Genomic DNA, 72,089 nt, shown 5'->3' with positions numbered 1-72,089 from the left:
TACCCATCAGCCTACCCTCCCAGGAGCTCTCCAGAATGAAAAACTTGGTTAAAGGGCTTGGTTAATAGTGAGGACATCTTTTTTTCCCCATCTAAATCGGCTTTAAAAATGTAGAATTTCAATTTTATTTGGGCAGTGTCTTTAAATTGTATTCCCAGCTGAAACAACTAGTCAATAATAAAAGGAATTTTCCATGAAACTCTAACTGAAGCTCAGATGTGAATTTTCCCATTGTTGTGTGCCCAAGTATAGTTGTTCCGATACCTACCTGTTGAGGGAGAAGACCTTAAACAAATGTGTGCACAGGAGGACCTTGGTCCCCTGGTGAGCGAGTGAGAGAAGCCTACACTCCCACCCTGGGAACTTCCCGCTGAGCTTCTTTTTGAAATGACAGTGTTTTGGGTGCTACATAAATTTACAAGTGATTCTCTAGAAGTGCGTTTCTCACAGAAGGCTGACTCCATAGCTGTGCCTGGCACCTTCTTTCTATCTGTGCTGATTCCTTCTCACTTTGCAAAGACTTTATTTAGAGCGTTTCCCAGATCTTGTCTAAGCTGACCTAGGAAAGTAGCAAAAGTGTTAATTAATATGTTTTTGAAGTTGAATGTCTCCTCATTCAACTTTTTTCTTCTTTTCTAAAGAAAAGAAGAAAAGTTTTTCTTTTCATGAGATACCAAGGTAACAATTACAGCAAGTCCCCTACACGGGAACCTCCAAGTGGGGAACTTCCAAGGTATGAATGTGCTTTCCCTCAGCGTCGTGCGTGAGTGACGTTGCAGCTCGCCTGCTTCTGTTCCTGATGAGCCTTCAGTTTATCATCTCCCACCCTCTCCCTCCTCCAGGCAGTGGCTCTTCTTGCCTGTTCGCCCGCTGCTGGACTGCACTACAGTACTTTTCAAGGTCCTGAACAGTAATACTAAAAATACCTTATTTTTTGTGTTCGTTTATTCTGTATTATTCATGAGAAAAGTACGATAAGCCTATTGCAGTACAGTACTATACAGCTGACTGTGTTAGCTGTGTACCCAGGCTGATTTTGTTGGACTTACGAACAATCGGAGTTGTGAATACACTCTTGGAACAGAATTTGTTCATACGTAGGAGACTTATTGTGTTACATCTTTCAACAGTTCCAGGAATCGCCATGCAGCTGCTATCTTTGTGTTTATAAATATCAGCGTTTAACATGTGTGTGTGTGTGCTAAGTCCCTTCAGTCATGTCTGACTCTTCGAGACCTTTTGGACTATATAGGCCACCAGGCTCCTCTGTCCATGGAATTCTCCAGGCAAGAATACTGGAGTGGGTTGCCATTTCCTCCTCCAGGGGACTTTCCCCACCTAGGAATTGAGCCGGCATTTCTTATATCTCCTGCCTTGGCATGTGGGTTCTTTACCACTAGCGCCACTTGGGAAGTCCAGTGTTTAGCAGACTTTAAATTTATTTTCTTATGACAAAAATTCAAGAGCAACAGTCAAGAAAACAAAACAAACATTTAAAAATAAATGAAATCACAAAGAAGCAAAAGTAATGCAGGCTATAAATGCCCAATCCATTTAAGGGAAGATAGATCCTTTCTGGGAAATGGAGTTGGGACAAAAACTTGAAGGAGAGCTAGGATTCTGATAAGCTTGGACAAGTGGCAGACATTTCTGATAGGAACAGAAGGAGAAGGAGAAAAGTTTTCACTGGGACGACCCAGAGGGATGGTATGGGGAGGGAGGAGGGAGGAGGGTTCAGGATGGGGAACACATGTATACCTGTGGCGGATTCATTTTGATATTTGGCAAAACTAATACAATTATGTAAAGTTTAAAAATAAAATAAAATTAAAAAAAAAAAGAACAACCAAAAAAAAAATTATCCACAAGGGCATGAAATAATAGACTGTAAGTTCAATTTGTATTTTAATTCTCTCTCCCTTCAAATTCATATTTCTGTGTGTGTGTATATATATACATATATATATACATACTTCCATGGTGGCTCAGTGGTATAGACTCCATCTGCCAATGCTGGAGACTTAGGTTCAATCCCCGAGTCAAGAAGATCTCCTGGAGAAGGAAACGGCAGCCCACCCCAGTGCTCTCGCCTGGAGAATCCCATGGACAGAGGAGTCTGGTGGCATACAGTCCATAGGGACACAAAAGAGTTGGACATGATTTAGCAACTAAACAACAATGAAAATAGTATATTGGTGAATGTATTTCATAAATAAATATATGTCTATGTACATTCAAAAAAAAAAAAAAAAATAATGCAGGCTATAAATGCCTAATCCATTTAAGGGAAGATAGATCCTTTCTGGGAAATGGAGTTGGGACAAAAACTTGAAGGAGAGCTAGGATTCTGATAAGCTTGGATAAGTGGCAGACATTTCTGATAGGAACAGATGGAGAAGGAGAAAAGTTTTCAAAAAGAGATTACTGATAAGGGACAGTTTTCAAAGAGTTGAAAACATAGCTGTTTTACAAATTTAAAATGAACACATGTCAAAGATATTATTCATCTCATTAATTCGTATACTGAAGAAATCAGTGTAATGGAGTGATTGCTTCCAAGAGCATCTGAGGTGCTGGGTATCCTCAGAAATTTAATGAAGGAAAGTTGGGATATGGTTTCTGGGTTAGAGACAAAACTAGATAATGTTCTGTAAGACAGTAAACTGTAGCACTGGGTTATCTTTTCTGTTAGACAAAAATCTGGATATCAACATATGTGTTAAAGAGTTTTAGTGGCTCAGTCATGTGCGACTCTTTGAGACCCCACAGACTGTAGCCCTCTAGGCTTCTCTGTCCATGGGATTCTTCAGGCAAGAATACTGGAGTGGGTTACCATGCTCTCTTCCAGGGGGATCTTCCCAACCCAGGAATTGAACTCAGGTCTCCCACATTGCAGGTGGATTCTTTACCATCTGAGACACCAGTCACTTCTTTACATCTAGGTCTTTATTTAATGGTAAACAGTGGTTGGACAAAGTATATGCCTTTAAATAATCCTCGAGTTGACCTTTTAAGTAATGGCTCCAAATGACATTGAATGGATTTGATACTCAACCTTTGTTCCGTGTTTTTGATGAGTTTTTTTGTTAACAGTAGGAAGGTTAGCATACAGTTAAGAAGGTTAGCATACTTGGATAATTTTGTTTCCTTCAAGTGGAGTGGCTGTAGTGAACAGCAAAAAGAAAGGAGAAGTGAATTTGGAAATCTTTGAACTGTGGGCTAATGAATTGGGGCCTGTCGGGAATGGTGGGGAGGAATTCACTAAAGGTTTGGATGTGGACTTGAGGAAGGGCTATTTAAAAAAATAAGTAGTCTAAATGATACAAGAATTATGACATCTTCTAGGACATTTGTTCAACAATTTAGGATTAAAGTTAAATGTCAAGGACAGGAAGGAATATATATGAGGGGCTGAGGGCAATGCCTACAGAAAATACAGTTGAAAGGAGATATTAATAGGAGTGAGTCATTACTCAGTTATAGAAATCAAGCATTAATCTATTGATCCTGAACTGGAGACCGATGACTTTGAAAATGACATGCATGATAGGAGAAGGAATTGATTTAAAGTGACAGGTAATGAGCTCAGAGAATAACTGGGATCTCATAAAACTTCATAAATCATTCAGTCTACTTGTTCCTTCCAATGGACTCTCAAGAGTCTTCAGCACCACGGTTCAAAAGCATCAATTCTTTAGCTCTCTGCCTCCTTTATTGGAAAACAAAGAGATCAAACCAGTCAATCTTAAAGGAAATCAACCCTGAATTCTCTTTGGAAGGGCTGATGCTAAAGCTGAAGCTCCAATAATTTGGCCACCTGATTCGAACAGCTGACTCATTGGAAAAGACCCTGATGCTGGGAAAGATTGAAGGCAGAAGGAGAAGAGGGTGACAGGATGAGATGGTTGGATGGCATCACTGACTCAACAGACATGAACTTCAACGAACTCTGGGAGATGGTGATGGACAGGGAAGCCTGGTGTGCTGCAGTCATGGGGTCACGAATTTGGACACGACTTGACATGCACCCACACCTCCACGCATCCGTCACTTCATGGTGCTGCTGCTGCCGCCAAGTCACTTCATTTGTGTCCGACTCTGTGCGACCCCATAGACGGCAGCCCACCAGGCTCCCCCGTCCCCGGGGTTCTCCAGGCAAGATCACTGGAGTGGGTTGCCATTTCCTTCTCCAATGCGCGAAAGTGAAAAGTGAAAGTGAAGTCGCTCAGCCGTGTCCGACTCTTAGCGACCCCACGGACTGCAGCCCACCAGGCTCCTCCATCCATGGGATTTTCCAGGCAACAGCACTGGAGTGGGTGCCATCGCCTTCTCCACACTTCACGATGAGCAGAGGAAACTTCCCTGATACTTGGCTTTGCCCTTGGCTATGTAACTTGCTTTGGCTAACGGACTTCCTTGCATGGTTGGGCTTTTGCCTTCTTGAACTTCTTCCACTTTTATGAAAAGAACCAGATAGCCCTACAGCCTAGGCCACAGAATGAGACAGGTAGTCACGCTGCCAGAATATTCACTCCAAAATGTCTTGTGACTAGTTTGCTATTTGGAGCTGTGACTTTTCTGAAATGTGTGATTATTGAATCTGCAGAGTAAATGTGGTTACCACAAGAGACAGTGTATGCATTATAGAAATTTCATAATGACATTTTCATGCAGGTTTTATCTTTCTTTAAATTACTGTGTGATCATTGCATTGTTAAATGAAAATACTAGATTCAGATTGATGGAGACACAGAGACAGCTCATGCATGAATAAAGTAAGGTTTATTTATCTAAAGGATACAGAAGGAAGTCCATGTAGTTAGGATACTTAGCAGAGAGATAAGCTATATTCTCTATAAGTTATAAGCTTCTGGACCCCAGTTCAGTTCAGCTCATTTCAGTTGCTCAGTCATGTCTGACTCTTTGCAACCCCATGGACTGCAGTACGACAGGCCTCCCTGTCCATCACCAACTCCCAGAGCTTACTCAAACTTACGTCTATTGAGTCTGTGATGCCATACAACTATTCATCCTCTGTTGTCCCCTTCTCCTCCTTGTCTTCAATCTTTCCCAGCATCAGGGTCTTTTCCAATGAGTCAGTTCTTTGCATCAGGTGGCCAAAGTATTGGAGTTTCAGCTTCAGCATGAGTCCTTCCACTGAATATTCAGGACTGATTTCCTTTAGGATGGACTGGATCTCCTTGCAGTGCAGGGGACTCTCAAGAGTCTTCTCCAACACCACAGTTCAAAAGCATCAATTCTTCAGTGCTCAGCTTTCTTTATAGTCCAACTCTCACATCCATACATGACTACTAGAAAGACCATAGCTTTAACTAGATGGGTCTTTGTTGGCAAAGTAATGTCTCTGCTTTTTAATATGCTTTCTAGGTATACCAAGAGCCTTATTAAATGGCATAGTTGTGAAGGCTAATGCATGAGTGAGTGAGAATCATATTAGATCTTCCCAGAGCTTAACCACCTGACTCTAAGTGACTTAATGTGAAAGTGAAAGTCGCTCAGTCATGTGTGACTCTTTGTGACACCAGCCAGAATACTGGAGTGGGTAGCCTTTCCTTTCTCCAGGGAATCTTCCCAACCCAGGGATCGAACCCAGGTCTCCCACATTGCAGGTGGATTCTTTACCAGCTGAGCCATAGGGGAAGCCCCTAAGTGAATTAGAATGGGAGCAATTCCACATGTAAGCTGCTCTGGATCTGTGCTGGGTACCACACCAGAGAAGGAGGAGGAGCATCTTAACTATCTGGTGATAAAAATGTACAATTGCAGCCATTGGTGAAGTGCATTTAGGAAATACTAGTACTTCCTCTATTTCTGCTAATTCCACATAGACTCTCGGGAACTTAGTGGATTTTCTTTCACAAGATGCTAGGCTTCCAGTCTTGGGTAGCTCCTGATACAGCTGTTTCTGTATTCATTTCACCCACATGTGACACTTGCACGCATGCATTTTCACATGCTCTCTGTGCTCTGTAGTTTGTTTGTCAATAAACTTGGTAGAAAGAGCCAATGAAGGGCCTACTGTCTTCCTGATGGGAGAGCCCAGCGGGACTCGGAGCACCGTGTGCAGAATTGTAATCCGGTCCCCGGGAAAGTAACTGCAAGCCTATACACTTTCATATTTACACTCCACTTACAGAGTTATTCTCGCTTGCTTTTAAGCTATGCCACCGGTGTTATTTCATTTTATCTCAGGATACAGTCATCACTATCTGAAGTTAATTTCTAATTGTTGGAGCTCCTTAAGGACTGCGATTTATCATTTTATTAAACTACCTGCCAGCCATCCAGTGCTCAGGAACTTTCCAGATCTCCTGTTTTGCAGGTACCACAGCAAGTCTTTGGAATCCCCATGGATGGAAAGGATGGGTAAATGAAACACACTTGTAATATTGTTCCTACAGATAGTTATAGTGCTAGAGGGCTATTTTGTTTGCTTTTGTTGAAGCATAGTGGATTTACAATGTGGTAGAGCAAATGATTCACACACATGGGCTTCCCAGGTAGCGCTAGGGTAAAGAACCCACCTGCCAACGCAGGAGACATGAGAGACTTGGGCTTGATCCCTGGGAAGATGCCTTGGAGAAGTAAATGGCAACCCACTCCAGTATTCCTGCCTGGGAAATGCTATGCATGGAGGAGCCTGGCAGGCAACAGTCCAGAGGGTCGCAAAGAGTCGGACACAACTGAGTGACTGAGCACACACACATACGTATATGTGTGTGTGTGTGTGTGTGTGTGTGTGTGTGTGTATTATATATAATGCTCCAGTAAGTACAGTAGGGAAATATATACACCTGTGAGATATAAGAAAGCATTATACATTAACTGATGTCTATTGTCATCCTGCTTATTTAACTTATATGAGGAGTACATCATGAGAAATGCTGGGCTGGAAAAAGCACAAGCTGGAATCAAGATTGCTGGGAGAAATATCAATAACCTCAGATATACAGATAACCCCACACTTACGGCAGAAAGCAAAGAAGAACTAAAGAGCCGCTTGATGAGAGTGAAAGAGGAGAGTGAAAATGTTGGCTTAAAACTCAACATTCAGAAAACTAAGATCATGCCATCACTTCATGGCAAATAGATGGGGAAACAATGGAGACAGTGACAGACTTTATTTTTAGGGGCTCCAAAATCACTGTGGATGGTGACTGCAGCCATGAAATTAAAAGATGCCTCCTCCTTGGAAGAAAACTTATGACCAACCTAGACAGCATATTCAAAAGCAGAGACATTTTTTTGCCAACAAAGGTCCGTCTAGTCAAAGGTATGGTTTCTCCAGTAGTCATGTATGGATGTAAGAGTTGGATCATAAAGAAAGCTGAGCGCTGAAGAATTGATACTTATAGAACTGTGGTGTTGGAGAAGACTCTTGAGAGTGCCTTGGACTGCAAAGAGATCCAACCAGTCCATCCTAAAGGAAATCAGTCCTGACTATTCATTGGAAGGACTCATGCTGAAGCTGAAACTCCAATACTTTGGCTACCTGATGCAAAGAGCTGACTCATTGGAAAAGACCCTGATGCTCGGAAAGATTGAAGGCAGGAGGAGAAGGGGATGACAGAGGATGAATGGTTGGATGGCATCACTGACTCAATGGACATAAGTTTGAGTAAACTCCAGGAGTTTGTGATGGATAGGGAGGCTTGAAGTGCTGCAGTCCATGGGGTCGCAAAGAGTCGGACACGACTGAGTAACTGAACTGAACTGAACTGATGTCTGTGTGGTGGCAGGGTGAGGGTCACGCTTTTATTTTTTCCAGGACTTATTTGCATATATCTAGTAGGAAGTTCCTTCCCATGCACACCCTTTCTTCCACCCACAGTTTGAGTCACAATATTTTCTGGATCAAAATTGGGACACTTGATTGAATACAAGATTCCACACTTATTGTGGGAATGGAAGGATTATTTAAATAGAAATAACAAGAATATACGGGGCATATTGTTGTTAAATAACCCTAGACACAAGCAATTTACAAGAATAGCCCTGGATTTTATTATAATTACTTGGGCTATCTATTGAAACTACATTCTAATTTTGGCCAAGAAAATACAGAAGCACTGCTCTTTAAAAGATATGTTCTAATTTAGACTTCTCAATAATTCAGACTTCTCAATAATTCAGACTGATTTATTCATTAATGTCAACGAATACGAGCTTTTCCCTTATTTTTCTTATGTTGCACAGCGAGTGCTGGTCTCTCAGTTGTTGCTGACTCTTTGCAACCCATGTGCAGCCCACCAGGCTTCTCTGTCCTTGGAATTCTCAAGGCAAGAATGTTCGAATGGGTTTCCATGCCCTCCTCCAGGGATCTTCTCAACCCAGGACTGAACCCGGTCTCCCACTTTGCAGGTGGATTCTTTACCACCTGAGCCACCAGAGAAGGCCTGCAAAACAAACTCTTCTAGAATCAAACTTTATGCTCTAGAGTTGTTGTGTCATGTCTGACTGTTTTGCAACCCCACGGACTGTTGCCCACCAGGCTCCTCTGTTCATGGGATTTCCCAGGCAAGAACACTGGAATTGGTTGACATTTCCTTCTCCAGGGGAATCTTCCTGACCCAGGGATCAAACCTGAGTCTCCTGCATTGGCAGGCAGATTCTTTACCACTGAGCCACCAGGGAAGCCCTGGGCTCTAGAGTACTTTAAGTTATTTTCCAGGCTAATCAAACAATATTAATTGTGTCTTCATTGACATCCAAAGTCTAACTCTGTACCACATACCTCTAAAGCCATACTCTTTTTATATTTTCAACAACTTTCATACATACGGGTCCAACTTTTGAGATTATTCAATATGATAAGAAGAGAAAGGAAATTTAATCTGAATGACTCTGGAACTCATTGTCTATCAGGGAGAATGATTTTTGGATGTACGTCGAGTGTTACTTGATTTCAGCTCAGATGGGGAGAACTGGGTTCTTTTAGGGACTGTTTGCTTAGAAAGCTCTTGTCCACCTGGCCTCCTGGTGATCCTCAGATTCAAACAGATTCTGTAATAGCAGTACTATCGAGAACATCCATTGGAGGACACTAGAGCACAGCAAATAGACAAGAATGCAGGAATACAGAAAGAACTTAAGTCCTCTGCCCAAAAGCAGACAGATTCCTCTCTAAAATTAAACCTCATGGCTAACTACAGAGCTGACTAATTATCCATATTTCTATTGAAAAACAAATTCTATCACTGATGCTTTTCGTCTTTCAGAGTTGTAAGTTTAGAAATGGCTGATGAATGACTTTTCCAGGAGGTAAATACATAAATCATTTTAGTAACTTTTACATTTTTATGTCGGAATCTGCTTTGGGAGTTCTGCTTAATAGCCTAACCTTAATTTAATCTTCATTGACTGATGAAGTCCTTTGCAGGTTGATGAGCTGGGCTTGTCTGACAAGCGCTTTGAACATGGAGAACTTAGTAAGGCTCACAGAATAAAAAAACAAAAACAAAAAATGGTTTCTCTTTGCTGCCAAAGGGAGTTATCCCAGGCAAATTATTTAGGTAAAAGCCCTGATGAGAGAAAAACCTTTGACAACCATGGTGAGGGTTAGTAAATTTTGTGATGTTTTCAAGTGTTTGAACAGTCTGTTAACAATTTTTAATCTCAAATGATAACTATCTACAAGATGTGAATAATAGATATTTGGGCCTTTACTTTTAATTTAGTGTAAAACTAGGCTTGTTCCCATTTCTGAGATTCTGAGTTTTCTGGAACTCCACCAATAAACAATACATAGCTTGGACTGTAAATAATGGTGCCCACTATATGACAACTTGTTAAACACACTGCACTTGAAAACTATCAGCATAATTATGTATTTTTGTCAGAAGAATCAGCACTCATATCTCAACTTATCTTGGTAATAATGGCAACTGTAGGCATTTATTTCCACTTGATACACAGGGGGGCACTCTGGGTTTGGTTTGCAAAGAAGGAGATGAGAAATTCTGGGACTAATTTCCTTCTGGAAATAAGTGTCCCTTGACCCAGAATACTTAGCTGGGAGTGACATGGCAGCCAGCTTTTCCTGTGTAGCATCTTATTAATTTCGATTCACCTCTCCTATTGCAACACAGATTGTCAGGCAATGAAAGCCATTATTTATGGTACTGAGCTAACGAAGGTGTTAAATCAGGCACATTAAAGCTTGTCGGTAGTAGTTTAAGTGGGGTGGGAATGTCATTGAGACCACTTAGAAGGCATGTACTGATTTACATCCTTCCAATGGGGGTTCCAGCCGCTAGTAAGACACTTGTATTCCAAATCAGTTGGCTGTTTGGGGCCAGGGCTCTGCTTCTTTATTTCTTTAAGAGTGACTAATCTCTGTCTTAAGCTGCTTACATGTTTTGGGGGTGAGGGTATAAATGACTAAATAATGTCTTAATTGCTCAGTCGTGTCTGATTCTCTGCGACCTTGTGGGCTGTAGCACACCAGGCCCCTCTGTCCATGGAATTCTCCAGGCAAGAATACTGGAGTGAGCTGCTATTTCCTCCTCCAGGGGATATTCCCCACCCAGGGATGGAACCTGGGTCTCCCACATTTCAGGCAGATTCCTTAGTGTCTGAACTTCCAGGGAAGCCCTAAGTGATATAAAGTTTTCCACAAAATACTAACTTGTTCAGAAGCATTTAATAATTATAATTATGGTATTCCTAATAATTTAGTATATTTAACTGCATATGTAGTTAATTCTTTTTTGGTTTTCCCACTAAGAGTGGCACTGAGTGGTGAGGGGCGGGCTGAGTCACCCACGGGGCATTAATTTTTATTGGAGTACGGTTGCTTTAGAATGTTGTATTAGTTTCTGCTGTACAGTAAAGTGAACCAGCTGTATGTACACATATATCCACTCATTTTTGGATTTTCTTCCCATTTAGGTCACCACAGAGCGCTGAGTAGAGTTCCCTGAGCTATACAGTGGCTTCTGATTAGTCATCTGTCGTGTTTATCAATGGGCTTCCCTTGTGGCTCAGCTGGTAAGGAATCTGCCTGCAGTGCGGGAGACCTGGGTTCGATCTCTGGGTTGGGAAGATCCCCTGGAGAAAGGAAAGGCTAGCCACTCCAGTATTCTGGCCTGGAGAATTCCATGGACTGTATAGTCAATGGGGTCGCAATGAGTCGGACATGACTGAGCGACTTCCACTTCACTTGTTCTTCATGTATATCAATAGTGTATATATGCCAATCCAAACCTCCCAGTTCCTCCACCTCCCAGCCTTACTCCCTCGGTATCCATACATTACTTCTCTACATAACGTCTCTATTTCAGGTTTGCAAATAAGATCATCTGTACCATTTTTCTAGATTCCACCTATATGCGTTAATGTATGATATTGGTTTTTCTCTGTCCGACTTACTTCACTCTGTATATCAATCTCTAGGTCCATCCAGGTCTCTACAAATGGCACAATTTTCTTCCTTTCTTGTGCCTGAGTCATTCTGATACTGCACTTCCCTTTCTCCCTGTCTCAACAGAACATGGACGGCACCTTCCAATTAGGTGATTAGTGAAGAGCCTAATAAAGATGCCTCAGGATTTGAGGACACGGTGCGGCAAGGAGGCTAGCCATCGTGGGCAGCGCAGATGTCCACCTCTGACAGGCAGGCCAGGGCGGGCGCTCCACCCGGAGGACTGTCCGCCCTGCCCCGGCCTCAGGTGGGGACCCAGGTGCATGGCACCCGGTGCAGGGGCGGGGTGGGACCCAGGGGCAGACACCTGACCTCACCGTCGCCCCCGTGCAGACTCCTGCGCGCTCGGCTACAGCCGCCTGGACCCGGGAGCTGCAAGCGAGCCCTTTGCCGCAGCTCGGCCACAGCGCAGGGCCCCGCGGGGGCGGGCGAGCGCGGTCCTGAGCGGCGCACAGAACGCCAGGGGTCAGATCTCCAGAGGCCGCTCGTCGCCGACGCGACCCTGGATTGTGAGAGCCGGGATTCCGGCGCCCGGGGGTCCTGCCTGCTGCCCGCGGGCACGTGCGGCCTGCAAACGGAGTGAGATTCCTCACGCTCTCCAAGAAGGGAGATGCCTCACGTTGTCCAGAGAAGTGAGGCGCCTCACGTTTTTAAAAGAAGGCAGATGCCTCACGTTCTCCAAGTGAGATTCCTCACGTTCTCCAGAGAAGTGAGGTGCCTCACGTTTTTTAAAGAAGGGAGATGCCTCACCTTCTCCGAAGAAGGGAAATGGCTCAACTTCTTCGAAGAAGTGAGATACCTCACGTTCGCCCCACGTGCATCTTCACCAGTGAATTTAGACCTCAACTAAAGACCCCGGAAGATGGCAGTTAGCCTACTCAGTCTTGAGCCGTCCTACCTGTATCTAGGTAATTAGTCTAATGGAGCCGTTTTACCTGTGTTCTCTCACAGACCTCGACACCAAAGTGTCGCTGAGTCTTCAGACTATAATGTTGCAGTTTTAAAAAAGAAAAATATTAACAAAATCAATAGGTGGTAGACTTTATGCAGAGAAATCATGAATCTCAATTTCCCTTTCCTGCTAGAAAAGGGGAAAAAGTTCAGAAACAAGCGCATATATTCTAAGTGTATTTTCCATAATATAGGGGGCGGTATTGGTGATTTATTTTGATCCAGCCCCCTCTACACTTTATGTTACAATAATATCTTCCCACTTTTGGTCTGTTTCTGTTGTTTTCCTTGTTTGTGAACAACTTACTTTGTATTTGTCAATGATATGGTTATGCTAATATACTAATTATACCAATAGTAAATATTAAGACTGTACTAAATGATTAATATGTATTCTTTGACTCTTACTCTGATGCTGAAAATAGACCAAATTATTATTAGCGTCATTTAAGTGTTGCATAAATTAAAAGTTAGGGACATACCCTAATCTCCAATGTAGGTTTTGTTTTTTTTTATTATGATAAAAAACACATAACGTAGATCTATTCTCTTAACAGATAGTCAAGTGTACAGTCTAGTATGGTTAAATATAAGCACTATGTTCTATTCTAAAGCTAGTCTCTGGAACTTTTTCATCTTCCATGACAGATTTCATGCCCATTGATCAGCAGGTCCTCATTTCCCCTCCTCCAGCCAATTTCAAACACCGTTTACTTTCTAACTTTTCCTAACTCACCCTTCATTTGTAGTCTGCTTTCAAAATCTGTCTTACAGTTCATGAGCTCTAGAGTCCATCGTAAAGAATTTTGAATACTGTCCTAGCATTTAACTGTAAACTGTTCTCTGCATGAATTATATTACTGTAATCGTCAGTTTTTAAAAAGTGAAACAGTTCAAGCATTCAGAAAATATGACAAACACCCATATAACCATCACCTATAGCTTCATCAGATCTTAATGTTTCATCATCTTTGGCTCAGGTTTTTTTCCCTTTGAACAAAATTAAAGATCCTAGGTGAAGTTCTTTTTGCTAGTCTAGTTCCCTTCTCTAGAAGTCCATCAGATCAGATCAGTCACTCAGTCGTGTCCGACTCTTTGCGACCCCATGAATCCCAGCACGCCAGGCCTCCCTGTCCATCACCAACTCCCGGAGTTCACTCAGACTCACGTTCATCAAGTCAGTGATGCCATCCAGCCATCTCATCCTCTGTCGTCCCCTTCTCCTCCTGCCCCAATCCCTCCCAGCATGAGAGTCTTTTCCAATGAGTCAACTCTTAGCATGAGGTGGCCAAAGTACTGGAGTTTCAGCTTTAGCATCATTCCAGGGCTGATCTCCTTCAGAATGGACTGGTTGAATCTCCTTGCAGTCTAAGGGACTCTCAAGAGTCTTCTTCAATACCACAGTTCAAAAGCATCAATTCTTTGGCGCTCAGCCTTCTTCACAGTCCAACCCTCACACCCATACATGACCACAGGAAAAACCATAGCCTTGACTAGATGAACCTTTGTTGGCAAAGTAATGTCTCTGCTTTTGAATATGCTATCTAGGTCGGTCATAATTTTCCTTCCAAGGAGTAAGCGTCTTTTAATTTCATGGCTGAAGTCACCATCTGTAGTGATTTTGGAGCCCAGAAAAATAAAGTCTGACATTATTTCCACTGTTTCCCCATCTATTTCCCATGAAGTGATGGGACCAGATGCCATGATCTTCGTTTTCTGAATGTTGAGCTTTAAGCCAACTTTTTCACTCTCCACTTTCACTTTCATCAAGAGGCTTTTGAGTTCCTCTTCACTTTCTGCCATAAGGATGGTGTCATCTGCATATCTGAGGTTATTGATATTTCTCCCGGCAATCTTGATTCCAGCTTGTGTTTCTTCCAGTCCAGCATTTCTCATGATGTACTCTGCATATAAGTTAAATAAACAGGGTGACAATATACAGCCTTGACGTACTCCTTTTCCTATTTGGAACCAGTCTGTTGTTCCATGTCCAGTTCTAACTGTTGCTTCCTGACCTGCATACAAATTTCTCAAGAGGCAGATCAGGTGGTCTGGTAGTCCCATCTCTTGAAGAATTTTCCACAGTTTATTGTGATCCACACAGTCAAAGGCTTTGGCATAGTCAGTAAAGCAGAAATAGATGTTTTTCTGGAACTCTCTTGCTTTTTCCATGATCCAGCGGATGTTGGCAATTTGATCTCTGGTTCCTCTGCCTTTTCTAAAACCAGCTTGTACATCAGGAAGTTCACGGTTCACACATTGCTGAAGCCTGGCTTGGAGAATTTTGAGCATTACTTTACTAGCGTGTGAGATGAGTGCAATTGTGCGGTAGTTTGAGCATTCTTTGGCGTTGCCTTTCTTTGGGATTGGAATGAAAACTGACCTTTTCTAGTCCTGTGGCCACTGCTGAGTTTTCCAAATTTGCTGGCATATTGACTTAAATTGAAGAAAGTAGGGAAAACCACTAGACCATTCAGGTATGACCTAAATCAAATCCCTTATGATTATACAGTGGAAGTGAGAAATAGATTTAAGGGCCTAGATCTGATAGATAGAGTGCCTGATGAACTATGGAATGAGGTTCGTGACATTGTACAGGAGACAGGGATCAAGACCATTCCCATAGAAAAGAAATGCAACAAAGCAAAATGGCTGTCTGGGGAGGCCTTACAAATAGCTGTGAAAAGAAGAGAAGCAAAAAGCAAAGGAGAAAAGGAAAGATATAAACATCTGAATGCAGAGTTCCAAAGAATAGCAAGAAGAGATAAGAAAGCCTTCTTCAGTGATCAATGCAAAGAAATAGAGGAAAACAACAGAATGGGAAAGACTAGGGGTCTCTTCAAGAAAATCAGAGATACCAAAGGAACATTTCATGCAAAGATGAGCTCGATAAAGGGCAGAAATGGTATGGTCCTAACAGAAGCAGAAGATATTAAGAAGAGATGGCAAGAATACACAGAAGAACTGTACAAAAAAGATCTTCACGACCCAGATAGTTACGATGGTATAATCACTGACCTAGAGCCAGACATCCTGGAATGTGAAGTCAAGTGGGCCTTAGGAAGCATCACTATGAACAAAGCTAGTGGAGGTGATGGAATTCCAGTTGAGCTATTCCAAATCCTAGAAGTCCATACTGTCCTGAATTCATTGTTTCTGAATCACATGTTTTTCAAACTTTAAAGGAAAGGCTTTACAGGTGTGTATAGGGCCTGTGTTTAGAAGGGTCCTGTGTTTGGTTTGATGTTCCTATTTTTGAACAAGGCAAGTGGCCCCAGTTCTGTAAGTTTTAAAGATTATTTTGATGGTGTGATGCAACATACTGATGCTTAGATAGATGAAGGGCAGATTTCTTTCTTAGAGCTGCAAATGAGAGAAGAATGCCACTTGGGGTTCAAAAAGAATGGCCCCCATAGGGTCACGAAGCTGCAGCTGTTTAATGTAACAGTTTATGCAAGGCACACTAGCGATGGGGTGAGCTAGGTTTCCTGGGGACCCTGCAGGTTGGCTGATCTGAATAATTTCACATGATAGGGAAGAAAGGGCCCTCCTTAGTGGTTGGACTTGGCCCTGGGGTGTGGGGCCCCTGATTAGGTGTGTGCACAGCAGCCCCAGGGAAATGAGAGTCTGGCAGAGGACGTGGTTAGAGCGGAGGTTCAGCAAACTGCTGCTAACGGGAAATTGAGGTTTTTCTTCCAGGACTTCAAAACTAGGTCAAGACAGCACTTGTGAAACGTATTAAGGCATTGTCATTTTTCACTAAGCCTTGCAAATTATGTAACTAGTCCTAATTTTGACTGTGTACATAAGCATTGTATCGTATTGTTTTGTGTGCATATAGGTTTTCATGAAGTTAGGTTGTTTCATTTTTTTTCTTTTTAAATAAATGATCCTGCAATAAAATTCTTGAAGACAGCTCATTGGATACCTGTGCTTCTTTAGGGAATATAACCACGAAGGCAGTTCCTTGGCACAGAGTGTATACATATTTGATATTTATTATCTGATGTTCCCATAGCTCTCACACTTCTTCAAATGTTGGTCCCACAGTTAAATTCATTTAATATATGCAATCATTTTGCTGTGGTTTCCCCGGTCATCTCTCAGTTGGCAGGAATTTGTTGTCTAGGTGTTTCTTTAAGAAGGGCTCACGAGAGAGACATTCCCTGAATTACATGTGCAACGGTGTTTTCCAGTAGTCTTTATTCACAAAGACAGCTTGGCTGGCTATAAACACCTTTGCTCACACTTTTCTCCCTGAGAGTCTTCTAGAAATTTCTATGCTGTCTTTGGCTTCTTTGACAAATGAAATTATTTCTTTTAATTTTTAGATTCTAGTAATCTTGCTAGGATTTGTCTTAGTCCTAACTGCTCTGGATAAACGTTGTCAGGGACATGGTGTGCCATTTCAACATGAAAATTCAATTCTCTTTTCCCAGAAAGTTTATCAAATTATAGTTTCAGAATTTGTTCTGATCAACTCTTCTTTTCAGAACAAATTTTTTGAAACTATAATTTGATAAACTTTCTGGGAAAAAAAAAAGAGCTGAATTTTCAGTTAGTCGTAAAGGAAATCAACTCTGAAAATTTGTTGGAAGGGCTGATGCTGAAGCTGAAGCTCCAATACTTTGGTCATCTCTAGATTTCTTATAATACCTAATACAATGTAAATGCTGTGTAGGTAGTTACAAGGGTGTCGCAAATTCAAATTTTGCTTTTTGAAAGTGTCTGGATTGTTTTCCCCTAATATTTTTGATCCACAGTTAGTTGAATCTATGGATGCGGTACCTGGGGATATGGAATGTTGGTTGCATATTATGGTAGAAACTTTTGCCTGTTTTTTTTCTTTCATCTCCCAATATTTTCTTCTTCCTTATAAGCTCTTATTTGTCTTATTTTGATTGCTTTTTAAATACCTATAATTATTATTAATCACTATTCTCATCCCAATAGTTATTTTCTTTTGCTTTCATTTTAATTTCAGTTCAGTTCAGTTGCTCAGTCATGTCCAACTCTGTGACCCCATGAACTGTAGCATGCCAGGCTTCCCTGTCCATCACCAACTCCTAGACCTTGCTCAAACTCAGGTCCATCGAGTCAGTGATGCCATCCAACCATCTCATCCTCTGAAGTTATTGATATTTCTCCCGGCAGTCTTATTTCCAGCTTATGCTTCATCCAGCCTGGCATTTCGCATGATGTACTCTGCATTGAAGTTAAGTAAGCAGGGTAACAAATTGTAGCCTTGATGTACTCCTTTCCCAAATTGGAATCAGTCCATTGTTCCATATCCGGTTCTAACTGTTGCTTCTTGAACTCCATACAGGAGGCAGGTGGGGTGGTCTGGTATTCCCATCTCTTTAAGAATGGTCCACAGTTTGTTGTGACAGTCAAAGGCTTTAGCGTGGTCAATAAAGAGGAAGTACATGTTTTTCCGGAACTCTTGCCTTTTCTATGGTCCAACAGACATTGGCAATTTGATCTCTGTTTCCTCTGCCTTTTCTAAAACAAGCTTGAACATCTGGAATTTCATGGTTCACATACTATTAAAGCCTCTTGCTTGCTTATTATTTTCTCTTGCTTTCATTTTAATTTAGTCCTTATTTATTTAAAGCCCCTTTTCTTTTAACTTTTTCCGAGTTCTCACAATATTTCATCCATGTCAGTCCTTTTGCTCACCCTTTGCACTTGTTTTCTCACAATCTGTTCTCTAGTCTCTGCATTTCTGCTTTATGGGTTTACTTTTTAGATAAGTAACTTAAAGAAAAATTTGTGGCAAAGTATTTCATCACTCTTTTCCTCTGTTCCGTGACAGCCTTTCCATGGTGGATGTTTTTTGTCTGGTAAATTTTGCTACTCTTTCCTCTCATTTTTCTTGTAGTATTCTTATATTGAGGTTATACCAATTTTTTACTACTTTTTTTGAGAAAGAATGAGTTGCACTTTCCTGGCCTAGGTTTTTTATAGCCATTCCCTTTAGAGAAATCATTTGTCTTGGTTAGTTTTTAGGTATTTTGCCTCTATTTCACTACCCTTTTTGAGTCCTTTTGTATTTATCTGCCTTCTCCATCTCCTACCTGTCTTCCCTACATCCTCAGCAATTGCAAAAGCTATACATTTCACTTTAGGGTAAACCCTTCTTTCAGAAAGGGGGTGTGTGTGTGTGTGTGTGTGTGTGTGGTTTTCTGAGCTGTCCTGCCATGAAGCTGACTTTATTTATTGTTCCTGTGCACGGCAGTTGCTATACTTCTTGACACACCTCTGGGAGTTTTTATTCCAATTTTTGGCCTACATTATTTCCAATTACTATTTCAGAGAGAATAGGAAGATGCATAAATATTTCCTCTATAATAGATTATTGGTATTTCATTGTATTTGCTTAATTTATTGCTTTTAAATTAATTTTTGCTTTATTAATTTTTCATTGTTTGTCATTTGGCAAGTTTCTTTCAACTTCCAACTTGTTAGTAATATGTGCATTTTGAGCGCTGTCAAATTTAGCACATTTTACCGAGTTTCTTTCAAATATGAGAGATATGATGCTTTTCCTCCATGATGTGCATCTGTCTGGCGTTGGGGACTATAGGAAGCACTGACATCATGATGCAACTTTTGGCTGAGTGAGTTAGCAGAGTGGGCATTCGAATTCCCCACAGCCATTCTTCCTCTGGAGGATTAACTTTACTACCTCAGAACTGACTGTGAATCAAATAGTGGGAACAAATAGTTCCCACTACACCCGCAAGTATATCCTAAACTCAGCCCTTCCTTGGCTGACAGGAGGAGCTGAGGCCACTTGAGGCCTCTCCCACACCACCCCGCATTAGGGAAAGACCATGGAAGTCAGAATGGAAACACACAGTTAAAATGTCTTACTTTTGTAAGTTTCCAAAGCATATGTGCAGCTGATCATGTTGTGAAGGCTGCAGAGGTGAAGCTCTGAGGTTGCCACGTTTGCCTTGGGGATCAGGGTAGGGAGGTGGGCTTTGTTGGGGGAGTGTGGTTCTAACTCCAGTAGAAAAGTTTGAGGCATTGGCTGCTGGGTTCTCCCGGGCAGTGTCAGGGGCGGCGGAGCGATAATTTGTTCTGGCACATGAACAGTTCCCAGATCTAGTTTGTCTTTTTCTTAACTTGGAGTATAGTTGACTTACAATGTTGTATTCATTTCTGGCATACAGCGAAGAGCTTCAGATATATGTTTATATTATTGTTCAGATTCTTTCCCATTATGGTTTATCACAGGATATTGACTAGAGTTCCCTGTGCTGTACAGTAGGACCCTGTTGGTTATCTGTTTCGTGTATAGTAGTGTATATCTGCTGATCCCAGATCAGATGAGATCAGATCAGTCACTCAGTCGTGTCCGACTCTTTGCGACCCCATGAATCGCAGCACGCCAGGCCTCCCTGTCCATCACCAACTCCCGGAGTTCACTCAGACTCACGTTCATTGAGTCAGTGATGCCATCAGCCATCTCATCCTCTGTCATCCCCTTCTCCTCCTGCCCCCAATCCCTCCCAGCATCAAAGTCTTTTCCAATGAGTCAACTCTTCACATCAGGTGGCCAAAGTACTGGAGTTTCAGCTTTAGCATCATTCCTTCCAAAGAAATCCCAGGGCTGATCTCCTTCAGAATGGACTGGTTGGATCTCCTTGCGGTCCAAGGGACTCTCAAGAGTCTTCTCCAACACCACAGTTCAAAAGTATCATTCTTTGGCACTCAGCCTTCTTCACAGTCCAACTCTCACATCCATACATGACCACAGGAAAAACCATAGCCTTGACTAGATGAACCTTTGTTGGCAAAGTAACGTCTCTGCTTTTGAATATGTTATCTAGGTTGGTCATAACTTTCCTTCCAAGCAGTAAGCGTCTTTTAATTTCATGGCTGCAATCACCATCTGCAGTGATTTTGGAGCCCAGAAAAATAAAGTCTGACACTGTTTCCACTGTTTCCCCATCTATTTCCCATGAAGTGATGGGGCCGGATGCCATGATCTTCGTTTTCTGAATGTTGAGCTTTAAGCCAACTTTTTCACTCTCCACTTTCACTTTCATCAAGAGGCTTTTGAGTTCCTCTTCACTTTCTGCCATAAGGGTGGTGTCATCTGCATATCTGAGGTTATTGATATTTCTCCCGGCAATCTTGATTCCAGCTTGTGCTTCTTCCAGTCCAGTGTTTCTCATGATGTACTCTGCATATAAGTTAAATAAACAGGGTGACAATATACAGCCTTGACGTACTCCTTTTCCTATTTGGAACCAGTCTGTTGTTCCATGTCCAGTTCTAACTGTTGCTTCCTGACCTGCATACAAATTTCTCAAGAGGCAGATCAGGTGGTCTGGTAGTCCCATCTCTTGAAGAATTTTCCACAGTTTATTGTGATCCACACAGTCAAAGGCTTTGGCATAGTCAGTAAAGCAGAAATAGATGTTTTTCTGGAACTCTCTTGCTTTTTCCATGATCCAGCGGATGTTGGCAATTTGATCTCTGGTTCCTCTGCCTTTTCTAAAACCAGCTTGAACATCAGGAAGTTTACGGTTCACATATTGCTGAAGCCTGGCTTGGAGAATTTTAAGCATTACTTTACTAGTGTGTGAGATAAGTGCAATTGTGCGGTAGTTTGAGCATTCTTTGGCATTGCCTTTCTTTGGGATTGGAATGAAAACTGACCTTTTCCAGTCCTGTGGCTACTGCTGAGTTTTCCAAATTTGCTGGCACATTGAGTGAAGCACTTTCACAGCATCATCTTTCAGGATTTGGAATAGCTCATCTGGAATTCTATCACCTCCACTAGCTTTGTTCGTAGTGATGCTTCCTAAGGCCCACTTGACTTCACATTCCAGGATGTCTGGCTCTAGGTCAGTGATCACACCATCATGATTATCTGGGTCGTGAAGATCTTTTTTGTACAGTTCTTCTGTGTATTTTTGCCATCTCTTCTTAATATCTTCTGCTTCTGTTAGGTCCATACCATTTCTGTCCTTTATCGAGCCCATCTTTGCATGAAATGTTCCTTTGGTATCTCTGATTTTCTTGAAGAGATCTCTAGTCTTTCCCATTCTGTTGTTTTCCTCTATTTCTTTGCATTGATCGCTGAAGAAGGCTTTCTTATCTCTTCTTGCTATTCTTTGGAACTCTGCATTCAGATGTTTATATCTTTTCTTTTCTCCTTTGCTTTTTGCTTCTCTTCTCTTCACAGCTATTTGTAAGGCCTCCCCAGACAACCATTTTGCTTTTTTTGCATTTCTTTTCAATGGGGATGGTCTTGATCCCTGTCTCCTGTACAATGTCACGAACCTCATTCCATAGTTCATCAGGCACTCTATCTATCAGTTCTAGGCCCTTAAATCTATTTCTCACTTTCACTGTATAATCATAAGGGATTTGATTTAGGTCATACCTGAATGGTCTAGTGGTTTTCCCTACTTCCTTCAATTTAAGTCTGACTTTGGCAATAAGGAGTTCATGGTCTGAGCCACAGTCAGCCCCTGGTCTTGTTTTTGCTGACTGTATAGAGCTTCTCCATCTTTGGCTGCAAAGAATATAATCAATCTGATTTCGGTGTTGACCATCTGGTGATGTCCATGTATAGAGTCTTCTCTTGTGTTGTTGGAAGAGGGTGTTTGTTATGACCAGTGCATTTTCTTGGCAAAACTCTATCAGTCTTTGCCCTGCTTCATTCCATATTCCAAGGCCAAATTTGCCTGTTACTCCAGGTGTTTCTTGACTTCCTACTTTTGCATTCCAGTCCCCTATAATGAAAAGGACATCTTCTTTGGGTGTTAGTTCTAAAAGGTCTTGTAGGTCTTCATAGAACCGTTTAACTTCAGCTTCTTCAGCGTTACTGGTTGGGGCATAGACTTGGATTACTGTGATATTGAATGGTTTGCCTTGGAAACGAACGGATCATTCTGTTGTTTTTGAGATTGCATCCAAGTACTGCAATTCGGACTCTTTTGTTGACCATGATGGCCACTCCATTTCTTCTGAGGGATTCCTGCCCGCAGTAGTAGATATAATGGTCATCTGAGTTAAATTCACCCATTCCAGTCCATTTCAGTTCGCTGATTCCTAGAATGGTGACATTCACTCTTGCCATCTCTTGTTTGACCACTTCCAATTTGCCTTGATTCATGGACCTGACATTCCAGGTTCCTATGCAATATTGCTCTTTACAGCATCGGACCTTGCTTCTATCACCAGTCACATCCACAGCTGGGTATTCTTTTTGCTTTGGCTCCATCCCTTCATTCTTTCTGGAGTTATTTCTCCACTGATCTCCAGTAGCATATTGGGCACCTACTGACCTGGGGAGTTCCTGTTTCAGTATCCTATCATTTTGCCTTTTCATACTGTTTATGGGGTTCTCAAGGCAAGAATACTGAAGTGGTTTGCCATTCCCTTCTCCAGTGGACCACATTCCGTCAGATCTCTCCACCGTGACCCGCCCATCTTGGGTTGCCCCACGGGCATGGCTTAGTTTCATTGAGTTAGACAAGGCTGATCCCAGGCTCCTAATTTATCCCTCGCTCCCAGTTTCTCCTTTGGCAACCATTAAGTTTGTTTTCTGGGTCTGTGAGTGTGTTTCTGTTTAGGAAACAACCATTTCAAAATTCCCACTGCAATTGAATATTTTGGCAGAGGTTTATTAACAAAACCCCAAGTAGTGGCATAAAAAGGTATCTAATATATATTGACCTTCAATGTCAGTCATCAAAGGTTTATTTGCTCTCTACAAGTCCAGTGTTGGGTTAGAGGAAGGAGAACAGAGAAGACTCCCTGTTCTGAAAGAGTTTGAAGTCCAGCTTAGTGTTTCTCAGGCAGGTTGTGAAATTAATTTAGTAGGTCACCACCAGATTGAAAATAACAGCATAGAAAATGTCAGAGTGAATTTTAGATCATAACAACCAATATCATTTTATGTTACTCGTGACTCTAAAATCCTTTCCTCACTGAGCTTGCTGTCAAAAACATCAGAAAAACTTTGACTTCTAGGTGGAAAAGATACTACAAATACATCAGGAGAAACTAGCCTCTAAGAATCGTGTCTTCATTTCCTAGGGCTGCTGTAGCCAAGTCCCACAGACTGAGTGTCTTAAACAGCAGACACGTACTGTCTCTCAGTTCTGGAGGCTGGAAGTCCACCACTGAGGCATTGGCGAGGTGGACTCCTTCTGAGGCCGCGAGCCTCTCTCCCCGCTTCCAGGGCTTTGCTGGCCATCTGTGGGGTTGCTGGCTTGTGAGTACATCCCTTTAATCTCTGCTTTCACTGCACACAGCATCCTCCCTGTGCACATGTTTATCTCTATGTCTGGATTTTCTCTTTTTCTAAAATCATGATTTTCTGTAAGTCATGGTGGGTCAAGGCCCACCCTAGTGAGCTCATTTCAACATGATTACCTCTGAAAAGACCCTGTCTCCAAGTAAGGTCACATTCTGAGTTATTTAGGGTTCAGGGCTTCAGTGTATCTTTTTTTGGGGGGAGGACACAATTCAACCCATAATAATCAAAGTGGGCCCCTCTTAAATATGTATGTGCTGGTCCTTGTAGCAAGGCCTTATTGGTCTCTATAACCACGATGAGAAGTACATTTATTATGTCAATTTTACAGAGTAATAGAGGTTCTGAGATAGTTACTATTGCAATTTAAGTCTGTTTTACTTCAAAGCCTGAGTTGTTTCATTCTGCTGGTTGATTCCTGGGAGGCTAGAGCTGGCAGGGGTCTTAGAGGCCATCTGGTACTGCCCCCTCTTTTCACGTGTAGTGGGCCAAAAGATAAAAATGGCCCTATTTGTAAAAATGTGCTGTGCTTTCTACATTCCAGAGAAGCAACGGAATCCATCTATGGAGAATTGATATCCATCTATGGACCACTGTTTTACTTTTGGGAACTCTGGAATGGTCTACAGATTTTTTTTCCTTCCCCACCATCCCCACCAATGTGGGAACAGTTGGGATCCCTTGGGGTGTATAGTGGGAGAAACTGAAGTACAGAGATGCCGTGTCTCTTGTCCGTGGTTCCCCCAGCTTGTGTTCCCCAGATAACATTTATGATATAAATTCCAGGAGCAGTATTAATGAGAAAAAGAGAGAGGAGACGACAGAGAAGGAGTGGGAGGAAGAAGAGGAGGAGCGGACAGAAGCAGAGGAAGAGGCGAGGAGAGATGGAGGAAGCATGAACCCAGCCTGTCTCTCTACAAGCTTCAGCCACAGGTTAGCTTAGCTCAATGGGCTAAAATTATATTTGTCTCTTTCCCAGAAACAAACATAAAATACATTTTTACTATTAAACTTTATTCCTATACAAATCTCTTTTCTCTTTGATTAGTATGAAGAACAGAGAACTGGTAATTCTTTGCATAGGATATAGGTGGGATCTGAGAAATTTTGCACATGTAGGATATGGAAAAATAATTTTCATCTTGATTACCTATTTCCCATTGTCAATAAAAAAGAGAAATGAGCGCAAGACTATAAGCTGATAGCAAACCAGCGTGACTGTAGGAAGGGTCTGGGTTCTACAGCCAGATCTAGCTTTGTATTTATTAGCAGTCTGAACTTGGGAAAATTACTTAGCTTCCCTGAATTTTTGTTTCATTGACGTAGACATTTGAGATGATCAGAGAGATTAGATCCACTTCAGAGAGATGTGGATTAGATTAAATGAGATAAAACACATACGTGGTGAACATAGAACCCAGAGTATGGCAGATTTGACACATACCTTCCTTTGTCAAGTAGTTCTGGCTTCATACTTGATTGTCCAGTTTTCAGTGACTACTACCCAGTCACTCATTCAACAAATGTTTGCTGAACTTGTATTTCTGGCAGGGTCCTCCTTTTGGCAGGGTATTCAGTGGGGACAGAGGCAGCCAGGGTCCCTATTCTCTCTCTCTCTCTTTTTTAGTGATACCTTTTCTTGAAAATTAGTTAATTAATTTTTGTCTGTGGTGGGTCTTTGTTGCTGCACACAGGCTTTCTCTCGTTGCAGCTGAGCTTCTCTTCCTTGCAGTGCAGGGATTTTGTGGTGGCTTCTCTTGTTGAGGAGCACTGGCTCTGAAGCATGAACTGAGTTCATTTGTATTTGTGCAGAACGGGCTTAGTTGCCCCACGGCATGTGGAATGTTCCTAGACCAGGGATTGAACTCATGTTCTCTACGTTGGCCGGTGAGTTCTTATCCGCTGGACCACTAGGGCAGTTACTCTGTTTTCCTGTAAGATGCAGTCTGATGGGAAAGACAGATGATAAGCCTCTGGATAAATAAACAATGGAAACTATCAGATGGAAATGAGGGATTTGCAGCAAGTTAAAGGAGATACAGGTTCTTGATGTCTTCTTTATTTTGGATGATCAGGGAAGGCATCTTTGGAGAGGAGACACATAAGCAAAGCTTCGAGTGGCAAGAAGGAGGTTCTGAGGTGCACACCAGGAGTTCTTGCCCTTGAGGCAAAGGAAGGAGTTCAAAAAAGGCATGAAGCTGGGGTGACCTGAGATAATCAGAGTGAAGAGCAGAGAGCTGGTGGTTGATGGACAGAGGGAAAGCCAGCAGGGCTGGAGCACCATGGGAGAAGAGAGTGGCATGGGAGCTGGGTGCAGGAGGCAGTGCTGAAGATGGGAAGCAGCACGTAGATTCTGAGTATGTTTGGAGATTAACTGGGAGTCGAGAACCAAGGGTAAGGCCTAGGTTATTGACTTGAGCAACCACAAGGATATTAGTGTCATATACAGAGAGGAGGAACCCAAGGGAGAAGCAGGGTTTGAGGACAAGTCAAGCATCATGCAATATTTGAGATACTTACTTGCCATTCAAGGAAGCTTTTGGTAGGAGACCCATATTTTACAGAGAGGATATGGATGTAGATGTGGGAGTTATCGACATATCAATGGTCTTGGACTTAGGGGTTCCCTGGTGGCTCAGATGATGAAGAATCTGTTTGCAGTACAAAAGACCCAGGTTTGATCCCTGGGTCGGGAAGATCCTCTGGAGAAGGGAACAGCTACCTACTCCAGCATTCTGGCCTGGAGAATTCCATGGACAGAGGAGCCTGGTGGGCTTACAGCCCATGGAGTCACAAAGAGCTGGACATGACTAAGCACCTAACACTTTTCACTTTAAAATCCACAGTACTGCCCAGGAGAACCTCTTCTCCAAGCTGCAGCCAGATGGCCTCCTTTGATACCTGCTTTCTCTCCATTCTCACGTCATTGATATATCAGGACCCTTGGCCCGTGATGACTTTAAATTGTAGAAGGGACACATTCTCTGTGGTTCAGATCCTGCCTTTATTTTGCTAACAGAATCTCCCCCTTTTTTTTTTTTGCCTTGGATTCATAGGAAACTTTCATTGAAATACTCACTAATCACTTTCTAGGTGAAAGCAAGTGTAAAACATGTTACTTATGTTTCACAACAGAATAATAAAAAGGACATGTATCCTTTCATCAAAAATTATGGTTAGTGCTCACTTATTAATACTGACCTCACTTTGGAGCTACATTTAACTATCTGGGCACATATTTACCTTTGATTTGCATATAGCACTCCAAGTGATGCCAAGAGCCATGCTACATGTCAATTTAAGACAAATTAGAGCCATAAAATCTAACCTGCTGTTAGAGTTTTTGTATTTATGATTTAGGCTCCATTTCACGTGTTTTATGTTGAGTTTTATAGCAATGCACTCATCATCCGCACCTCTGGGCACAAGTACAAAGCACCACTTATAAAAACAACAGATTGGCAAAAGTCAGGCTCCAAGGCTAACCCCCATCGCCCTGTCTCAGGCACAGGCGCCAGTTAAAAGATGAATCTCCTTCTGTGAGCCCCAAGGGCCTACATCCTTGGACTCTTAATGAACCAAATCAGAAGGGAAATGATTCAGGGAAAGTCTGGACTTGGAAAGCCTGAACTTCTTTGTGTTCAAAGTTAGGGTCCCTTGGGAACTAGTCTAATCTTTATAATCGATTTCACTTGTATAAAAAGGAAGTGAGAGCTTGTTACTGTGAGGTAAGGATAAGAGTGAGAGTTGAATGGTGTTACATTATACAGGTCGCCATTCTGTCCCAAGCACTTTGTATATATTCATTTATTGAATCCTCTTCCCATTATTGTGAAGTGGGTCATATTATCACCCTTATTTTATAGATGGGGAAACTGAGGGACAAAGAAGCTGAGTGACTTGCAGGATCTCACAGCAAGTGTGCTGTTGTGGGTTGGGTGTCCAAGGAAGTGGGCTGTGGTCTGGAGATCTGCACACATGAGGTGTCAGGGAGCGTTCCTGGGATCATTCCCTGGGGGCAGAGAAGGAAGTGGGGCTTGGCAGAAGTCGGGGTGCGATGCAGTCCCAGCAGAGGCTTTAGTGAACCCCATGGCGAGTTCTGGGGCAGGTCTGGCCCTGCAGTTTTCTGGAGCTGGGATGAGTGGGGGTGGGGAGGAGCAGGGCAGGCTTTTCTTTTGTGCAAATTGTCCCTGGAAGAGGGTTGTGACCTTGTCTTCACTTCTGTAGAAGACCTTTCCTAGGCAGCTGCTGATGGCACCACTCCCTGGAGCCGGGGGATTGAATTAGTTCTAATGGGGGATGTGGCTGGCACATCACGAAATCCACAGGTGGAGCTGAGACTGAAAGCTTCAGTCTGGTTTCAGAGTTCAGGTTCTTAACCACTACAGATCTTCTTTGACTTATGATGGGGTTATGTTCCAATAAACTCATAGTTGAAAATATCAACTCAAATACATTTAATACCCTGACCTACATCACAGCTCAGCCTGTTGTTCTTTAGTCACTCTGTCACATCTGACTCTTTTGTGACTGTATGGAGTGTGGTTTGCCAGGCTCCTCTGTCCACGGGATTTCCCAGGCAAGAATACTGGAGTGGGTTGCCATTTCCTTTTTCTGCATTTTCCTCTTCCCATCCCAGGGATCGAACCCCCATCTCCTGAATCAGCAGGTGGATTCTCTACCACCGGTGAAGCCACAACTCAGACTAGCCCACGTTTAACATGCTCAGAGCCCTGACATTAGCCTACAGATGGGCAAAATCATCTAACGCAAAGCCTATTTTTTAATAAAGGATTGAATGTCTCCTGTAATTTATTCAGTACTGAAAGTGAAAATCAGAAAGGTTGAAAGTTGTTTGCCCTCACGACCACCTGGCTGACGAGGCGCTGTGGCTGCTGCTGCTGCCCAGCATCACACGGGAATATCACGCCACGTGTCATTAGCCCAGGAGAAAGGACAAAACTCAAAGTATGGCTTCTGCTGAGTGTGTATTTCTCATCGTAAGTCAAACTGTTGTAAGTCAGGGACTGTCTGTCTACTGAATTGTATGCAGTATACTTACTGCGTTCACAGTATGTAAGTAAGACCAGGAAGTGCTAATATCCCTGGTTGGATGGTTAGAAATACTTTAGAAAGAGACTAAAAATAAGATCAGACCAAATGATTTTTCAATAGACATGAATCTGCATCCTTTGGGGTTTAATGCAGTCAGCGGCTAGCACTACAGATGAGAGTCGTTTAAAGTGTCAGGAGGAGTAATGAAGCGTCTTTGGCATCTCCCTACCAGGGCCTGATGTTCTTGTGTGTTTAGAGCCTGAAAGGGTAGCAGTTTTTTCTCCAGGACAATTGCCCACTCAACGGATAAATGGTGTGTGAAGGAAAAGAGAAAATCTTTTGTGTTCTTAGCATGTGCTAGCTGTTTTACATACATGTGAAATAATCTTCTGGGCATAGGATCAGCTTAATACAACCCAGGGTGACGCTCATGCAGCCGTGCCCTGGAGCTCAGCACCAGCACTGATCCGCAGTCATCTTTCCCAACCTCTGCATCCCCTGATGGTCTTTGGCCCAGCCTTCATGGGTGTGTTTGGGAGGTATCCCTGTTGTGTTCACCCTGAAGTTCTCTCAGTCTGGTTTAGTGTTTTGGGTTTGCTGGCTGCTTCAGGTAACTCCTCCAGGTGAATATGAGCATTCACATGACTGATGTATTTAAGTGTTTTAAAAGCACTTAAACGTAAAAGCACTTTTTCCACTTTCTGTTTTCTCTTTTCCGCTCTCTGTTATCTCTTGTTCCATAAAACTCTGTGTCAGGGACTGAGGCATGGCTGGTGGAATGGCCCAGCCTTAAGCATAAACCAGAGAGTTAATGTCATGAACTGTTAGTGGTTTTTTGGTTTATCTATTTATTTTGTCTCTAGCTGCAACTCCTACCAATACAGAGTGTCTTTCAGCCCTCCTTGAAGAGCGCCCCTGACAGGCACACTTCTGATTTACCCTCCACTCTCCTCTCCCCGAGGAAGTCACACCCATTCTGCAGCCGCCTGTGGGCAAGTCTGATTCAGTGGAGAACTTTCCCTTTTCCTACTTAGCATTATTCCCATGTTTGCATCAGAGGAAACTGAGATTCAAAAGAAGTCAGCAGATTGCCCACTGTTGCACAACTTGTAAGTGACAGAGCAAAGATTTGATCAGAAATATGTGAATCCAAAGACTTTTATTTTTCACTATAAAAGTAGCATATCAAAAAACTGGAAAAACACCTGCAGAATTCCTTAAAACCTACGTTCTTGAAATATCTGGAAAATGAAAAAAATCACCCATTTTTTTTCTGTCATCAGAAACAAGGATAGTAACTGTCTTGATTTATTTTCTTTTTATAGATTCTTGTTTGTTTACTTCAGAGCTACATCCTGGCATTTCCTGTGTCTCCAGATGAGGGAGGGGTTGGCTGTGGATTGTTACCCCTGATGGCTGGCATGCTGATGCTTCCTGAAGCTCTGGAAAATCTTCTTCACCTGCAGAGTTTGAATTCTGGAATTCTTGTGGCAGGTTTCTTAGGGCAGTTGCAGAGCATGGACACTCTGGAGGACGCTTGGAGCACATTTCCTAGGTGTTTATTACAGACGTGTCTCTCAGTGGTTCCTAAATGTTTTGTGCATCATAATGGCCTGGGAGGCCTTAAGCAGAATGCTCCAGCATTATCTAGAACCTACTGAATCAGAGGCTTCAGGGATTACTTGAGATCATCTGTACTTTACAAAAGTTCTCTCAGTGATTCTCAAAAGTTTCTGATATTCTTTAGAACCATTGGTATATTTGTCTTAACAACTGCTTTTTTCACAAGAGGCACTCGGTAAGCCATTGGCAATTTGAGTTTGTTAGTTGTGATCTTAGGATTGCTGTTGGCGGGGTCTGGATGGTAAGTTGTCTTAAGAGGAGATGCTGCTTCTCTCATCTTCCCTCTATTCCTTGTTCTCTGTGGCACTTTCATATTCTAACAAGATGTCAGATGTTTCCTTGGCAAGAGCTCCCTTCTGTGGAAGGGTCTGGTTTGTAGAACTTGGGCATCGAGAGAAGTGTCAAAAGAGAAAACAGAAATAGCTGCTGTATTTCTAGAAACCAGTAATTATTTCTCTGGTCCTCCAGGGTGTGTGCAGAAATGAGCAGATCCATCCTGGTGAGATGGCAGAATCAGGGCAGCAAAAGAAAAGAGGCCAGATTAGAGCACATCACTGAACTTTGGGCTGTGTGCTTGCCCATGCGTTTACATGTTTTTAAGCCTTCTGGAGGAAATGGATGCATAAAAAAGCTGCATTGAGAACCACGGAGGTGACATTTGTGCCTGTTGCAGAGCGCGTGGAAGCAAGACAACGCAGAGCCTCAACATTCGTGTCAGGATTTTGGTGTTATTTTAAGATCACTGGGGAGACATAGAAGGGATTTAGCAATGAAGTTGATAAGAAAGATCATTTTGTCTGCTCTGATGAGGATATGTTGGGGAAGAGTCTGAATTGAAGGGAGGGGGGAACCATTTGGAGGCTGATGCAATGGCCTGGGCCAGGATGGAGGCAGTGGAGATAGAAATAAATGGACAAAGCAAAGAAACTTTTTTTCTTTTGTGACAACACGGCGAGGTATGTGGGCTCTTAGTTCCCTGAGCAGAGAGCGAACCTTGCCCCCTGCAGTGGCAGTGCAGAGTCTTAACCACTAGACCTCCAGGAAATCCCAGGAGCAGAGAGGCATTTGATAAATAAGATCTATAAGACTTACTGATTCACTGAGTGTTGGGGTTGAGGAAGGGAAGAGAAGGTGGAGTTTTGGATGAGATGTTGGGGTTTGGCTTGGACAACTAGAATGTCATTCTTTAATTCAGGAAACCTGGGAGGGAGAGGGGTTTGAGGTGGGGGCTAGAAGTCTGTCCATTTGGGACATGGAAAGTTTGAGAAATCTGTGCGATAGGCAGGGCGGAGGTTCAGGTTGGCACTTGGAGACCGGGGCCTGATGCTCTGGAGGGAGGTTTGGGTACACAGCGCTTTGCGGAAGAATTGGATCTGTCTGGTGGAGCCTGTGTGGATGGAGAAGTTAGAGGATCTGTGTCAAAGCCCTGGCCACCAGCACTGGAGGCGAAGCTCAAAGAGGAGAGCTTCCCAAGGCAAAGGCACCAGAGACAGTGAGACAATCAGCGGACCACTGCGTGAGGGATGGGAAGGGACGCTCCAAGATGAAAAGACAGTCGTGTCGGGGGGGGAAGAGTTCCTGTGATGGGGGTGGAGCTGGGGACAGGCGTCAGGCTGTGAGCTGAGGACTGAAGAGGAGGAAGAAGAAGGGGCCTGGGAGGCGGGGAAGGAGAAAACCAGTGGGAGGGCCCCTCTTGATCTCAGTTTCTCCCCATCATTAAAGAAAGAAGTGATTATCTAAGGTTTCTAATAACTCTCATGGTCTGTGATCAGATGTTTTAAGCCACACTTAAGCAGGTATGAAACTGCAGGGCTCTTTCAGGTCAGCATATGTATTTGATAGAGGACAAAACATAACCCAACTCAAGATTCATAATTTTATGGAAAGTCGACACTGAACGTTTTGCAGTAAAGCAGACGGTCTTGCGACTTTCCTGCTGAGCTTCCCACGTCGCTTCCCTGTGCGTCATATTGAGCTTCAGTGTAAGCCTCTGCAGTGTCTTTCGTGAAACTGACAGTTTCATGAGTGGAAAAATAGAATCAGGCATGCCTTAAGTCTTCTTCGACTTTCATGGGAGTGAATCCAGACTGGAGCTATGAAACCACTTTTAAATACAATTCTGGTAGAAACTTGTGGTTTATAGCATTAAACCACTTGAGTTTACTTCTCAGAGGTAATTTCATCCTTTTCTCGGTCTGGAGTTGCTCAACTAGGGAACTCAACGCTTTTTCAACATGACATTTTTCCTTCTATCCTCAAATGATGAAGAAGAAAAATGACTTTTCTTCCTTTGGATAGTCAGAAGTCATCTCATTTAAAAATGGTTTTGGTAACATGCTATTTTAACACCACTTTTTTGTTTGCTTTGGTACACGTGATATTTGGACAGACATCTTCAAGCATTCTGTGTGGTCTGTGTCTTCCAGTTAATCTGAGAGCTGACTGGCATAAAACTGGGGTGTGTGCAGTGTTTTGGGGCAAGCAATAAAATGTTAAGGTATCACTTTCTGTTGTTCCTGGCCTCGTCCAGGGAGAGTAGAATGAGCCACTGTACATAAATCAGCCGTGCCCTGGTGGTTAAATAAACCTTTATTACACAGTTAGTAAAATGTTAGCATGCAGACTGCTAAGAAGCCTAGACACTGACATCTAACATTACTAGTTAGGACGTTTCCGTATTTCCAGCTGGGGCTCCCCAGGTGGCCCTAGTGCTAAAGAACCGGACTGCCAGTGCAGGAGACGTAGGAGACGCAGGCTCGACCCTTGGGGTGGGGAGATCCCCAGGAGGAGAGCATGACAATCCACCCCAGTAGTCTTGCCTGGAGAATCCGATGAACAGAGGAACCTGGTGGGCTACAGTCCGTGGGGTCGCAGAGCATCGGACACGACCGAGTGGCCCACACGCACTGCAGCTTACGCACATTAAAACCTGCTTCCAGAAAGCCCCAAACTCTAGCATTTGTTTTTTCCCACTGAGAAGGTGTAAGAACAGAGTAGTAAAAGATGAGTTTTGTGACAGCGGTTTATAACAGAGGCTCCTTTAGGTCCTTTCTTGGAAGGAAGTGGAGGGTGTGGTAGGAAGGGCCGCATGGCTGGTGAACGTCCAGGGTATTTAACCGGCTCCCGGGACGTGTGACGGAGGGCACCTGCTGCTGATGCTGCTCTGAGTCTCCATCCATCAGTGGCTTCTGTGATGTTTTAATAACCCTGACCATTTGATTCTCCTGGATAGAACTGTCTTCATGCTCATCATTTGTAAAAGCAGCACCACACCAAGCTGGGAAGATGGCAAACTCACCAAATCCACCAGGGGGACAAGTTTCCACTGTGGGAGCAGAAACTTTTGACCTGGGTCCATTGTATTCAGGGTTTGAATATACAGAGCCAACTGAAATACGAACTGAAATCTGGAAGCCTGGAAGCAAGCTCTAAAATTAAGATTTTCTTGGAAAAACAAAATAAAACAGGGGATGTGGATTTGTGCCCCCCAAAATATGTGGTCAGAATTGGCCCAGAGTTTTGAATTCTGTAACGGAATACACTGTTTGGAGGTAATTCTGTGAGAAAAAAAAAATCCTGGGGGCACTCTTGCCCGTTCCTTGGAACCCTCTGGATGTGAGAGTCAGCCAGGTTGACAGGTCGGGTTGGGCAGAGGCTGTCCCAGGAGGGCAGGCATGTGGTAACTTGGGTTCAGCAGCTGGGGCTGTGGTGGTGTTAACAGGAGTTGGCGCTCCGCTCTAATTCAGGAGCCAGCCCACGTGAGCCTGGCCTCCTCTCAGGCTGCCACAGTTCCTTGGGTTGAGGGATAGAGATGAAATCTTTTGAATTGAAGACCCGCTTTCCCACCCTCCTGCCATCCATCTTCCTGACCGGCCTCCTCCCATCTCTCAAGCCCTCTCTCTGTCTGGCAGGCGTTAAGCCCAGACGTCTTTTCCTCTGGAAAGCTTTCCCGGAATCCTCCCACCCTTATTTCCTTCCTCTGCACAGCCTGGTCCCGTCATCCGTGTTAGGTAGCTTTAATTGTTAAATGCTTGTGACACTATATGGTGACAGTTGGTGTAGGTGTCTGTCCCCACTGTAATTTGACCGTTGTAGAAAAGAGTAATGTGGTCCACGTAGCTTGCAGCACCCAGCACAGTGCCCGGACGGTCTCAGGAGGAGCTGAATGAAGGAAGGGGGTCTGGGAAACCTGCATTCTATCCAAAGTCATATTAGTGTGGCTTATCCCTTTTCCCTGGTAGCTGAGATGGCAAAGAATCTTAACTGCAATGCAGAAGACCCGAGTTCAATCCCTGGGTCGGGAAGATCCCCTGGAGAAGGAAGTGGCAACCCACTCCAGTATTCTTGCCTGGGAAATCCAAAGGACAGAGGAGCCTGGTGGGCTACAGTCCATGGAATCGCAAAGAGCTGGACCTGACTAAGTGATTTTCACTTCAGTTCATCCCTTTTCTGCTTCCTAAACGGCATTGATGGTGGCCTCTGATCGTCATTCTAAAAATCTGGTTGCTTTATGTCACTGCTTTATGCTGGCTTGAAAAGCACCGCGGCCCTTGAGTCAAAGCATTTTTGTGATTTCCTTTTTTAAAAATAAATATTTATGTGCTTGGCATACAGGGCCTTAGTTGCAGCATGTGGGACCTTCTTAGTCGCAGCATGTGGGATCCAGTTCTCTGACCAGGGATCGAATCTGGGCCCCTGCAGTGGGAGATGGGGCGTTAGCCCCTGGGTCCCCAGGAAGTTCCATTTTCCTGATTTCTAATGAACGCTTTGGTCTTCACATGCCTCTGTAAATACCCCACTGCTCCAGGCAGGGGTGGTGTGCAACTGCTCAGCCTTACTGATGTACGTTCGTGACCTGTGTGGGTTAGGATGGAGGCAGGGGTGTAGATTAGGACTGAGCACGGAGCCACAGGGTTGAGGGTGAAGTTGACCAGCTTGGGATGGGAGGGCTGGGTGGTCTTAGAGCTGGAATGACGTCACCTACAGTAAAATGGAGGTGTTGACACAGGAAATGCACATCTTGCAGCTTTCCCTGACACTGACCCTAATAAATTCATCCAGAGGGTAAAAGGTGAAGGGTCACCGGGGGGCAGATTTAAAGGCTGTGCCCGGTAGTAAGTTTGCTGAGTGGGTTTGCCAGAATGAACGTTGCTTTCTGTCATTTGCACTGGATAGAGAACCACCACATGGCCACAGGATCTCTCCCAGCATATTCAGTGAATTCAGACGGACGAAAGGTGTTTCATTTTGGCCTAGAGAGGAACATAGGTTCTTATGGCCTGACCATGCCATGTGCATGCCCTTATTTACTCCAGCAAGTATTTTATGGCTGTGGCCAAGAAGCAACACCCCTTCTAAGCTAGTGAATCCTTAAAAAAAGGTCATAGCCCGTTGATCGTGTATTCAAACCTCATGTGTATCGTTGCTAAAGATGAAAAATTCCTAGTACACAAATAACTTATTATGTAACAATGAACTGTAAATAATACCAGTAAGAATTCCTTTAAAAATTAACCTTAAAATTAACCTTCCCTTAAAAATTACAACCCACTCCAGTGTTCTTGCCTGGAGAGTCCCAGGGACTGGGGAGCCTGGTGGGCTGCCGTCTATGGGGTCGCACAGAGTCAGACACGACTGAAGCAACTTAGCAGACTGAGTAAAACTGAACCTCAACCGGCAGGTTTGCAGTGCTTGAGATGTGTCCACTTGGAGAAGCTGTGATAGTTTTTTCACAAAGTTTTTTTTAAATTATTTTTTTATGAGTATATATGTCCCCTCTGTTTTGGATTTCCTTCCCATTGAGGTCACCACAGAGCACTGAGTAGAGCCCCTTGTGCTGCACAGGAGGCTCTCACTAGTCATCTATTTAACTGACATAGTGTCAGTGGTACACATGTCAACCTCCGCAGCCATCCAACCCCCTCTCCCTGCCTTGGTATACACACGTCGGCCCTGTACATCTTTGTCTCTATTTCTGCTTTGCAAGTAAGTCCATCTGCATTGTTCTTCTAGATTCCACATATAAATGATGCTGTGCGATATTTGTTTTTCTCATTCTGACTTACTTCACTATGTATGTTATGACAGTCTCTGTCTGTCCATGATTAGGCAGGTTTCTAGACACTGTACCTGGTTTTGATGTGAACAATGCAGAGTTATGTCAGGCGTGGCTAAAACTACCTGACATGGAACATACTGTCCATGTTCTCTTCAACCCTTTGTCCAAGAGATTTTCTTCGACCCTTCTATATTCTTCTGGCTTGCCTAAGAATTAGATAGACCTGAGACAGATTAACAGGAGAAAATCACACAAAGGTTTAATAACATGCACCCCTGGGAGTACATGTATAGAGGAATTATACAATAAAGATCTTCATGACCCAGATAACCATGATGGTGTGATCATTCACCTAGGGCCAGGCATCCTGGAATGCAAAGTCAAGTGGGCCTTAGAAAGCATCACTATGAACAAAGCTAGTGGAGGTGATAGAATTTCAGCTGAGTTATTTCATATCCTAAAAGATGATGCTATGAAAGTGCTGCATTCAATATGCCAGCAAATTTGGAAAACTCAGCAGCGGCCACAGGACTAGAAAAGGTCAATTTTCATTCCAATCCCAAAAAAGGCAATGCAAAAGAATGTCCAGACTACCACACAGTTGCACTCATTTCACATGCTAGCAAAGTAATGCTCAAAATCCTTCAAGCTATGCTTCAACAGCATGTGAACTGAGAACTTCCAGCTGTACAAGCTAGATTTAGAAAAGGCAGAGGAATTAAAGATCAAATTGCCAACATCCATTGGATCATAGAAAAGGCTAGAGAATTCCAGAAAAATATATACTTCTGCTTCACTGACTACGCTAAATTCTTTGACTGTGTGGATCACAACAAACTGTTGAAAATTCTTAAAGTGATGGGAATAGCGGACACCTTATCTGCCTCCCTGGCGGCTCAGACGGTAAAGCGTCTACAGTGTGAGAGACCTGGGTTCAATCTCTGGGTTGGGAAGATTCCCTGTCCCTGGTGGCTCAGACGGTAAAGTCTACAGTGTGAGAGACCTGGGTTCAATCTCTGGGTTGGGAAGATTCCCTGTCCCTGGCGGCTCAGACGGTAAAGCGTCTACAGTGTGAGAGACCCGGGTTCAATCTCTGGGTTGGGAAGATTCCTTGTCCCTGGCGGCTCAGGCGGTAAAGCGTCTGCAGTGTGAGAGACCTGGGCTCAACCTCTGGGTTGGGAAGATTCCCTGTCCCTGGTGGCTCAGACGGTAAAGCGTCTACAGTGTGAGAGACCTGGGCTCAGTCTCTGGGTTGGGAAGATTCCCTGTCCCTGGCGGCTCAGACGGTAAAGCGTCTACAGTGTGAGAGACCTGGGTTCAATCTCTGGGTTGGGAAGATTCCCTGTCCCTGGCGGCTCAGACGGTAAAGCGTCTACAGTGTGAGAGACCTGGGTTCAATCTCTGGGTTGGGAAGATTCCCTGTCCCTGGTGGCTCAGACGGTAAAGTGTCTACAGTGTGAGAGACCTGGGTTCAATCTCTGGGTTGGGAAGATTCCCTGTCCCTGGCGGCTCAGAGGGTAAAGTGTCTGTCTACAGTGTGAGAGACCTGGGTTCAATCTCTGGGTTGGGAAGATTCCCTGTCCCTGGTGGCTCAGACGGTAAAGTGTCTGTCTACAGTGTGAGAGACCTGGGTTCAACCTCTGGGTTGGGAAGATTCCCTGTCCCTGGTGGCTCAGACGGTAAAGTGTCTGTCTACAGTGTGAGAGACCTGGGTTCAATCTCTGGGTTGGGAAGATTCCCTGTCCCTGGTGGCTCAGACGGTAAAGTGTCTACAGTGTGAGAGACCTGGGTTCAATCTCTGGGTTGGGAAGATTCCCTGGAGAAGGAAATGGCAACCCACTCCAGTACTTCTTGGCCTTGAAAATTCCATGGACGGAGGAGCTTGGTGCAGGCTACTATCCATGGGGTCACAAAGAATCGGGCACGACTGAGCGACTTCACTTTCACTTCTGTCTGCCTCCTGAGAAACCTATATGCAGGTCTAGAAGCAAGAGTTAGAACTGAACATGGAGCAATGAACTGGTTCCAAATCGGGAAAGGAGTACATCAAGGCTGTATATTGTCACCCTGCTTATTTAACTTCTATGCAGAGTACATCATGCAAAATTCTGGGCTGGATGAAGTGCAAGCTGGAATCAAGATTGCTGGGAGAAATATTAATAACCTCAGATATGCAGATGACACCACCCTTATGGCAGGAAGTGAAGAGGAACTAAAGAACCTCTTGATGAAGGTAAAAGAGGAGAGTGAAAAGGCTGTCTTAAAATTCAACATTCAGAAAATGAATATCATGGCATCCAGTCCCATCCCTTCATGGCAAGTAGATGTTGAGTAAAGAATGGAAACAGTGACAGACTTTATTTTTTGGGGCTCCAAAATTACTGTGGACAGTGACTGCAGCCATGAATTTAAAGGACGCTTACTCCTTGGAAGCCAAGCAATGACAAGCCTAAACAGCACATTAAAAAGCAGAGACATTACTTTGCCAATGAAGGCCCATCTAGTCAGAGGTATGGCTTTTCCAGTAGTCATGTATGTATGTACGAGCTGGACAATGAAAAAGGCTGAACACTGAAGAACTGATACCTTTGAACTGTGGTGTTGGAGAAAACTCTCGAGAGTCCCTTGGATAGCATGAGATCAAACCAGGCAATCCTGAAGGAAATCAACCCTGGATATTCATTGGAAGGCCTGATGCTGAAGCGGAAGCTCAGCAGTACTTTGGCCACCTAATTGGAAGAGCTGACTTAGTGGAAAAGACCCTGATGCTGGTAAAGATTGAAGACAGGAGAAGGAGGTGACAGAGGATGAGATGGTTGGATGGCACCACCAACTCAATGGACATGAATTTGAGCAAACTCTGGGAGATAGTGAAGGACAGGGAAGCCTGGCGTGCTGCAGTCCATGGGGTGGCAAAGAGTCAGACATGACTGAGAGACTGAGGAACAGCAACCCCCGAGAGACACCCAGTAAAACAACACCCTCACCTTATACATCACCTTTAGCTTAAAACTGAGGAGAATGTTGCGGGTGTGGGTTTGGGACTTCAAAGGGGAGAAGGTAATTCATATGGAGATGGAAGTCCAAAGATTTGGTAAATGAATGTTTGCTGGACCAGTGGAGTCAATGGGACACAGAGCAGAATTTTAGCAGACGTGGCTAGATTCCTCCCTGTCTACACATCTGATTCATATTGTAGTTACCTAAGGTGATGCTTCCTGGAGCAAGTCTTCTGTCTACACTCTTCAGGCAGCTGAGGGGAAGGTCAGGGTTTCTTCCTGAGTCTTTTGGGCCTTGATTATTTTCAGCTTGAAATATTTCTCATGCCAAACAGACATTTTGGGGTAGCAAATTTTGTTTCCCTAAAATAGTATAGAGGGTTTTACTTACGAAAAAGTATGGCATATTTATTTGTGAAATCCTGAGATGTTATTTCTTATTGTGATTGTAAGCCTACCTATTCTAGGCAGATATTTGTAATCGTTTTACTCCTAATTCTAGTCGTTTGTTGTGCTCTTTCCCTGACTCACTTCCTTCTCCCTTTCTTCTCTCATCGCTTGTGTATCTGAATCCTATGCTGGGAATTGAGTGTAAATAAATATTTAAGGTCAGGAACGTAATCTAATAAGACAAGTTGTTTGTAAAAGATCAGCATTGTAAGCAGAACCAAATTAAGTTTATGTTCAGCTGTCGTCCATGAAATTGGAGGGTAATAGACAGGAATTTGTTTGAGTAGACAGTTTATTTTACATGAAATAAATGGCAAATTTAAAAATACAATGCAATTTGTTTTTTTTTAAGTTCTACACACACACTTCTTTGCAGAATTGCTGTAGTACAGAGAATAATGTCTTTGGCTTCAGCCAGATCTAGGCTTGACAAGATCTAGTTCCTGACTCTGCTGCTTGCTAGCTGTGTGGCCTTGGTTAGAGTAATTGATGTGTCTGAGCGTCCAATTCCCATCTCCAGCACTGCTTACATTGTGGGGATTGTGGGGGTTGTGGTGATTCAGTGAGCTACTGTATACAAGGAACTTTGGCATGCAGGGCTATATATAAGGAATCTTGTGTGTCATTGGCTTTTCAGATGAGATTTCTTCCTGCTCTGCTTATTCTAGACAGATGGACTTTCATAAGGAAGCATGGTAGGAATGTAGGCCCAGGATGAGCTTGGGCAAGCAATTCTTTTTGAGCACAATGGACTTGGGCTTGAGTCTGCTGATTTAACACACACACACACACACACACACAGCGTAAAAGCTGAGAGTCAAGTTTATTCAGTGTCTCGCTGATGACTATGGCCCAGGAGACAGACTCTCAGAGAGCTCTGAGAAAATGTTTCCAAGAAGTTAGGGTTAGTAAATATGTGATTTTGGCCAAGGGGATATACGCAGCCAGGCACACATCTCAGTAGAAGGTTGCTGCTAGTCGCAAGGAACCCATGTCTTAATGGCTTTAATGTTTTCTGAGTATGGGAACATACAGGTATTCAGGTTCATAGAAAATTTCTCCGAAAATAACTGTCCACAGGCCCGTCCTGCCAGTTTTCCCAGAGTGCCGAGCGCCTCTTTTCTGATCTCCACCCTGGTGTTTGCATGTGTTGAAGGCCAGGGATGGCGGTGCCTCCCGACTCAGTCCTTGTAGAGCTGAGCGGTGAGCGGCCTTCTCCAGTTGGCAAGCCTCAGCATTGTCCCTTGCTAGCAGGTGTCCCTGTGTGTGTGACACTCCCTGAACCTAAGATGTCTTGTGATACCTGGAATTTTAAGGTAAGGGTGGCGTTGTGGAGGGAGGGGCGTTCAAGCTGGTTCCAGTTTGCCTGACCTTGCTAGTTCGAACCGTGCTGAGCTCTGGGCAAGCTCTGGGAGATGGTGCAGGACAGGGAGCCCTGGCGTGTTGCAGTCCATGGGGTCGAAAAGAGTCGGACATGACTGAGTGATTGAACAACGATAACAGAGTTGCCTTGAGGATCATTTGTGATGGATGATCACCAAAGGCCCTGCGGGCATTGTGGAAGGACACTGCACACTGAGCTGTTCTTGGCACAAACAGGACCACTGGTAGGACTCACTCACAGGGCCACACACTGCCTGCTGCCGGGCTGGGCTGGTACTTCAGTGTTGGGAAAGAAGTGTCTACGCCGGCAGAGGCTAGCAGTCTTGTAACGCGGATTCCGCTTTTGCCCCCGAGGCCCCTCTGGCCACATCCCCTTCTCCTTGGGAGCTGCCCCTCCGGTCCCCCTCACCTGGTAGCCGCCCTCAGCTCCTCTGTCCTCATCTGTTTCCCTCTCCTTCCAACCTCTCGTTTGCGGCCTGACCTCTAGGCCTGCTGACTGCAGCTCTCATCCCTGTGGATTCTCAAAACGGTTCTTCTCTCAGGAAGCCTGACTCTGGAAAAAAAGATGCTTTGGTTTTAAGACTACCGACTCTGTTATTGATTTTTAAATTGATTTGGAAGTTAAAGACCTGAGTATAAGTCTTTCTTTCCTCTTTGACTCGTGCTAAGCAATTCTAATCTTCCTGAGGACAAGTGAGGCCTCCGAAGGCATGGAAGAACCGGGGAGACCATGGGGGCGGTAAGGAAGCCTTCATGTTTTATTTCACAACATCCATCCTAATTTAGAACACATTCTACTTCAATGCGGTTGTTGTTGCTCAGTTGCTAAGTTGTGTCCGACTCTTTGCTACCCCCAAGGACTGCAGTGTGTCAGACTTCCCTGTCCTTCACCATCTCCCAGAACCTGCTCAAACTCAGGTCCGTTGAGTAGGTGATGCCATCCAACCATCTCATCATCTGTCATCCCCTTCTCCTCCCGCCTTCAATCTTTTCCAGCATCTTTTCTAATGAGTCAGTTCTTTGTATCAGGTGGCCCAAGTATTGGAGCTTCAGCATCCATCCTTCCAATGAATATTCAGGACTGATTTCCTTTAGAATGGACTGGTTGGATCTCCTTGAGGTCCAAGGGACTCTCAAGAGTCTTCTTCAGCAACACAGTTCAAAAATTTCATTCTTTGGTGCTCAGACTTCATTATGCTCCGGCTCTCACATCCATACCTGACTACTGGAAAAACCATAGCTTTGACTATACAGACTTTTGTTGGCAAAGTGATGTCTCTGCTTTTTAATGCTGTATAGGTTTGTCATAGCTTTCCTTTCAAGGAGAAAGTACCTTTTAATTTTGTGGCTGCAGTCACCATTCCATAGTGATTTTGGAGCCCAGGAAAGAAAAATCTGTCACTGCTTCTACTTTTTCCTCTTTTATTTGCTGTGAAGTGATGGAACAGGATGCCATGACCTTAGTTGTTTGAATACTGAGTTTTAATCCAGCTTTTTCATGCTCCTCTTTCACCCTCATCAAGACTCTTTAGTTCCACTTCACTTTTTGCCATTAGAAATGCGATTAACTCAGCAGAAATAATCTGCTTAGTTTTTGTGCTAAGTATCTGAATAAGAAATCTGGATCCCTTATTTCCTGTCTTCCTTGTGAAGACAGATGTGTTTTGTTGTCTTGATATAGATCTTCTATTGTCTGTTATTGTGGCCACAGAATGAATACAGTTCATACAGAAGATAGAATCATAGATTAAGATAAGCATTTTTTTTTTTTTCCTTTATAAAACAACAAAAAGTCGTGCTCCTCAGGTCAGGTCACCACGCTTGGCTTCTAACATTCTCAGATCTTCTCAAGGAAGATCAGCGATCAGATGGCAACCACAGAAAGCTTGTGTGATTCCTTCTGCTATGATTGGTACTGAATAGTGCAATATAATCTTTCAGTGATTTTAATTGAAATGAGATATTATAAATGAATTGAAGTGAAACATACTGCAGTTGGCAAACTGTGGCCCACAGGTCAAGTCTGGCCTGTTTTTAAGCCTGAGAGCAAAGAATGATTTTCAGTTTTAAAGGGCTGTAAACAAAGCAAAACTAAACATCAAAGAATATGTGACACATGGCCTGAGAAACCTAAAATATTTATTGACTGGCCTTTTGCGAAAGAGCTTGCTGACCCATGGTGCAGAGAAAACAAAGCAAAACAACAAAATCATCTGGCATCCTTCCTAGCCTTATAAATGAGCTGTTTCAACAATGACATATATTTTAGATCATGAATCGAGTTACTAAATCTGATTTCTCACTTACAAATCGAAGATCATTATATCTCTCAATGAAATGATAGGCATTGTGGTAATTGTTGCACAGAAGATACTGAAGAGAAAGATGACCTTTATCTTCATATCTCTGTAGCTTTGTGGAGTGCATGGCAGCTAGTAAGGATTCACACACACACAAAATCAGGAAATGAGTTTCCTGGGATGGGCACAGAAGTTATTAATAATAAAGTAAGTTTTATTTTATAACATTTTATACCGTCAGTAAACTAAAATACCTTGAAATATGAAGGCTTTTAACTATTTTCACAGTAAACCAACTGGGTGGGGGGCATGTGTCTGCAGCTAAAACCTCAAAAGCTCCCTTTCAGAGTTGAAGGAAAAAGAGCTATACTTCAGCAGGACTATTGTTGGTCTTCAACAGAATGAACCTCTTAGAAATGTATTGGGAGAGTGGTACTTTAGAAATTTTTTTAATTTTTAATTTAATTTTTATTTCATATTGGAGTACAGTTGATTTACAATGTTGCATTCCAAGTGTACAACAAGTGAATCAGTTAAAAATATGCATATATTCATTCTCTTTTATATTGTTTTCATATCTAGGTTATTATAGGATATTGGACAGAGTTCTCTGTTCTAAACAGTAGGTCCTTGTTATTTATCTATGTTATATATATAGTAGTGTGTGTATATTAATCCCAATCTCCCAATTTATCCCTCCTCTCCTCACATTTCCCCTTTGGTAACCATTAAGTTTGTTTTTGAAATTTGTATGTTTCTGTTCTGTAAATAAGTTCATTTGTATCTTTTTTTTTTAGAGTCCAGATATAAGTGATATCATATAACATTTGTATTTCTACATCTGACTCACTTCACTCTGTATGACAGTCTCTAGGTCCATCCACCTCTCTGTAAATTACACAGTTTCATTTCCTTTTTATGGCCGGGTAATATTCCATTGTACATGTGTACCTTATCTTCCTGATCCACTCACCTGTCACGGGACACTAGATGGCTTCCATGTCTTGGTTATTGTAAACAGGGCTGCTGTGAACACTGGGGTGTGTGTATCATTTCCAGATATGGTTTTCTCCAGATACATACCCAGAAATTTGATTTGGTAGTTTTGTTTGATAGTTCTGGATCATATGGTAGCTCTGTATTTAGTCTTTTAAGGACCCTCCATACTGTTCTCCATAGTGGCTGTACCAATTTACATTCCCATCAGCAGTGTAGAAGGGTTCCCTTTTGAGTGAGTGGTACTTTTAACCACTTATTTTTAAATCTCTTATATTGAACTTGTATTATTAAACTTTATTTTTTGGAAAATTTTGAACATATATAAAGCTAGAGAGAATAGTGTAGAGATTCTAGCTTCAACAGATCTCAACCTCTGCCCAGTCTTGCTTCATCTATGACCCTTCCCATTCCTCACCACCACCGTCCCATACAGTTTTTAAAAGAAAAAGATTATGTCCTGTGATCTGTATGTTTTTTTCAATATTTATCACAGATTGTTTCTTTAAAGTACCCTTTTGAAGAAATGTAATCAGAATACCCTTATAACACTGAAGAGGATGACAATAATTTGTATTTTACATTTGTATCAACAAATGTAGAAACTGTTCAAATTTCTCTGATTTTGTCTTGTTTTAACCAGGATCCATGCATGATCTACACGAAACTTCTAGTTGATATGTACTTTACATGTCTTTTAATATCTAAATTTACTCCTCTTTTAATTGTTTGAAGTTTATGTACTACTGGATCAGTCTGTGACTATTTTAGCAAGATTCCTTTGAGAAATACTCTTTAGTTTTCTTTTTATGTAATATTTTCCCTTGTGTTTGTATCAAGATACTATTGGCCTCATAAACTGCATTGGCAAGTGTTCCCTCATATTCTGTTTCCTGGAAGGGTTTATGCACCACTGATGTTATCTGTTCCTCATGTGTTTGATAAAATTCCTTAGTGAAGTCATCTTGGCCTAGAATTTTCTTTGTGGAAGATTTTAAACCACAAATTAAATTTCTTTAATAGATACAGGATTATTATATTATCCATTTCATTTTGCATGAGCTTTCATCGCTGGCTTCTTTTAAGGAATCTTTCTATTTTATTTAAGTTCTTGAGTTAATTGGCATAAAATATTCTCTTGTTGTCCTTTCATATCTCAAGGGTCTAATGTGATGTCTTTCCTTTCACTCTTCAAATGGTAACGTGTGTCTTCTCCCCCAGCCCCCTTGGTCAGTCTTCCTAGAGCTTTATCACTCTTGCTGATCTTTTCAAAAAGCTAGCTTTTGGTTTCGTTGAGTTTCTTTATTGTTTTTCTGTTTTCCATTTTACTGACTTATGCTTAACATTATTTTTCTTTTTTCTGCTTGCTATGGGTTTGATTTGCTTTTCTTTATAGTAAGGTGGAAGGATATATCATGTATTTGAGACCATTTTTCTTTTCTATTATAATCATACAATGCTATGAATTTATTTTTAAGAATTGTTTTAGCTGAATCCCATACATCTTCATATGTTATGTTTTAGTTTTCATTCTATTTAAAACATGTTCTAATTCTCTGTGACTTTGTCTTTGATCCATGAATTGTTTAGAAGTATGTTGTTAATTTTTGAATATTTGAGTATGTCATGATAGATTTGTTCTTAAATTCTAGGTTAATTTCTTATAGTCAGAGAATATATTTTCCAGATTGGTTTTATGACCTAGAATGTGGTCTCTCTTGGTGAACGTTTCATATGCACTTGAAAAAAGACATGTATTTTGGTTCTGTTGGTTGAAGTGTTCTAGAAATGTCAATCAAGTCAAGTTGTTGGATGCTGTTTTCCATATTGTCAGTATCCATACTGATTTTCCTGTGTACAAATTTAGTCAACTACTGAGAGAGGGATGTTGGATTTTTTAAAAATTATAATTGTGATTTGTCTATTTCTCCTTTCATATCTACCAGTTCTTGTTTCAATATTTGGAGCTTTGCTGTTAGGTGCACATGAATTTGATATGTCTTCTTGCAAGATAAAAATCTAGGAATAAAAAATAGCAGGCATTCATAAAAAGAAAGACTTTCTGCTCAACAAACCCATTTATTACCTTTCCTCCCAATATATGGCTAGCATATTTGAAGACATTTAAAAACAAGAGTTAGAAGAAAATCCGTAACTTGTATTTGCTGAGAATGAGGAAAAATGTTTCCATTTCATCTTGCTTCTCATTTTATTTGTAATTAGTTAGAGTCTACTAGATGATTGTTCAGTTCAGTTCAGTTCAGTCGCTCAGTCGTGTCCGACTATTTGCGACCCCATGAATCGCAGCACGCCAGGCCTCCCTGTCCATCACCAACTCCCGGAGTTTACTCAGACTCACGTCCATCGAGTTGGTGATGCCATCCAGCCATCTCATCCTCTGTCATCCCCTTTTCCTCCTGTCCCCAATCCCTCCCAGCATCAGGGTCTTTTCCAATAAGTCAACTCTTTGCATGAAGTGGCCACAGTACTGGAGTTTCATCTTTAGCATCATTCCTTCCAAAGAACACCCGGGACTGATATCCTTTAGGATGGACTGGTTGGATGTCCTTGCAGTCCAAGGGACTCTCAAGAGTCTTCTCCAACACCACAGTTCAAAACCATCAATTGTTTGGTGCTCAGCCTTCTTCACAGTCCACCTCTCACATCCATACATGACCACTGGAAAAACCAGGTCAGGGGCGGAGGCTGTGAGTGCCAGGCTGTGACGGTGCAGGAGCGGCTGAGAGGAGCTACCACACGCCTGAGGTCAGGGGCGGCGGCCTAGAGGAGCAACCCCACATCCAAGGAGCAGTGGCTGCGCAGGCGTAGGAGGGCCTAGGGGAGCTACTCCACATTCAAGGTCAGGAGGGGTGGCAGTGAGGAGATACCCCTCGTCCAAGGTAAGGAGTGGCCGCACTTTGCTGGAGCAGCTGTGAAGAGATACCCCATGTCCAAGGTAAGAAAAACCCGAGTAAGATGGTAGGTGTTGCAAGAGGGCATCAGAGGGCAGACACAGTGAAACCATAATCACAGAAAACTAGTCAATCTAATCACACGGACCACAGCCTTGTCTAACTCAATGAAACTAAGCCATGCCCTGTGGAGCCATCCAAGACGGGCGGGTCATGGTGGAGAGGTCTGACAGAATGTGGCCCATTGGAGAAGGGAATGGCCAACCACTTGAGTATTCTTGCCTTGAGAACCCCACGAACAGTATGAACAGTATGAAAAGATGATTGTTAGGCACTTGGAAAAATTAGGTTGGGTTCTCCAGTGACTGGAGTCACCCTGTAATTGGACAGGAGAAGGAGGACAGGAGATACGGAAAAGTAGGGCTCATTAGAGCAAAGCATAGATTTCCAAGTCAAAAATGATACATCCAAAAAATAGAAGCAATAAGAATCTATCTCAATTTTTTTTTGGGGTGGTAGGGGAGTCAGTAAATTAATTCTTTACAAATTTCTGTTGGATTTGTACTTGATGGAAACTGTTTCTCATTCGAGAGTACCAGATGAATTACCAAAAACTGGGCTGAAATAGGAAGAGGACATGGAAAAGCACAGCCAGATGGAGACAGTGTTTATAACCAGAGATTCTTCAGTATCTTAGGGCCAAAGTGGATACAGCTGCCAGCAGTCATGTTTATATTTGTTTCCTTAAGGGAATAGCTTAATGAAATAATGAGTAAAATATTACGATTAAAATTAAGAGAGTCGTTGGATGACTTCCAATGGCATGTCCAAAGCAGAGATTTGTGTTGTTTCTTTGACTGACTTCAGGAAGAGCCAAGAAGGCTCCATCCTTGGATTTGTTTAGGGAGGGAATTATTTAGGAAAATCCATTGCCTTTATTTGAAGTTGAATAGAGAGCTAATTGGAGAAGGCAAGGGCACCCCACTCCAGAGCTCTTGCCTGGAAAATCCCATGGACGGAGGAGCCTGGTGGGCTGCAGTCCATGGGGTCACTAAGAGTCAGAAGCGACTGAGCGACTTTGCTTTTACTTCTCACTTTCATGCATTGGAGAAGGAAATGGCAACCCACTCCAGTATTCTTGTCTGGAGAATCCCAGGGACGGGGGAGCCTGGTGGGTTTCCGTCTATGGGGTCGCACAGAGTCGGACATGACTGAAGTAACTTAGCAGCAGTAGCAGCAGAGAGCTAATTATGAGGGAATGAAGATCCATGATAGGCATCAGAATCAGTCTGACCCACATTTTGAACACATTTTAAAATGAAATAAACCCTTAGAGTTCTAATCTGTCTCCTCTAGCTTATCCACTGTTTATTCATTTACTGTATGCATATTCAGTATTTTCTAAGCACCCTCCATGGGCTTGGGGGATACTGATAAATGAGGTGGTCTAGCTACCCACCCATTCCTTTCCTTGTCTCCCAGCAGCTCAGTTGGAAGCACTTCTGTTGTTAATTTTTTCACCCTGAGTTGCTCTCAGAAGGTGTTGGTGCATGTGTTCTGTTCTGTTTACTTTCAACATTCGTTCTTTTATTAATTCCACAAAATTATCTTAAACAGAGGCAATGCATTTGTATACGGTAGTTATAAGATGGGGCGTCCCTGGTAGCTTAGCTGGCAAAGCATTCGCCTGCAATGCAGGAGTGAAAGCAAGTGAAAGCGAGTGAAAGTCCCTCAGTTGTGTCCGACTCTTTGCAACCTATGGGCTATACAGTCCATGGAGTGCTCTGGCCAGAATACTGGAGTGGTACTTCCCTTCTCCAGGGGATCTTCCCAACCCAGGGATAGAACCCAGTTCTCCCGCACAGAAAGCGATTCCTTACCAGTTGAGCCACCAGGGAAGCAATGCAGGAGACCCCGGTTCAATTCCTGGGTCAGGAAGACCCCCTGGAGAAGTGATAGGCTACTCACTCCAGTATTCTTGGGCTTCCCTGGTGGCTCAGATTGTAAATAATCTGCCTGCAATATGGGAGACCTGGGACGGATCCCTGGGTTGGGAAGATCCTCTGGAGGAGGGCATGGCAACCCACGCCAGTGTTCTTGCCTAGAGAATCCCGATGGACAGAGGAGCCTGGTGGGCTACGGGTCACAAAGAGTCAGACACGACTGAGTGACTAAGCATAGCACAGCACAGTTATAGAAATCACAACTGCACTTACGGAGTTCCTACTCTAGCAGTGGGTGTTGGTGAGAAATCACATCATCCCAAATCTGTGGTGTTAGTGCCCAGAGACGGGACCCAGTGCCATAAGCATGAATGTATGTTGGAGTGTGCTCCCTTGGATCTGTTCCTCTGAGGGCAGATGACTTCTGAGCTCTAAATGGGGGGCTCTACCTTTATATGCAGGTATAATGAGGAGGGTGGCCTCTCTGAACTTTGCTGTGCACCGTTAACTGTATCACTCCATCTTTCTGCTTTTCTTCTCTTTATCTCTTCCCCAGTAACAATGGTCCAAAACCCATGTGTGTTTTGGGGCTTGATGAATATACTGAATTGGATTCATCTTTTAAAACTCACGCAAAAATGGACAAATATAAGGTTACATGAGAAAGACAGGAGGGAAAAGGATCAGGTTCAAAGACATGTAGCTAAGACATTGAAGGAGATGGAGAAGAGTTTCCACGAGGGGGAAGTAAGTAATTACTATTATCATGACCTATGGGATCCTGCTGTAGTCAGTGGTAACTATCATTGTAACTATTATTATTATTAATATGGGCTACAAGTCTCATCCTATACCTCCAGCCTCATTTGACATACCACGGTGTCAAGCCCATTGTGCAATGAGACAGCAACACAGCAGAGGTTTTATGCAGATCATTTGTGGTTGATTAGGTCATTGCTCCACACATGCTCACTCTATTATCTCCAACTCCATGTAAGATGGATCTACAGTCAGCCCTCTGTATCTGTTGGTCACATGTCTGCAAATACAACCAAATGCTGAATCAAAATGTTTTTTGGGGAAATACCCCAGAAAGTTCCCAAAGGCAAAACTTGAGTTTGCTGAATGCCCCAAACTATTTTCATAGCATTTATGTTATAATAGGTAGTATTGGTAATCTGGAGATGATTTAAAATATTCAGGAAGGTGTGTGTAGGTTATATACAAGTCTGACGCCATTGTATATAAGGGAATAGAGCATCCAGGACTTTGGCTACTGAGGGATGACTATACTTCTGTGTTCCTTGACTTGCTTCAGTCAGTAGGTTGTTAGCAGAGGCTGGTGCTTTTGGGTTGTGCCTTTGAGGATCTGCTGTCCCATGAGAAGAACAAATTCCAGGCAGCCCACTGGCCCCAGAAGGTTAAGAACCACTGGATCAGAGATAAACAGAGCTTGTGATCTGGAGCCAAGCTCAGGCAAGGCTAGCTAAACTCAGCAGAGGATTTCCAGTTGGCTGAGAAAAAAACTTGAGAGGGAAAATGTGATTAAAATAGTATCCTTTTCAAAGAATTTGTTGATTGTGAGAATAAAAGTCATCACCATGGGAACAGTTTAGCTGTGATATATTTTGTGAATGGAGTTTGCTCGACTCTCTGAGCCATTGTATGACCAGAACTGGAATTCAGAGTGTCACTTTGGAACATTTATTTTAAAAAGGAAAGGATCGTGTGGAGGTGACTGTCAGGCCACACAGTATCGGCTCCTAACCTGGTGACCTGTTGGATTCATTCGTTCCATGTGGTACTCAACCTTCCACAGCCATGTCGTCTGTTTGAAGAGCATCTGTGAGAGGAGTGGAGCTGAAGAAAGACTCTTATGACAGGCATTGGGTGTGGTCTAGCGTTGCATCCAGAGGCAGTTCTGAATTGTGGGAAATATTTATGCTCATACAAAAAGTAGAATTAGTAGGTCATAGATGTAGATACGGAGAAGGCAGTGGCACCCCACTCCAGTACTCTTGCCTGGAAAATCCCATGGACGGAGGAGCCTGGTGGGCTGCAGTCCATGGGGTCGCTAAGAGTCGGACACAACTGAGCGACTTCACTTTCACTTTTCACTTTCCTGCATTGGAGAAGGAAATGGCAACCCATTCCAGTGTTCTTGCCTAGAGAATCCCAGGGCCGGGGGAGCCTGGTGGGCTGCCATCTATGGGGTCACACAGAGTCAGACATGACTGAAGCGACTTAGCAGCAGCAGCAGCAGATGTAGATAATCTATATGTGTTTAAGTATAGCCAAACTTGTAGGCAGGGTAGGATCAGAGTAGTAATATTCACTTTGTTATTTCCTGTGCTGACTTATTTGACTTTTATTAGGATTGTGTTTGAACACACGAGAAGGCTAGGACTTAATTCTTTCCTGGTAGCTCTACAGTTTATTAGTGATTGCAGGAAAGGATATTGCCTCTGTGTCCAAGATGACATGTGCCCAAGTGGCCTTCTGAGTTTCAAGGTGACCTGAATGTACTTTTATTTTGATTTTGATAGGCTGTTTTGTTTATTTATTTTTGTTTTGGTCATACCACTCGGCATGTAGGATCTTAGTTTCCTGACAGGGATCAAACACGTACCCCCCGGCACTGAAAGTGCAGAGTCTTAGCCACTGGACTCCTAGGGAAGTCCTCTGAAAATACTTCACATGTGAACACTTTTGCTTGTTACTATATTGGTGAAGAATGGATTCAGTCTGTAATTTTTTTGAGAGCTTTGAACAATCCATTGGGTGATTCAGGAAGAAATGTTTTTGCAAATTATTTATTCAACAGTTATCTGTAGATAACCTTCCCTGTGCCAAACACTGGGAGATACAATAATAAGGCAGGTATTGTTTTCAGTATCTGATGGTATAAATGGAAAATAAAGCTAGAAGACAGAAGACAGACAGTATAATAAGTCCTGTGTTAAGGGTCTTTGAAAGTGAAAGTGAAAATCGCTCAGTCATGTCTGACTCTTTGTGACCTCATGGACTGTACAGTCCATGGAATTCTCCAGGCCAGAACACCAGTGGGTAGCCTTTCCCTTCTTCAGGAGATCTTCCCAACCCAGGGATCAAACCCAGGTCTCCCGCACTGTAGGCGGACTCCTTATCAGCTGAGCCACGAGGGAAGCCTGAATAATGCACACCTTTGCAGCACCCAGGCCCACTCAGCCTGGGTGGAAGTGGGTGGGGAGAGCTTCACTAAAGCTTTCTGAAGGAGCTTCTAAAGTCCCTTAGAAAGGAACCATTTCTAAAGATGAACATGTAGGAGCTTTGTCTGGTGGAGGAGGTGTAGTGATCTGAGGAGAGCTTTTTCAGGTAGAAAGGCTTAAAAAAGGGCGATAACATGAGGTCAGGCGTCATTGTCAGCTAGTGCCAGAGACCTGACTGGGCACCTCTCACCAAAGTAGCCAGCCCAAAGCCACAGCAAGGCACCATCGCAAAGTGAGCAAGTCTTCCTCACGTGCAAGACTGCATCCGTGGTCCCCTGAAAGGTTAGGACCGTTTCTCATCCACTGAGGTTAAAAGGTTGGAGAAACAAAATGCAAAGGGACAGTTTTGAAGACAGTGCCTGAGGCATCCAAGTGGAGAATCAGTGGATGGCTTTTGTGTGAGTGAACTCCAAAGCAATTAGGCTTTCCTGGTGGGAAAAGTGAAAGCTGAGAAGACTTACATGATCAAAAGTACTAAAATAAAAAAGGAGACAGTCAAAGGCCCTGCTGGCTCTGCTTGAATGCCTCAGTCACCAGGTGACAAGTTATTGCATCTCTGCAGGCTTGTTTTGCATCTGTGCAGAAAAGGGGCCAGGGAGGGACTATATTAATATGTCATCCTGGGTGCCTGCCCCACCATCAGCCAGCTCCACAGTGTCAAAGGGCCGCCACCCGCAGCCGTCCAGAATCTGCTTTGTCTGAAGGCAAGGAGAGTCAGAAGTACCTGGGAATCCATTCATCACAGAGGCAGCTCTTAACCAAGGTCCATGAGGTCCAGGTGGTCGTGAAAATACTCCAGCTCTCTGGCCCCCGTGGGGAGAAGCTCCGAGTGTGACACGTAGTCACTGCGCCCCCGTGGGCTGGACCCAGCATCACCCTCCATGGAGCTTTGCTTGATTTTGGACGCATTTCATCTTCCCCTTTCATCACCGTCTCCTGCTGTTCCACCAACCAATTTAGATGGTAGCTTTCATGTCCTTTGGTATCTTGAACATACTGCTTATTTTACATATGTGCATGCATGCTAAGTCACTTCAGTTGTGTCCATATAGTAAATACTTCTTTGTGGCAGACTAGAAGAAAAATATACTTTATGGTTAACACTGTTTGTAATCACAAGTACTGCATATAAACATTCCCCCTAATGAGTTCATTAAGTGTTCAATAATTCAGTAACTGGTGTTTTAAATGTTCGTATCTGCAGAGCTCCTTGGTGTACTGTTACCAAGGTGTCTATGGGTTTTAGTGATATTTGGGGAAATGTGTTGGGGATTTTGGATGGGCTGGGGACACATCCTTTCTTTTCCATTTAAAATAATGGGATAGAAGCTGCCGTTATCTGAAAATTCACAGCCTAAGATTGCTACATTTCCAGGAATGGATTAGATTTGAATAAACCATGTTGGAAAACTATCCCTGGATTGCAATGAGCCTAAACCAGTTAGCCCATGGTATCTGAAATTCTATGTGGATGTTATCAGCCACCAAATAAAACCACATTATTAAGTGTGTCTGGTTTTTCTCTGAAATATTCTACATCACAGAACAATTTTTAATGGTTGGAAGGAGAATGTGGGATAGAACTTCTTGAGGTGTTTTTGAGATTGTGGGTTTTTAAAATGTTTTGCCTTCCCTGTGAAGCTCCTGTCAGAGTTATGGCAGTACTGGGAGTTTGGTGAATTGATACTGTGGGGGTAAAGAACTTCTAAGTTCCTTGACTGGTGTAATAATTAAATGGATATAGAAAGATTAACAGGAGAAAAGCAAACTTCATATTATGGGAGTCCAATAAAAATAAGAGACTCAAAGACAGGATACTGAGACTTATACGCCATCCTGAGCTAAGAAGAAGAGTTCAGAGCCTGGGGCTGGGATGAAAGACAGTTCACAGGAAGATACGAAGGAAATGTTTGCCAGGCCATGCAGATAAGTCTTTTTCATATAAAACGTTGTCTCTGGTAATATTTCTCTTCTTGGTACAGGCCCTCCCCCACCAAATTCTTTTAGGCAGTTAAGGGAATGGTAAAAATCTTTTCCTGTGTCTGTGAGGTCTAATTGATTTCAGCCCCAAACAGCCCACATGCAGAGCAGCACGTTTTGTGGCAGCTTATGTGGCACAGCGTAAGCAAAGAATGTGGACGGTCCGGGGAGCCTGCAGGTCGTTCCTCGTCAGCAATGCCGAGTCCCGTCCGTCAACCGAAAGAAAACGACAACGTAAGAGCTGTGAGTTCAGGTTCAGTCAGGCTATGGCTGTGAACTAGCCCAGGAGCAGCTTCCCAGGCGGCTCAGTGGGAAGAGTCCACATGCCAATGCAGGAGAGGTGGGTCCCACCCCCGAGTCGGGAAGACCCCCTGGAGGAGGAACTGGCAACCCACTCCAGGGTTCTTTCCGGGGAAATCCCATGGACAGAGGAGCCTGGGGGGCTACAGTCCATGGTGTTGCAAAGAGTTGGACATGAATGAGAGACTGAACATATATATATATATATATTTATATACACACATATATATATTTGAATTTTTGGCTGGGAAATACATGTAGTAAAGCATATATTTTCGTAAAAAGATGACTGCTAATCACAAAGAAGGGCTTCCTTGGTGGCTCAGCGGTAAAAGAAACTTCCTGCTAACACAGGAAACGTGGGTTTGATCCGTGAGTCAGGAAGATCCCCTGGAGAAGGAAATGGCAGCCCACTCCAGTCTTCTTCTTGCCTGGGAAATCCCATGGACAGAGGATGGGGTCCCAGTACAGTCAGACTCAACTTAGCAACTGAGCATGCTGCTGTTGCTGCTAGGTCCAGTCGTGTCCAACTCTGTGCGACCCCATAGACGGCAGCCCACCAGGCTCGCCCGTCCCTGGGATTTTCCAGGCAAGAACACTGGAGTGGGTTGCCATTTCCTTCTCCAATGCATGAAAGTGAAAAGTGAAAGTGAAGTTGCTCAGTCGTGTCCGACTCTTAGCGACCCCATGGACTTCAGCCCACCAGGCTCCTCTGTTCATGGGATTTTCCAGGCAAGAGTACTGGAGTTGGGTGCCTGCCAGGAGCCGGTGAGGCATTCCACTCATGACAAAGGTCATGAGGAAGGAGGCTCGGCATATGCAAAGGCGGGATCGAGCCTCAGGAGTCCCCCTGGATATTCTCGAGCATCTTCCCCCAAAAAACCAGAGTCTGCCTACTTTATTGCTTTGTGCTCTCACCTCTGACTTTACTGGGGGCTGTCCCCCACCACCATCTCGCTCTCTCTGTTCAAGAGTTAACTTACAGCTCCAATTAATAAAGTTCCTGGGCAATTAGGAGTGTTTAAATCCAAACCCCTCAGATGGCTCTCTAACTCGCCTGACAAGTTTACCCGGACTCCTACAGCTATGCATACGATTGTTTACAGTCTCCCAGCCTTGAGAGGCACGGGAAGCTTAAGATATTCAAATAGCTTAGAGAGTTAGAAACTGTCAGAATAAACTAGTAAAGGATTTCATTGATGAGCCAATGTTTGTTGCCAAGTTTCTACATCCCCTGAATTGTATCCTTGAATGTGTATTAATTAATATAGTTGGTATATAGAAAAAATAAGTAGTGGCCTTGGTGTTAGTAACTTTAGACCCTTAAGGTAATAAATTCTTTCCTTTGTTGTAAACCCATTACACATCCGCCCTATAGGAGTGCAATTTTATCTTCGGAAGATGGCGCCAAACCTTAAAATAATTACTCTTAGAGAAAATAAGTCTTTGTTGATAAGTCCTTGTCAAGAGTCATAAAATGTTAATAGGCCTTCTGGCCAGATGATGATGTAAATCACCTAAACCATTTGTATACGATAAATTTGCAGGAAAGAAACCCTGGTTTTTGATAAGGATCAAAGACTGCTGACTTTGCATCCCCTATTATCCTCTATGTGTAACTTAGGGTATAAAAACCCCTGTTGAAAATAAAGCTACAGGCCTTGCTCACCAACGCTTGGTCTCCCCATGTCATTCTTCCCTTTAACTTCCAGCTGAGTCTCCATCTGGAGCGCGGAACCCACCATGCTTACTAATTATGCCTGGGCTTCTAAGATCCGACCGGGGAGGCCTCCGTGTCTCCTCTCCTTCGGGACAATGGAAGGACGCCTGCGGCCTACGTAAGTGGTGCAAACTTCTTGTCTTGAAGTTTTATTGGTCTCCCGCGTAAACCAAGCTACTCAGCTTCTTTTCTCCACTGAATTTTCCTACTGAGCTATCCTCATTCTATTACTCTTTATATCTTTGATAAATATGTAAATAGTCGCCGACTCCGTCTCCCCTTCGAATACCCTGGATCAGCCGGGGCTGGACCTCGGCAGGTGTCATTGCCTTCTCCGACAACTGAGCATACACGCATGCAATCACAAAGAACCGGCATCTCAAAATGACTTGAGTGCTGTTCTGAGTAGGAGAAGGTGCGTGAGCCTGGGATCATGGAATTCTTCCTGAAGTTTGCAGTTTAACTATCCAAGGGCTAGTTTGTCTGAAGCATGGAATGCCTCATCCTGCTTTTTGCATCTTGAATTTCCCCCAGGGGGCGCTGTGACCAGCGGGTGGGCTGCAGTGGGCTGTGCCTTAACCCTTTATGTAACCGGATGGTGAATGATACTCTTTGTTCTGTTTGTGTCCAGACATCTCTGTGAGAAGCGGGTCTCCCCTCATGCCCACATCTTAACACAGAAAGTCTAAAATCTCCCCTGCTGTCTGGAGGGCTGATAAGAATCTAGTACCCTTGATCGGCAGGTTGACTCTGGGCAGAGGGGAGTGTTTTCGCTGAAGGCAGGCTGCCTTGGAAGTCCCCCCATCCCAGTCTCGGATCCCCTATAGCAGGAGCTCCCTCCCCCACGTCAGGGATGCCCTCTTCTTCCTGGGCCCCTTCCCTCACCTTCTGCCTCCTTCTCCGCAGTCTCAGGCTTTCATTCCACTGGGGGGAAAACCTGGCTGTAAATGCAGGCCTTTGCTGTGCTCTTGGGAGGGTCTCTTCTGCTGAATTTCTGTTTCAGCCTCCGTGTGAGCTCAGGGAGAGAGTACGTGCCAAGAGGGCTTGTACATTAGAATCACCTAAATTTTTTTTGGACACCTGGACCTTCCCAGCAGGCCAGAAAGTCAGTGTGTGGACCCAGGAACCAGTTTTCAAAGAAGCTCGCAAGATGTTATTTCTGTGCTGCCAAAGTAGAGAATCACAGCCTTGGGGACCTGAGAGAGAGAGAGAGAAGAAAGTGAGGGAGCCGTAAAGAAATCCCCGAGATGAATTCTCAGATCTGGCCCAAGTGTCTGTAGGTTTTCCCACGGGAGGGGATAATTCTGTTCCTGCTTTCGTGAGAAGGATACTGACGTCCAAACAAGAATAGCTCCTATGGGGAGTGTTAGGATCAGACTTTAAATACATTCTGAAACATGTATGGTGAGTCCCCTACATATGAAAGAGTTCTATTCTGAGAGTGCGTTCATGACTCTGCTTTGTCCGTGAGTCCAACAAGGTTAGCCTACATACCCAACTAGCACAATCAGCTATACTGCGTTATCAGTGCTGCACTGTAATAGGTTCATAATGCTTTTCATACAAACAATACATAAAACAAACACACAAATAAAGAAAGCATTTTTAGTTTTACAAAATAGCACCTTGAAAGGTAGAGTATGACAGCTGGGTTACAGGGCCACGTTCACATCTTTGAAGGCTCCTGAGTTGAAGGTTTGTAGGCAGGGGACTAGCCGTGTTCATCATGAAGCCTAGCTGTTGGTGAGGGGCGAGTGGAAGCCCTTACTTCCTTTGAAGTCAGAATTAATCACCCTGCAGTACTTAAGAGACGACAGTCTTCTATTAGAAAGAGCAATACTTGGGACCTGAGTCCTGAAGGATTTTGAAGGATTGTCACATTGCTTTTCACCAGAAAAGAAAAGCTTGAGAAGATTTTTCCTTTCAGTGGCAGGGTACCTGCTGGGTGGTTAGAGGCCCTGACCTTGCAGTTTTCTCTGCACTTGCCACCACGGTCAATTGTAAGATGCCAGGAGGCAGGATCCCCAAACTCTCCCAGCCGCTGTGAGGTGTGGACAGTGTCCGAAGGCCTAGCTTGTCTGGATTAACTGTGCTTCCCGAGGGAGGGGCAGCTTCAGCCCAGTGTGATATTCTGGCTCTTCCCCACCGCTTAGCCTCGCCCTGGTTCCCAGCCTCTTCCAGGGGTTTGTCTCCAGGTCTGTTGATATTTTGGCCTGCTCTACTATTTCTAGGTCCATTTTATGGTCTTATGACTTCTCTGTGGAGCTTAGAAGTTCCCATGAATTTGCTACATCAGCAGTTTTCAAAATGAAGAATTCTTCTTCTTGGTGCAGCTCTACCTGATGGTGGCTCCAAGATCTCTAGACCAGATTCAGAATGCAGAGCCCAGGCCGGCTGGTGGCAAGTCTTCCATTTACTCATTCACTCACTCACTCAGTCAGTCAGTCATCAAATGTTTAACAGTTATTTTGTGTTTAGTACTGGGGACAGGCTCTGCCTTCAGAGGGCTCATAGACTCAGAAAAATTAATAATACTTGTCTCAGTCCCTGTGCATGTTCAACTCATCGTTTTGGACACGTCTTTCCCAGGAGGATATTCACTGTAGAGTTAATTTCAAGATATCCCAGTTGTCTCTTGATTTTGAAATTTTAAGCATTTCCCCAACAAAATAGGATGTTGCAAAGATCTTAGTGCTTTTGTGGCTCCAGAATTTATATCCTAGAGTCGGATGGTTTTGACATTGTATTTAGAATTATGGCATTGACTGAAGTCATCAATGGGTAGCAACTCATATTTTAAACAACATGTGAATGAATGGCTCTAGCTTGGGGATAGGCTATTTCCTTGAAAGGATTAAAAATGCAATACATACTTAAAAGAAAGTATGTATTGAATAGCTTTTATTTTCTTAGTTTAGATTGGTATATATTTATCTGTTCTAGGCTTCTTTTGCTTTGGATTATTAAGGTGACAATTTTTAAAAATTAATATGCTACCTAGAATCAAATTTTGAATTGCAGAGCAGAATGTTCTCGTTGTCCTCCACAGTTAGAATAAACCTCTTTGTTGATGCTTAGAAGGAAAATCTGGGTAGGAATATATTCATAGAAACATAAAAAGCATGTGCTTTATGTCCAGTTTCCAGAAAATGTAGGTTACAAGTGGACCATGAAAAAAGATCAACAGAACCAGAAACTGGGAAATACACGAATGTGACCCTCTTGTTGGGTCATCAGGTTAAGGCGAGACCATATCCTTAGTGGGGTCAGGGGGTTCTTACTGCAAGTCCACATTAAGTTTGCGTGTGTGTGGCCTCAGCCAAGTCTGACTCTTTTCCACTCCATGGACTGTAGCCCACCAGAATCCTCTGTCCGTGGATTTTCCTGGCAAGAATACTGGAGGGGTGCCATTTTCTCCTTCAGGGGACCTTCCCGACCCAGGAATTGAACCCACATGTCCTGTGTCTCCTGCACTGCAGGCAGGTTCTTTACCCCTGAGCCACTGGGGAAGCCCCCATGTGAAGTGTAGGTGAGAGAAAAGGGTACGGGAAAGGCTGAGCTTGGTGAAGGTGTGTGTCCCTCCCCCCTCCTTTCCTTCCGTCCTTCCTTCATTCTCCCTTCTTTCCTCCCTCCCCTCCTTCCTTCTTTTTCCTAAACAAGGTTGAGGGTCAGTTGGGCAGATTCTGAGAATCTGAAAGGAATGATCTGCCCTTGGCCGAGTGAGGCCGATCAGGAGTGAGATGGGAAGCCGGACTTTGAGGGGAAACGGAGCCCTTTGGTGGGAACAATATGTGCATAAGGCCTAGGGCACCTATGTTAACATCAGGTTTTCGTTTCAGGAAGCCTTTGCCTGGGAAAGATGAGATGGTATGCCAGTAAATAACCTGACCATTTGCTTTGGGAAATTTCCACTGATTAATTGATCAGAGCCAGTAGTCTGCTCACCAAGGCAAATAGCCTGCTTATCAAACAATTTACTTATCGGTATTTGCTTCCAGAGTCTCAGCTCTGTATCAACTGATCTAAACTATCAGGTCACAGACTTTGCCCAATCCCAGCTAATTCCCCACCTTAAAAGATAGGCCTTAACCAACATGAGCCTGGACCCTATAGCCCTGTAAATACCTTACCTCCGATTTTCCTTCTAAGATGCTGCGGAGCCTCTGTGAAGATGGTGTCCTCCCTTCTTGCAGTGAGCTTGAATCGCCTTAGTTCTCTTTGCCGAGAGATCATCCGTTGGCATGTTGGCGAGTTCAGTAGCGGCCCTTGCCTGTCCTTTGCCTGTGGAGCAGGACTGGAGGATCAGAGTCTCCCCAAGGGAAGTCTGGGAGCAGCAGCAGTAGGTGGGACAAGGCAGCTATGTCACGCGCTGGTTGATATGGTCCGGGTCATAGGCAGTAGCCGTCAAACGACAAAGACCCCAGAAGTGGAGGGTCACAGTCGGGGCTTTTTCCCGGTTTCACAGGTGGCAAGGAGCATCTTGTGACACCCTCAGAAATAGCTGAAGGTCACTGGGGGAATGGCTGATGATTAGGAAAGGATTTTGCTGTAGCAGTTTGGTAAACAAAAGAAAATGTGACCGTATTTTATAGTTGTAGGCTGATGAGGCCAGAGACATATTGGTTATGTAAAACCACTGGGTTATGATTGGAGCATTATCTTTCCTATCTAAGTTATGACTTACATTTTTTCTTTTAATGGGTTCTGTATATATTTTGGAAATGCAAAATGAAAACCTTTTCAGCATGGGTCATTCAGATGGCACTAGAAACCAACATACACATATACAGTATTTGAAAAAAAAAAAAAGAAGATCTGTAAATTGCATTTAGGCATTTTTATTTGCGTAGTAGAAAATTAAATCCAATATGCACAATTGACTGTACCCTGCTTACAATAAGCAGATTTTTTTAAACACAGAAGCAGTATTAGGCAATATGGTAATAAAAAGTCCCAAAGTATCTCTTTCTGCATACTTATCAGTAAGTATTAAAAGCCAGAATCAAAATAAAACTTGAACTATTCACAGTGAAACTATGTTTTAAATTAACAGAGTCACAATTTTCACATCAGCATTAAAGTAATTGGATCATTTGCTGCCAAACTCTGTGCCCTGTTGTCTCTGAAGGTCGAAGCTCAAGTTCACAGAAGGCTGGAGATTTAGTGGAAGCCTTCAAGTCACCTTGGTCCCAAGACATGACCTTTCATTATTGATCTTGGATGTAGGTTGGATGAAGGACAAATTTTCATGATTTGGTAACAAGTGTTTAGTTCAAAATGAAAGATGGCTTTCTCATTCCTGTTTTCTCTCTGGGTTAGTCTGGACTTTAGCAAGTTGATAGATAAATAAATCACATGCTCTGGGTTTCCAGTCATTTGTTGTAATAAATGAGCTAGGCAAAAGCGGCAGTCAAAGGTGAGATGACTTATCTCACATCAGGATGCTGTAAGTTACTAGTGCTGAGATCTAGAATTCTCCTTCGGCTGAAACTTCCCTGGAGCCCACCTCTCCTCCTGCTTTAACAATCCCGTTCTTTCTTGCTTGTACCGTGACAACAGTGACAGCATGAAATACAGGCTTCATTACACTTTTTTTTCTTCCCACAGACACTTTTTGATTGATCTTATTTCTTTTACTAAACTGTTTTTCACACAAATGCCCTGGACAGAAGAGGAAAAGAGAAACACATCCTGAACTTCTACTGATGCTCCTCTCTCGTCTCAGCAAATTTTAAAGCAAGCTGGTTCTCAATGGGCTTGGAGTTGGATACACTTCCTGTTCATTCCCCTCCTTTGTTTCTTGGCTGCTTGGCTGCTGGTGCCTTTCTTTCCTGATCATAGAAGACCTCAGTTCAGTTCAGTGTCCGACTGAACTGTGTCCGACTCTTTGTGACCCCATGAATTGCAGCACACCAGGCCTCCCTGTCCATCACCAACTCCCAGAGTTCACTCAGACTCACATCTATCGAGTCAGTGATGCCATCCAGCCATCTCATCCTCTGTCGTCCCCTTCTCATCTTGCCCCCAATCCCTCCAGCATCAGAGTCTTTTCCAATGAGTCAACTCTTCGCATGAGGTGGCCAAAGTACTGGAGTTTCAGCTTTAGCATCATTCCTTCCAAAGAATTCCCAGGGCTGAATTCCTTCAGAATGGACTGGTTGGATCTCCTTGCAGTCCAAGGGACTCTTAAGAGTCTTCTCCAACTGCTGCTGCTGCTGCTGCTGCATTGCTTCAGTCGTGTCCGACTCTGTGGGACCCCATAGACTGCAGCCAACCAGGCTTCCCGTCCCTGGGATTCTCCAGGCAAGAACACTGGAGTGGGTTGCCATTTCCTTCTCCAATGCATGAAAGTGAAAAGTGAAAGTGAAGTCACTCAGTCGTGTCCAACTCCAGCGACCCCATGAACTGCAGCCCACCAGGCTCCTCTGTCCATGGGATTTTCTAGGCAAAAGTACTGGAGTGGGGTGCCATTGCCTTCTCCGGTCTTCTCCAACACCACAGTTCAAAAGCATCAATTCTTCGGCACTCAGCCTTCTTCACAGTCCAACTCTCACATCCATACATGACCACAGGAAAAAGCCATAGCCTTGACTAGACGAACCTTTGTTGGCAAAGTAATGTCTCTGCTTTTGAATATGCTATCTAGGTTGGTCATAACTTTCCTTCCAAGGAGTAAGCGTCTTTTAATTTCATGGGTGCAGTCACCATCTGCAGTGATTTTGGAGCCCAGAAAAATAAACTCTGACACTGTTTCCACTGTTTCCCCATCTATTTCCCATGAAGTGATGGGACCGGATGCCATGATCTTCGTTTTCTGAATGTTGAGCTTTAAGCCAACTTTTTCACTCTCCACTTTCACTTTCATCAAGAGGCTTTTGAGTTCCTCTTCACTTTCTGCCATAAGGGTGGTGTCATCTGCATATCTGAGGTTATTGATATTTCTCCCGGCAATCTTGATTCCAGCTTGTGCTTCTTCCAGTCCAGCGTTTCTCGTGATGTACTCTGCATAGAAGTTAAATAAGCAGGGTGACAATATACAACCTTGACGTACTCCTTTAGGTTTAACTAAATCCTTTCCTTTTTCTTACTTTAAAAAAGTTAAGAATGTTTATATGTAACTGTTGTTGACATACAGTTTTGTGTTAGTTTCAGGTGTGTCAAATTATTTTCCATTATAAATTATTGTAAGATATTGAATAGTTCCCTGTGCTATGCAGTAGATCCGTATTGGTTATCTATTCTATATACACTAACTAGTGTGTATCTGTAAATCCCAAGCTGTTAACGTATCCTCCACCTCCCTTTTCCCCTTTGGCAGCTGTAAGTTTGTTTTCTGTGTCTGTGGGCTGTTTTGTAAATAAGTTCATTTGTATTATTTTTTTAGATTTCCCATATAAGCAACGTTACGTGATATTTGTCTTTCTCCGTATGGCTTTCCTCACTTTGTATGATAATCTCTAGTTTTATCTATGCTGTTGCAAATGGTATTGTTTCATTCTTTTTATGGCTGACTAATATTCCATTGTATATATGTACCACTTCATTTTTATCCATCTATCTATTGATGAACATTTAGACTGCTTCCATATCTTGGCTATTATAAACAGTGCTGCATTGAACACTGAGGGTTTGCGTATCTTTTCTAATTAGAGTTCTCATCTTTTCCAGATATACGCCCAGGAGTGGCTTAATTTCCAAAATATAGAAACAGCTAGTACAACTTAATATCAAAAAGACAACCCAGTCAAAAAATGGGCAGAAGACCTAAATAGACGTTTCTCCAAAGAAGACATACAGATGGGCAATAAACACATGAAAAGGTGTTTAATATCATTCATTATTTCTTGTTGCTAAGTCGCTTCAGTCGTGTCCGACTCTGTGTGACCCCATAGATGGCAGCCCACCAGGCTCCCCCGTCCCTGGGATTCTCCAGGCAAGAACACTGGAGTGGGTTGCCATTCATTAGTAGAGAAATGCAAATCAAAACTACAATAAGGTGTTACCTCAAACCAATCAGAATGGCCATCATCAAAAATCCATAAACAATAAATGCTGAAGAAGGTGTGCAGGAAAGGAAACCCTCCTACACTGTTGGCGGGAGTGTGAATTGGTGCACTCTCTATGGAGAACATATGGAGGGTCCTAAAAAACCAAAGATCACAGGAAGAGTCTTTATTGGAAGGAATTCCAGGGGATGGGGACACTCCAGGGAGAAGAAGCTCATCACTGCAAACTGAGTGAGGGTCTTGCTTTCTTAATCAGCAGTCCCACTGGGGCACAGTGAGCTGTGTGCCGTCCTGCTTTCCAGAGGACACGCCACTGAGGTCACCTCGGATGTCACCAGGACGTTATATTCTAGTAGCAGTTATCCTGCCATGGATAGTGATGCTGATTGCTTGATAATGATCTGAATGCTGATATTGAAGAATTTGGGAGTTAGAAGGTGTTCATTTGGGAATAAAAACAGAAAGAGTAGTCTTAAGACATGTGAATGGTGATTCTGGCAGAAGCTGGGATATTCCTCCTGAATATTAGGAACAAACCAAAGGAAATAAATACAAGCACTTGTTAAAATCGGAGGGGAGTGAGTTGTGCACTGAGCAAGTGGATATTGCAAAGAAGATTGAAATCTGTGGGAGAGTAAGCTTGTGTGTTGACACTGATGGAATAGGTGCTGTTTAGCATGGGTTCCTCCAGAAACGCGGAGCATGAGACAAGGACTATTCTTATTTTGGGAAGTGATTCCCAAGGAATTGAAGCATGGGGCTCGGAAGAGCAGAATGGAGAAGAAGGAAAGCCAAGCCAAGCCAAGGGTATGAGATTCTACTGGTATTGCTGAACTCTCTCTGTTGAGTTTCAGTAGGTCTTGGGTAGTGCTGGAGAATTTGCATTTCTGTCAAGGTCTAAAGTGATGTTGAGACTGTTAACCCAGAGGCCACACTCTGGGAACCACTCCCCTAGCGGTGTTAATGCTCCTGCAAGTTCAGGTTGATCTTGGCAGCCTCTGGCAGGCATCCACCCTCAGCCCTGGGCAGGTGTGCCGCCAGGTGACCTTTCCAGCAGCTGGTTGTTGCAGGAATGACCTAATCAGAGTGGTGAGACCCGGAAATACAAGTCAGGGCATAAAGGGTGTCTGGCTCTTTTAAAATAATTTTTTACTACGTCTGAGTGAACTCTGGGAGTTGTTGATGGACAGGGAGGCCTGGCATGCTGCGATTCGTGGGGTCGCAAAGAGTCGGACACGACTGAGAGGCTGAACTGAACTGAATAACTTGTGGTGTGCTACGTTAGGGAGGAAGAAGACGTATGTCCCAACTATCCATGGATCATGGGGAAATTTGCAGGAGTAACTGAATTTTTAAACCAGAGACGCTGCTTCTTCCTTGGCGTGTTCCAGTTTCTGGTGCAGTGTGAGGAAGTGTATACCTGCATCTGCAGCTGCAGAGGTCTGTATGACCTGCCAGATAACAGGAGGGGCTGCCATGATGGGCAATTGGCCATTCCAGGCTCTCACTCTGGACTCTAAGAAAATCTGTAAGGTGAGTAAGTGTAGAGAGCCCGGTGATATCACAGACCCTGCTATGGTTGATATCACACTTAATAACCTAAAGTTAGCTTTTTATAGTCTTAAAGTTCAGAGTTAGCTCTGTTATCCATTCTATTTGCTATCGCAAGTGCTCACTCAGGTTATCTGTCTCAGTTCAGTTCAGTTCAGTTGCTCAGTTGTGTCCGACTCTTTGAGACCCCACGGACTGCAGCATGCCAGGCCTCCCTGTCCATCACCAACTCCCAGAGCTTACACAAACTCATGTCCATTGAGTGGGTGATGCCATCCAACCACCTCATCCTCTGTCTTCCCCTTCTCCTCTTGCCTTCAATCTTTCCCAGCATCAGGGTCTTTTCAAAAGAGTTAGCTCTTCGCATCAGGTGGCCAAAGGATTGGAGTTTCAGCTTCAGCATTAGTCTTTCCAATGAATATTCAGGACTGATTTCCTTTAGGATGGACTGGTTGGATATCCTTGCAGTCCAAGGAACTCTCAAGAGTCTTCTCCAACACCACAGTTCAAAAGTATCAATTCTTCAGTGCTCAGCTTTCTTTATAGTCCAACTCTCACATCCGTACATGACTCCTGGAAAAACCATAGCCTTGACTAGACGAACCTTTGTTATCTGTCTAGCACAGCTCGTTGAACCTCTCCGGGCTGCTGGTTTGGAGTGTTCAGTTTTCTCCTGGTTTTCTTGTACAGCTTGCCTTTTTCTGAGCACTTACTTATATTTTAGTGACTTACTTCTATCTTCCCTCTCTGGCCCTTGAATGTAAACACCACAAGAGCATATATTTCTATTTTATTTTCTCTTACATCCCAGGAACCGGAAAAGATCCTGACTTTTTCTTACCTGACATCTAGGTAAGAAAATAATAAAAAGCACCCTCCTCCCATCCCCTTGCAAAGTCTTCTCTTCTGTTTTTTTTTTGGGGGGGGGATAAAATATCATGCTTACCACAAAAAGTATTAAAAACACACAAATGAGGCACTAGGTATTTATCACATTTAGTCAATAAAGTTTGTGGTAAGACACTGTGATTTCTGGCAAATAACCTGGAACAAGAGAAGTGAACACTCACTCATTGTGATTTCCAATAAGAACACAGACCTTGAAAGAGAGGCGTCCTAATCCCTTTGACCTACTGAATTTTAAGCAGAAGGTGTCAGAGATAACTGTATGGAGCAGTTAATATTTAGAAAGGTAAAACCTGATTTATTATACACAACAAAGATATTGTCATTAACTAGATTTTGATGTGTTTGTATATATCTAGGAACCCAAATGTCAGGGTTGTTTAGGTCACTGATGTATTAACAAAAGCAGGTTGGCCTCTGCATTTCTTGCTTCGTTATAGAAACCTCTGTTCATATGTATATATGAATGTATATATAAGAAAGTTCGTGTTTCTTCCCACAGTGGTCTGTCCAGAGCTCTTAGAAAGAAACACCCTTGACTGCAGATCTGTGACCCTTGACCCTAAAAACAAGTTGGACTGACAGAAATGTTTGAGCATAAAATACAGCTATTCTCATAATGTGTTTCGGTGGGGGCTAGTTCAAACACTCTTTCCTATAATTGTTTTCCCTGGTTTAGTTCTTGTCTTGTGAAAGTGTGAAGAAATTTAAGTATTTTGAGTTCTCAATCTGAAAAAAAAATTACCGGGTACTCCGTTTGCGAAATGAACGTGACGGTTAATTTTCGGTGTCAGCTCGGCTGGGTCACGAGGTGCCCAGGTCGGTGCTTAAGCATCATCTTGTGTGTTTCTGTGAGGGTGTTTTTGTTTCTGTTTTTTTTTGTTTGTTCTTATTTTTAAATGAATCTTTATTAGAGTATAAGTTACTTCACAATGTTGTGTTAGATTCTATTGTATAGCAAAGTGAATCAGCTGTATCTATATATACATATACACACATATCCATACTTCTTTGGGTTTCCTTCCCATTTAGGTCACCATGAAGCTCTGAGTAGAGTTCCTGTGCTCTACAGTAGGCGCTCATTAGTTACCTGTTCTATACGTAGTATTGATAATGTGTATGCCTCAATCCCAGGCTCAACCTCATCCCACCTCCCCCTTCCCCTCCTGGTGTCCATATGCTTATCCTCTATGTCATGTCTCTGTTTCTGCTTTGCAGTAAGATCATCGGTACCATTTTTCTAGGATCCACATATATGCATTAATATACACTGTTTGTTTTTCTCTGACTTACTTCGTTTTGTGTAACAGTCTCCAGGTCCATCTGCATCTCTGCAGATGACCCAGTTTCGTTCTTTTATGATTAAGTGTGTGGGTGCTTTTGGATGAGACTAATATTTGAGTTGGTAGGTTGAGTAAAGCAGATTGCCCTCCCTAATGTGGGTGAGCCTCATCTAATCAGTTGAAGACTTGCATTGAACTGAGGGACTGGCCTTCCTCCGAGAAACAGAGCATTCTCTGTGCCCTAGGGCCTTTGATCTGGGGCTTTGATTTTATCCTGCCTTCAGCTGTGAGCTGAAACAGCGGCTCTTTGTGGATCTGGACCCTGGCATCATTTGGCTGGAACCACACTGTTGCCTTTCCTGGGTCTTCGGCTTGCCAGCTCCTCATGCAGGCCTCAGGATTTGGCAGCCTCTGTAAACCTGACGTGTGAGCCAATTCCTTATCTGTCTCTGTAACTCCCTCTCCATCTCTGTATCTGTATCCAGCTATACATATATCATATCACTCCTGCTTCTCTGGAGAACCCTAGTACAACAGACAGATTTTCTGGCAGGTTTAGGGTAACTAAACATATTTCCTTTTGGGTAAAGTACCAGTGGTGATGATTGGCTTATTTTATCATTAAATATCATTAGAATGGTTTTAACTACTTTTTATATAATAGAATGTTAATTATTACTATGTTTATATGTAATAGCTAGTGTAAGTCCACAGCATATAATATAATGGTATGTGTTAACACACATTGTTAGCACCTTACCCATGCCTCTTCAGCACCACAAGGGGGTTTTCTCTGGCTGTAGGAAGAGAAAAGGTTTTGGCCTAACTGGGCAGGATGGAGTACCAGACTCTTAACACCTTCAGGCCTTTCCATCAACCTAACAAAAAGAGTTAGTGGTTAAATACCTTCGTTTTCCACCGCATCTCATGGAACAACCTTGAGGCATTGCCCCCTAGAGGTTCCCAGAAGGACTGAGCCCCAGTTTTTGGCAGGGGTAACCTTGTTGAAACTTGGTTAATTTGCTCTCTCCCTCTCTGCACCTTACTTCCTGGCTTCCCTCCTGGTTCTTCCTACTGCTGCTGCTAAGTCACTTCAGTCGTGTCTGACTCTGTGCGACGCCATAGATGGCAGCCCATCAGGCTCCCCCGTCCCTGGGATTCTCCAGGCAAGAACACTGAAGTGGGTTGCCGTTTCCTTCTCCAATGCATGAAAGTGAAAAGTGAAAGTGAAGTCGCTTAGTCGTGTCCGACCCTCAGCAACCCCATGGACTGCAGCCTTCCAGGCTCCTCCATCCATGGGATTTTCCAGACAGGAGTACTGGAGTGGGGTGCCATTGGCTTCTCCCTTGGTTCTTCCTGGGATAGCATAAAAAAATAAACCATGCACCTTCAAATTCTTGTCTTAGGCCTGCTTTCAAGGGAACCCAGCTTAAGGTGGGAATCATGTCAACTTTGAAAGCAGATGACAGGTGCCTTTAAGAAGAGTAACTGATAAACTACAGGCCCAAGGTCCACATCATTTTATTAAATGACAGGTCCTCACTGAATGCCTGCTTTGTGCTTCAGCTAAGAAGTTCATAGTACATAATGCTTTAATAAGCTGACTACTGATTTTGTCATGGAACAAAAGGCCTCAGATGAATGTCACAAAATACTGTGTTCTACATGTTGTCTTTTATGTCCTTTCTCTACTAAATGATGACTTGTGTGACTTATGCAAGGGTCTCATAATGGAAAAGGACTCTCCTGGAACTCTCATCCAGCAACCACTGGGTTCTAAGTGTTTAAAGGTAGACTAGTTTTGAAAACCACGAAGGAGCATGAAGAATGGGCTGGATTCATTCATCTAATGGCTCTGAAACCTCATTTGCATATTGACTATCAGATTCTTTTTAATTAGGGAAATTGCTTTTTGAACTTCTGCTTCTCTTATAAATTTGAAATGAAAGAGCAAGTTGTAACTATATATTTTAATATGTTTGTAAATTACATGTCATTGGCAAACCATTTTAAGATACAAATGACTTCATTTTTATTCAAGAGAGGCCTAAATGGGCATGATAATGATAATAGTACTGGTAGTAGTTAAAATTTATTTAGGTTTATTCTGTGCCAGACACTGCATCAACTGCCTTCTGTTAATCATTATTAATCCTTACAATCATTTGCAAAGCAGTTTTTTTTTTAACTTCCGTTTTACAGATGATGGAACTGAGACATGAAGTGATCTTGTGGTCATATAGCTTGTGTGAGAGTGGAAATCAGAACCCAGGCCATTCTGATTTCTAAGCCTCTGTTAGTTTCATCTCATGGAGAGACTGTCAGAGCCTGAACTGCTGACTCCCTATATGTACCTTGTGTTTCCATGGTATCTGGTCTGTGCTTCTCTACTGAAGGAAATTTATCTTTGAATCAATACTTTGCTGTTGATGTTTTTCACATACCATTAATGAGAATCTACTGTTATTGTAAATCCTTACAACTACAGTCTGTGCTTTGTGGAAATAAACATCAGTATGCTAATTGCTTTGTGGTGAAGTTTAACTGACAAATAGGTGGTTTTAAAAATGGCTGGGCCATTTGCCAGGTGCATGTAAGTCTGGTTAGCGCCTCTTTGCCTTGAGAATGCCTGATTCTGCTCCTTGCAGGTGAATGCTTATTAAAACTTCAGAAGGAGATGCTTTTAAGCAATTTTATCACATCAGTTCTCTCTCCCAAAATTCCCTGTGGTTCCTCATTGCTTTTTGAAGAAAATATAAGCTGGATGTTCAGAGACTGATAGCTGTCTACCAGAATCCTATTTCCTTTTCTTCCTGGACACACAGCTGGACTACCTTTCCCAGCCTTCTTTGGAAGTAGGGCTGGCCATGTGACTGAGTTCTAGCCAATGGAAGGAGAAGGGATGTTTGGCCAAAGTTATGGATGTCATTTGGTGGCAAGGCTTTTAAGAAAGGGCTGAAGCCGCTCCACAAATTTTTTCTCTTTGTGACTGTTGCATACGGGAGATAGTGAGGCCTTAAGGCAGAAGTTTCCAAGGCTTTTTTCTGGAAAGGACCAGATAGTCAATATTCATGCTCTGTGGAATGGTGTGTCAATACAAATCTTTCTTATTTTGAGTATTTTACATCTCTTTAGAAATGTAAAAGTCATACTTACTTCTCTGAAATACAGACCGTATTGTACCTTTTCCCCTGAAACACAGTGGAGCCGCAAGGTGGAAGGAGCCCAGATCCTTGAATCACCGTGTGGAGGACAGGGCCCCTCAGGTGAGGTTTCTGCTGGACATTGTCACACGGATGGAAAGTAAGTGTTTACTGAGTTTGGGCCGTTATGCACGCTGGGGCTTAGAATCACAGCCTGTCCTACCACGATCAACATATTGGGATTGGGCCCAAGCCTCTATTTACACACACGTTTCCCTACTTAAAAAAAAATGCTTCCTACATGTTGGTCACACTGGAATATTGTCTATTTCTTCAGCACAAAATCTAATTTCTTATATTTATGGATTTACTTATGTAGTTGCCTGCTGGGTATAAAGTTGTTCCATCCTATTCCTGTTTTTTGAAGTCCTCCTTTTCCTTGAGGACCTATGTCAAATGCTACCTCCTCTAAGACGTCTCCTTTTGAGCTGGCAGAAATGTTAGTTTACTGTTTGAGTTCACATATTTTAACAGTCTAACAGGTGCAGTGGCTTT

The sequence above is a fragment of the Bos mutus genome, chromosome 27 (assembly GCF_027580195.1).
Source record: "Bos mutus isolate GX-2022 chromosome 27, NWIPB_WYAK_1.1, whole genome shotgun sequence".
Classification (NCBI taxonomy): Eukaryota; Metazoa; Chordata; class Mammalia; order Artiodactyla; family Bovidae; genus Bos; species Bos mutus.
The sequence above is the reverse complement of the archived record's forward strand: the minus strand, read 5'-3'. Positions refer to the sequence as shown.